At 42.2% G+C, this 64,222-nt stretch overlaps 1 protein-coding gene across 3 annotated transcripts; it reads right to left on the reverse strand.

Moving 5' to 3' along the window:
- Positions 1 to 2,441: 2,441 nt before the first annotated feature.
- Positions 2,442 to 55,728, reverse strand: SYK (spleen associated tyrosine kinase). Of its 3 annotated transcripts, none has more exons than XM_077344490.1 (14): positions 55,151 to 55,728; positions 34,782 to 35,229; positions 33,232 to 33,392; positions 31,353 to 31,491; positions 28,988 to 29,075; positions 28,046 to 28,092; positions 25,561 to 25,629; positions 19,578 to 19,662; positions 14,583 to 14,760; positions 13,238 to 13,447; positions 12,074 to 12,260; positions 11,205 to 11,345; positions 10,838 to 10,950; positions 2,442 to 6,900 (listed from the first exon to the last, which is right to left on the reverse strand). In XM_077344490.1, exons 2-14 carry the CDS (start codon positions 35,193 to 35,195, stop codon positions 6,828 to 6,830), a joined length of 1,905 nt encoding a protein of 634 aa, XP_077200605.1. In that variant the 5' UTR covers positions 35,196 to 35,229; positions 55,151 to 55,728; the 3' UTR covers positions 2,442 to 6,827. The 3 variants fall into 3 exon arrangements, with proteins under 3 accessions (XP_077200605.1, XP_077200606.1, XP_077200607.1); XM_077344491.1 differs by lacking the exon at positions 55,151 to 55,728 and adding an exon at positions 52,365 to 52,382; XM_077344492.1 differs by lacking the exon at positions 25,561 to 25,629 and having other exon boundaries at positions 55,151 to 55,726.
- Between the last annotated feature and the right edge of the window lie 8,494 nt (positions 55,729 to 64,222).

Raw genomic sequence — 64,222 nt, forward strand, 5'->3', positions numbered from 1 at the left:
TAAGAAGCTTCCCGGGCCGCAAGCTTGCGGCCTGGGAAGTTTTTTACTGCGGGGGGGGGCGGGGAGAGGGAGCCGCGGCCCGGCACCGGGCCGCGGCCCGCAGGTTGGGGACCACTGCCTTAAAGTTCTATCAACTGAGATCTTAAGGCCATACGAAGTGTCTAGTCCTGTGTTTTAGAACGGTCCTTCCGGGTGTCATTTCCCTACTAAGGAAATACACATACTGTTCTTATATCAGTAGAACACAAATCTCTCCCTTTTGTGCAAATGTCAGAAGCATGTAAAGAAGAAATATTCTTTCCGCATTGCTGTTTCTGTACAATAGAAGGAAAACGAAGATGAGTTGATCCATCATAACCAAAGGCCGAAGTTCCAGAGGTGGGATATTTGTAATATTTTTAAGTAGCATATTAATGTTGAATATCAAATGTGGATGTATGTCATAATTTTTTGTAATGTATTTGTAAATAGGAACAAGCATTGAGGAAGGACTGTGGATTTGAAAATGGGATATTATAATCCAGAACACGTTTTGGCTTGACCTGAGAAATGAGACGCTGTAAAATTTTCTTCATTAAATATTACTTTATTTACATGCCAGATAGTTGATCATTTCTTTGGTCATTGGTTTCTGAACAATGTCTGAGGAGGAAATTGGGCAGCCATGAAAGAGCTAGAAAAGATCCTAAAGTGTAAGGATGTGTTGCTAGTGACCCAGATCAAGTTAATTCATGCCATAGTATTCCCTATATGGTTATCACACCCTATAATAATGTATGGGTGTGAAAGTTGGATAGTGAAGAAAAAGGAAGTTGACTAATTTGAAATATTGTGATAGAGGAGAGTTTCAGATGCTATGGACTGCCAAGAAGACAAATAAGCAAATTCAAGATCAAATAGAGCCTGAACACTCACTTGAGGCAAAACACTCTGATTCTTCCAAGGGTTAATGTGTATAGAACTGGGCTCATTCCATCTTGCAGGTGTTGCAAATTGGGTCTCTCTGTCTAAGTGGCCCTTATCTTCAGGGCCAGAGTTAGGAATAGGATAATTGTCTCATCAGGAAAAACTGTGTCCCACAGTATGGGAGGGGGGAAATCAGGAGGGATGAAGCAAATTTCTAGAGGAATCCAGCAAGAACATGACCATTATCACCATCACCTGATGCCTGTTGGCCAAAAAACTACAATTGGGCTAACTGCTGGGAGGAAAAAAGAGGTTAGCTTGCATTCTAATGAATTTAAGGACCTGGTTCTATTGCAATGGATCACAAGTAAAAGAGGTAGTGGTAAGTGGTTCTGTTACAGAAACCTGTTTTTTAATTATTTTCTCAGATGTATTCACTGGGAGTTTTTTTGGAACATTTCATGTTTAGTGCCTATGAAGTGTTAATGAAACTTGGCTTTTACTGGAAGCCTTGTACCTGTTGATTTTTTTTTTTTTGCCACTTCAACATTAAAATGAGAAGGAACGCACATCAGGCTTTTTTGAATTCTTTTGTTTTAGCCTATGGATTGTTTATTCTTTGGATTCTATTATAATGGACACTTTTGGACTCTATTGCGCAAAGAGTATTTGAGCTATGGCTTTTGAGCTTTTAAGTTAATATCATCTAATGTGGGTTTCAAATGTGTTAGTTAAGCTAGATTTTCTTGTTTTCTTTACCGTATATTTTTAGAGTGGTGCGTGGCGTACACTCTATATATTTTTAAATGATTGTTTTCCTGTACCAGTTCTGGAACCCATGACTAAGTCAAGGTATGATAGCTCCCATCTGCTTCCCTTCCTCAGAGGCAAGATTTCTTATTTATTTTATTTATTTATATTTATATATTTATATACTGCCCTCCCCTGAAGGCTCAGGGCGGTTTACAGGAAACAGGTACAGATAACCATTTCTCCCTCCATTATTAACTTCTTTGAGTGAGCCGTCCAAGTTATCTGTTTTCTCCTTTCCTGAAGAATTCTGACTGTCCTACCCTTTGACAGTCTAATGTTTTGGCTGCGGGAAGGAATGGGAGCCCCCTTTAAAATTAACATTCAAGATGTTTTTATATTTCAAATCAGCAAAACATTTTATTCAACAGAGGAGTGAGGTCAGGTGAAATCAAGAGTACACTTTCTTTAGTATCCTATAGTTTCCAGAAGGCACTGTTTCCAGTACCCAAACTGCTTCTCTTAAAACACCAGTACTCATCTTGAATTTTGAACAGACTATTTTCTACAGGCAGTTTCTAACAACACCAGACCAGAGATCTCTGCACTCTTCAGAGTTAACTCCCTGTTTAACTGGGTAGGGACTTTTCTTCTCTTTATAAAATCTATCCACCTTCCTTGGCCTGAATGAGACTCTCTACCTAACTGCCAACCCATCTTTGCTAATTTTCTCCTGTCTGTGTTTAACTGCTCTCTGTCAGGGCTAAATTTGGAAATTCTCAGTACTGGACACTTTTCAGCTAGGGCTGAAATCAGATTCAACTCAGTAAGGGCAGAAATCTGGCTAGCTCTCAAGCCTTTTCTGCTCAGCTCATGCTAACCAATCAGATTATTTGGAGCAGTATGGCACTCAAGGCTCTTGGTTTTTGTAAAGAATTAACCTTTCACAGTCTTTATGCTGTTTGTACAGCTCTAAGCTTTTTAAAAGAGCAGTCCATCACTGAAAGCTATCCTATTTTCTTCACATTATGAGAAGACAAGAATCACTAGAAAATAATGTCAGGAAAAGAGGAAGACCCAACATAAGACAGATTGGCTCATTCAAAGAAGCCCCACCCCTCAGTTTGTAAGACCTGAGCAACACGGTTAGTGATAGGACATTTGAAGGTTATCAGTTCATTGGATCATCATGTCAGAAGCAATTTGACAGCACTTTAATACATAAAGCTCTTATTTGCAATCCAGGAATATCATTCATAACTTGCTAGCATAGCAGTGGTACTGTGATATATTATTTCCTTGGTAAATTGTGGGAGAGAACAAGCTCATTTGTTTTCCTATGAATATATGAGGATGTCTGCAAAGAAGATTTGGTGTGAGGAGCCAGGCATAGTAATGTAGTCTGTGAAACAGCTGAATTGTGTTAAAATCCACAATGAGAAATTATGCATCATTCTTAACATACATGCACATAAAATCAGAGCACAGACAAATTGTGTGGACTGCAACCTAAAATCTTATTAATATGATTTAATACAAATCTCTTTGATAAAATCTCTTTTCACATAGCTAAGAAAGACAGGAAACTGACCTGGTAGTCAACTACAGATGGATTTTGACCACTCACACACTTAAGACAGGTATACAAATTCAATGTGCATTTGTGTGTGTGTACATCAGAAGTTTCACTAATATTCATTTACTGTGTTGTAAAAATTATAAAAAAATAAAATTTGGTATTAAGGTCTTTTATAGGTATTTGTTTTTGTAATGAAAAAAGGCAAAATATAGCTAAAATTCCTGAGAAATATATAAAATTGCAAAATGCAATTTCAATTTTGCTTATTCATTTTCAAAATTAAAGAACACACTATCCTTAAAACTTTTAGAAAAGAGATGAAATGTAAGACTTATACATTTAAGAAATACTTTAAAGGTTTGTTTGACAGACAGTAGCATTTCAATTATTGGTGGATTTCTAATATGCAATTAATATTAAAGACACTTTTGAAAGCTGTAGAAGATCACCAAACATGCAGTCATTTATTCAGAAAGTGTAGTGGGAGACCCTGGAGACCCTAGAGCAGGGGTCGTCAAACTGCAGCCCTCCAGATGTCCATGGACTACAATTCTCAGGAGCCCTTGCCAGCATTCGCCAGCGAATGCTGGCAAGGGCTCCTGGGAATTGTAGTCCATGGACATCTGGAGGGCCGCAGTTTGACTACCCCTGCCCTAGAGGCTACCAGAGGTTTATACTGCTGCTATGGAGCAGCACTTAAGCTCCAGCCGGTCTGGAACTTCCTGCTTTAGCATCACCAGTCCATAAACCGTATGGTTCCGATAGTGGGAAGGGGAGGAAATTCATAAGTGTTCTTTCTCTAGCCAGTGTGTATTGACACTTAAGGCAGGTTATGAAGGCCCATTTAAATAGTATGACCTCCTTGGGCTACTGAAAAAAGTGCTGTCGGGCAGTGAGTACTCCTTCTGCATTTTATCAGCTCAATGACACCCAGCTTCTCCATGCCCATTCTACTTTAATCCTGAAATGTGCAATGATTGCCGAGGACCACTGTGTAGTCAGGTAGATGTTCACAAAAGAGGGCTTTCAGAATATTGTGCCCACTCTGTTAGGCGCATACTGCTTAATGATACACTAAAAATTACAAATTCCAGAGCCCAATTAGGGCTTTTGGTTATGGATACTAGTGAAATATAACTCCTAGAAAAATGTTTTCCTAACTGTAAAGGTCATTCTGATTACTTAAACCAAGACTGAGGATATTGTGGAAAATGGACCATTAAATAATATGGGATAGTACTGTATGCTTCTATAGAAAGAGCACAATGTGGAGAAAATATGCATAATATATGCAAATATGCACATGCTAGCACAGCGTGGTAATTAAAGCATCAAACTAGGATCTGGGAGACCCAGTTCAATCTCCAGCCAGCCACCATGACTGATAGATGACCTTTGGCCAGTGATGCTCTCTCAGCTTAATCTACTTCACACAGTATTCAAAATTCAAAAGAATTTTTGGCTAACATCTAGAAGAAGTTCCTCACAGTTAGAATGGTTCCTCAGTGGAACAGGTTTCCTCAGGATGTGGTGGGTTCTCCTTTGGAAGTTTTTAAGCAAAGACTAGATAGTCACCTGACAAATGCTGATTTTATTAACTTAGGCAGGTTGTGAGTGGGTGGGCAGGAAGGGATGTGCCAGAGGTTGTTACTTGAGGCCCTTCCTTGCATACATAGGGAATTGCTGATCACCACTGTGGGATGGTAGGTGAATTTCCTCCAAGCCAGATTGGATTCTGGAGATGGTTGGTGTGTGTGCGTGGGATCGTATGTGCATGAAACTGGGGTCACTGTGGGTGGGTAGATAGTTGTGAGTTCCTGTACTGTGCAGACGGTTGGACTAGATGACCCTGGAGGTCCCTTCCAACTCTATGATTCTGTGGTACTTGTGACGATAAAACGGATAAATACAGAACAAATGTACATCACTGCTAGATATACAACTGAAACCTCACAGCATTTCTTAAAATGCTAACTGAAGCTATGCAAAGGAATGGGGCAATACTGGAGGGTAGGGGGGATGAATATATATCTCTTTCCCTCCTGCCATGTAGTTTCACCAACTGCAAGTATCCCTACTCTCCCATTATTGTGGGGAAATAAAAATGTTTTTTTTTTTCTGAAAGCTAATAATATAAGGGGAATTTTTTTCTTCCTGAACTGGCATGACTGCCATTTCATCTTGTATGGTCCTTACTTAGAAAAGGCTACGAGGAAAGTCTTAGAAAGTGACGTTCCTTAATGTTCACACTGAAGATCTTCTGATACTGCTATAAATTATCCTAATAAAAGCTAAAAAAGCTAAAAACCAATAGAAAAACAGTGATTCCAAAACCCTCCTCATTAAAATCTGCACAAATCCAGGGGATTTACGCATTCTTTCAATGTAGCGTCATGCCAGTCAAATGCAAGCTCAATATTCCAGCCCCTTCACATGACGTCACCTACATCCAGCGTCTGGCCCACTGACTGCTCACTACATCCTCCATTCTTCTCTGGGAATCCGAAAAAGTGGATTCACCATACTAAAAAGCACTAGCGACTGGAAAGCAACTAGCAGGCAACCATCAGGAGGAAGGTCTGGAGGCTCAAACATGCTAAAGTCGCCTGCAGCATCCCGCCCTCACTCCTGCCTCCTTCTCCCTTGTTCCCAGGGACAAGAATTACTTTTTAAAAAATGACTAACTTCCACGAGCAAGGAACAGGCGGACAAACGTGTAGGAGATGCCAAAAAAAAAATTAATTCAACAAAGTGCACCTCCCCCAATCAGGAACGATATTTATTTATTTATCATAGGACTCAGCCACTTCGGCACCCATGGAAGTCAATGTTGCCATCGATTATAATGGGAATCTTGGCTTTCCCAACTTTCCTGGGGCCTGGAGGGTGAGGGTTTGAGGTACAGCCTCCAAACTTTCAGGGTAGCTCCAGGAGGTTCTTCCCTTGACTCCCCTCCAAATTTTAAAATGCTTGGTCCAAGGGGTCCACGTGTAGGGGCTCCTGAAGACAATGCCCCCATCCCTCCATTATATCCAATGAAGAGTCATCAATGATTCTATGCCTAGGCATTGCAACAGAGAAGTATGATTTTAAAAAATTAGCAGGCATAGCAGGACCTTATAACTGCATCAGAATATGGAGAAAGGGGATTGGTTGCCTGAATTGACAGGCGGAAGCGTGACACGTATAAGGCGCATTGCTCTCTTTTGCCTCTTCCAGCAGGGGAGGGTAAGACACGTAAAAAGAAGGCAGACAAAGGCAAAAAGGTGGGTCAGGGGAGTATGATATAATGTTGCACTTTGCCATTCCACAGGCGTAACACTATTTTTACTAATGTGCGAAAATGTTGCCAGAATTGAGATAAACATATAACAAATGACAACTGGAATCACACTTTACAAATACTTTTGATGTGCAAACCAGCTCTGAAACAGCCAAGGAAAAAGTGCTTGCATAACAAAGCTATGTTGCTCCTGCTGGAGCTGTCATTGCACTATCAAGAGAGTCATTTTGAAAGGCAAAAATCCCTTGCTGTTATTTGCCGTTGTGGTATCTTCTTTCACAAGTCACCTTAATCTGAGTCACAATATTCTCACTGTGCAATTTCATAGTGGTACTGGCGTAGCCTGAGCTCCACTTCAGAAAATCCTGGCCGATTATCAGCACTGCAAAAGAAACAAAAATATTTTTAGGGACCTTCTGCTTTTATCCTTTTCATTTAAGGTATGGTTCCTTGTTGCTATAAGCTGAGGCAGTTTCCAGTCTTTACTTTACATTTAGGGGTGTATAACCCCCCCTCCCCAGTATTTTTCAGGTTCAGCTATACGGAGCCTGAAAAATCTCAGTGTTTCCCACTATTCTCTGGTATTGGGGTTCAGAAATAATTGTGAATGCTGAGCTTTGTTCCAGCTCCATTGAGATCCCTATAACTGCCTCGGAATCAGAGTTCAAGACAGGATGCTGCACAGATTGGGGTAAACTGACTCCATGAGACTCAGATGTTCCTGGGCTGGCCCCTCCTGTTACTTGTAGCTGCAAGTGACAAAAGGAAACAGCCCTAACTGAGTCAAGATAGCATCAAGATGGCAGCCAGTGACCTCAGCTGACTGGGTTGGATCACCTTACAGTTTGGTTTGAATTGAGCTGTAACAGAAGCCAGCCCAGTGTCTTCTAACTGGGCCAATCCTGGGCTGGCTTGATTTTGCTCCTGCCAGCTTTGAAGCAGGACAGAGTGAAATTGATCACTTTAAATGGCTCACAGCCATTTTGGCCTAACAGCTTGGTGGGTCCATCCCATCAGCTGTTATGTTTTGCTTATTCCCACTTGGAAAGGAGCAAAATGGATGCTTTAAATGACTAGCATCCATTTCGCCAGTCTGTTTTGCTTCTCCTTGCTTGGAAGGAGGGGAGTGTAATGGGCAGCTAATCATTATAGCTTAATATACCCAGAAAAATATGGCTTTTATTTGGATCAGTTATATCAGTAGCTGAAACAATGTAGAGAATCTGTATTTGGCTTAGAAAATACCAGAAAAGGTGTATTTTGTTTTGTGGGGTCAGTAAGCCAAATGCACACACCTAATCACATTACTGACACCAGCATTTACTGGTCAGTATTTTCAGAGTTTGTTATTCATTTACTGTGTACCAATGAATGTCTTATGATGCACCTTAACCTTTCTCATAGCAGAAGGGACTGCTAGGCAGAAACTAAACAGGAGGAATATGTTTTGGATACATCAGAAATGGATTCTGACCATTAATGGCTAAAGTATGTTGTTTGATTAACAGCAGAAGGGGGTGGGCTGATCAGCAGTGTCAACCACATCCAAGAATCCCTTGATGGCAGACAACATACAAATCCAGCTATGAGTCTTGAATAAATTGCTATGAGTCTTGAATAAATTGCCAATTTGGAAACAACTACTGTTGCCCCTCCAAACCCACCCTCAGCAAGGAGTAAACAGGATAGAAGCTGGGGAGTTGAAGCAAGATGATCATGTCCAGGCCACGAAAGAAATGTAAACAAGAATTCATCCCAGGAACCAGAACTCCATTTGGAATTTGGTAGGCATGAACAACTTCTTGGTTTACCTTATGGTGTATGTGTGGAGTGGAAAAAGATCCAACAGCACTCCTTTGGGTGGAGTATTTCTCTTTAAAATCTTAAAAGACGATGCAGTAAAAGTGCTACACTCAATAAGCCAGCAAATTTGGAAAACTCAACAGTGGCCACAGGATTGGAAAAGGTCAGTTTACATTCCAATCCCAAAGAAGGGCAACGTCAAAGAATACCGCACCATTGCACTCATTCCTCATGCTAGCAAGGTTATGCTCAAAATCCTACATGCTAGGCTCCAGCAATATGTGGACCGATAACTTCCAGAAGTACAGGCAGGATTCCAAAGAGGCAGAGGAACTAGAGATCAAATTGCCAACATACGCTGGATCATGGGGAAAGCTAGGGAGTTCCAGAAAAACATCTACTTCTGCTTCATTAACTATGCTAAAGCCTTTGATTGTGTGGAGTAGCGATCCCCAACCTGTGGGCTGCGGACCTCATGTAGTCCTTCGAATAATTGGAGGTGGGCCCCGAAGGATGCCTTCTCCCCCCCCCCCCGGCCCTTTACTTCATCCCCCCCGGCCCTTTACAACACACTTCATTGTTGTGGCGTGTCTGTATCTTATTTTGAAGGGATGTTTAAACATTACCATAGTGATCAGAGAGCGCATGGGCAGTGGTTGAGAGTAGAGGAGTAAACTACCCCCCCCCCACCGGGCCTCAGTAAAAGGCGTTGAGTGGTCCCCGGTGAGTGGTCCCCAGCGTTGAGTGGTCCCCGGTGATAAAAAGGTTGGGGACCACTGGTGTGGAGCACAACACATTGTGGCAAGTTCTTAAAGAGATGGGAATACCAGAGCATCTTATCTGTCTCTTGAGAAACCTATATGCAACAGTAAGAACTGAACATGGAATCAATGATTGGTGCAAAATTGAGAAAGGAGTTTGGCAAGGCTGTATACTGTCGCCTTGCCTATTTAATTTGTATGCGGAGCACATCATGAGAAAGGCGGGGTTAGATGAGTCACAAATTGGGATCAAGGTTGCAGGGAGAAATATCAACAACCTCAGATATACAGATGATACCACTCTAATGGCAGAAAGTGAAGAAGAACTAAAGAGACTCTTGATGTGGGTGAAGGAGGAGAGTGCAAAAGTTGGCTTGAAACTCAGCATGAAGAAAACTAAGATCATGGCATCTGGCCCTCTCAATTCCTGGCAAATAGATGGGGAAGAAATGGAGATAGTGACAGATTTTATTTTCCTGGGCTCCAAGATCACTGCAGATGGGGACTGCAGCAAAGAAATTAAAAGACGCTTGCTTCTGGGGAGGAAAGCTATGGCAAATCTAGACAGCATCCTAAAAAACAGAGACATCACCCTGCCAACAAAAGTGTGTTTAGTCCAGGCTATGGTATTCTCAGTTGCAATGTATGGCTGCGAAAGTTGGACCATAAGGAAGGCCGAGTGTCAAAAAATTGAGGTTTTTGAACTCTGGTGCTGGAGAAGACTCTTGTGAGTCCCTTGGACTGCAAGGCAAACAAACCGGTCAAGTCCTAGAGGACATCAGGCCTGACTGCTCCTTAGAAGGCCAGATCCTGAAGATGAAACTTAAATACTTTGGCCACCTCATGAGAAGGAAGGTCTCCCTGGAGAAGAACCTAATGCTGGGAGCCATTGAGGGCAAAAGAAGAGGGGGACGACAGAGAATGAGGTGGCTGGATGGAGTCACTGAAGCAGTAGGTACAAACTTAAATGGACTCTGGGGAATGGTAGAGGACAGAAAGGCCTGGAGGATCATTGTCCATGGGGTCGCGATGGGTCGGACACGACTTCGCACTTAACAAGAACAATTTCTCTTTAAGGCTGTTTTCTAATTTATACAATTTCTCCACAAACATTGAAGGTTTCTTGACAAAAGGGTACATCTGTACTAGGAACCCCATGTTCCAGGTACCCAGCATGAGTTAATGTCTGCAATCACACTGGTAAACATTTGGGGAAGCTATGGGAAGCGTTCTAAGGCAACATGCCTGTTCATCAGGTATGCTAACAGTGTGAAGAACAGTGCAGAATTTTCCCCATGGAACTTGTGAATTTGCATTTTATACCTTCCATCAAAATTGCTTTTGACTTTAAAAAACCATACCTACATTGAAAAGCTATATTAGAACTGGTTCTCAAAGGCTTTTGTGATCCAGTGTTCTGCTTAACAGGCAGAAAGCTGCATAATTTTGTCAAAATTCTGACTTGTTTATCAGCAACTATTGCTTAAGGGTGAACATTGTGTAACAGCCATTTTGGAAAGCTTGATTCAGCTCTTCCATTTTGGTACTATCAGAGCATTAATCACCAACATTTCTGTGTTCAGGAATTGATCAAACATTTATCCGACTATTATTCTGCCTCTTGGGTTGAGAAGTGTTTACAATCATAACATAAGGTCTAAAACAAAAGATTGGGAAGAGAATAATCATGACAGGACGATTGTTGTAATCCAACAAGTCAATCATTTTAATCATAATATACATGATTATACTCACTTATATGTCCAACACAATTTCATTAAGTCATAGATCTCAACTGGGCAAGCTGGTGGACATTCCATTCGCTTTCCTTCTTCAATCATCTGAGAAACTTCCCCTCCTTTCATGCCCTATGAGATATATTTATTATAGGCATAGAATGATATTTTTACTTCTTAGCAGCAATAGGAACATCATCCATGTTAGATTACCTTCTTTGCTGATTAATCTATTGCCAAACTATATTATATAAATGCACTTTCCTGGGAACTGAGTTTTTTCCTTGAACAAAGTGAGACTTATTTGCTAAGGATTGCTCTTAGTATTTTTCAGTTTTAAGGCTGTACTTTGGAATTATAAAGGGGGATTTAATGAAGATACCCACCTTGTATGGCTTTTGCCCATACGAAAAAGCTTCCCACATTAACACACCAAAGCTCCAAACATCACTCTTGCTAGAAAATTTGAAGAAATTCATACATTCTGGAGCATACCACTTGACAGGCCATTTCCCATAATGTTCTGCCTATGGTAATCCAGAAATAAAAGATCCAAATATTAGCAATATAAAATACACATATATGTATTTGAGGCTTTTAAAGTCTATCCTGAAGGTCTAAGGAAATAGTCTATGAACGTAATGGGTGATGCTGTTAATAGATGGGAAGAGGATGAGTTGATCTCATCAGTTAGATTCGGGATGGCAAAGTCAACTGAATTGTTAGATGACACTGAGTATGTAGATCCTTTTCAGTATAGATTCAGTATAGATGCTTTGGTTACCCTGGGTCTGGGAGGCTCAGAACTGCATTTTCTTTTTGTTCCTTTCTGGCATACAAGTACCAGCAGCTGCTCCTTGGGAACTTCTGCTCTGCCACGTGACCTTTATTGATTTTAAAACTTTACATGCCATCTTTCCACTCTGATAGATCCCCAGTCAGGGCTGCAATATTGAGGAAGGGAAACTATATACACTGTCTTTCTCCTAGATAATAGGAAATTAGGTGAGTGACAAAACAAGTAAGCTTTTTGTAACTGAAAAAGTACAGCAGAATAACGTAATTGTAACAACCACCAGATAAGCCACATCCATCCAACAGACCCTTACCCCAAAGTTCTGGCAAACTACAAAAACCATAAGAATCCCAAAAGCCCTCTTGCAACCTTTATGGAACTGCAATAAAAGCAAAGTCCACTGTAACAACAAATAATGACCTTGTGATAAGAAAGTTGAGTCCTGGTGTGAAATATTACCTTATAGTAATCATTAGAGCCAAGGGCTTTTGAAAGTCCAAAGTCACTGATTTTGGCATAATGTTGTGTGACCAGTAGCACATTCCTTGCAGCCAAATCTCTGTGCACAAAGTTGTTTTCCTCCAAGTATTTCATCCCCATGGAAACTTGATGAACTAACTCAGTTATATTCTTTTCTGTAACATCTCTAAAAAAATCATAACTGGTTAACAATAGCTAGTATATTTTTTACATGCTGTATGTTTACATAATGTCTCCAGCAACAGTGGTAATCCAGGAGGTGACTGCCAGTAACAGCTGCTTGGTTTTGCTATCTGCTTTGTGCTGGAAGGGCAGCCATGGAAAGGGGACATTCATTCATACATGTCTTCCACATAGGAAGTGCTCTGCGGGTGCTAATAGGCTGATGATTCCCAGCCCGTGTGAAGTGCGCCTGGCCTTGACCAGGGTCAGGGTCTTTTTGATGGAATGAGCTCCCAGATGAGCGGAGGGCCCTGTTGGAGCTGTCACAATTCTGCAGGGCCTGCAAGGCAGAGCTCATCCACCAGGCATTTGGTTGAAGCTAGGACTGGAAGATCTTTGGGTCCCCTTCCCCCCTTTTTGTTACTGATATTACATCTATCATCCACCCAATACAGGTGGCTCTGTAATTGGAGACTCTTCTGGTGAGGAAGGGGGAGACAGAGGGGCATTGATTGCTGTGGTATGTAATTGTTTCTTTTTAATTGGCTTTAATGCTACTATATTGTAATTACATTACATATTCCTTTTCAAACTGTAAGCTGCCGAGAGCAGCATCTAATAAATCAGAAAAAAAAAACTGGATTGTGCATTTTCCCCTGTCGGTGGTATGCCTGCCGATAAAGCACAGCAGTACGGCTTCCACATGGCAGGTTTTCCTGCCCCAGTTGATGGTTGGCCAATCTCTACACTTGGGCCACCAAAGCTTTTGCCATTTTTTTAAATTGGCAGAACATTTTTGTTATATGATATAACATTGTAACCGAACTTATAGTTTGTTCTCTGAATTCCTTGCTTTAATTTTTAAAACAAAAAGCCTATATATAGTCTTTTCTCTTGTGAAATGTCTTTTTCCTTATGGCTCCACAAGGGAAAAGGCTAGAGACTGCCTCTATACAAAATAAAGAAGAGAAAGAAACTTACCGGTGTTTTATCAAATATTTATTCAAGGGGCCAAGTTCAGCCATTTCCATTACCAACATCCAAGACTCGGCTTCGCATATACCTATCATCCGGACTATATAAGGGTTATCCAGTTGCTGCATTACGTTTGCTTCTCTCAGTAACTCATCCTTTAAGTCTGGATCATTACTTTCATTCTTAAGAATTTTTACGGCCACTGTCTTCTTACCCCTACAAATAATTTCCAGGATTTATAACAATATGCAATGCTCAAAGCATTCTTAAGTTAGCCATATTTAAAATATTTATATTCCACAATTTATTTATTATATTCAAACTCTACTAGTTCAGGTCACCTTGCAACAAAACATAAAAGCATATAAAAGAACAAAAAATACAAAAACAAAACACCCAGCCACTTATAACCCAGAAATGTACCACAGCCATTCATCAGTATACCTCCAAAGTTGTCTTCAACAAAACTGTCATGTAAATGTTAGCAAGGATGAAGCAAGGGAATCCTCTATGGAGGAAATTCCACAACCCTAGTCACTACTTGCATTACTGATGATGAAGCAACATGGAGCAGGATCTCTGCAGCATATGAGTAGAGCCCTCTACCTATCCAATATTCCATCTTCGAACAGGAATGTTTTGTGGGCCATCAAAGGAGAGACACTTCCTAGAATTAATCTTAGGGACTGTACCCTGCTTTATTGTACTCTACCATAAGAGAAAAGTGAAAAATACAAGGAATATTTTCTTCCCTTACTGCATAGAACATAACCAAGGCACAAATTTAGAGCCTGAAAGAATGCTGCTTATTTCCTTAACCAAAAGTTTCATAATCATTTAGGTATATGGGGTTTTAATGGGGTTTTAATGGGGAATTTTTAATGGTTAATATATTGTATTTGTATTAAAATATTGTGAACCGCCGCGAGCCGGTTTCCGAGAGCGGCGGTCATACAAATCAAATAAATAAATAAAAATAAATAAATAAAATATGATAGATCTCTCTTTTATTTTCTGCACCAAGATTGATATCCCAAAAACACTGACATGAAAATAAGTTTGCTTGTATACAGAAACAAAGCAAAGAAGAAAGCATGCCCATAGAAAGGAAGAGTCTTCTAAGAGGTTTACAGATTAAAAGTTCTGTCCTAAGCAGAGTTATACCCTGTAAACTCTACTGAATGGTGACTTATAACTGAATGTACATGCATGGAATATGGTTGCTGGACAGAGGCTTAAAGAAAAGCAAATCAGCTTAGTGTGGGATTCAGATGTAATATGAAGGAATTCTATAGGAAGAATATTTAGGATGGAAGTCAAAGATTGTAGCCTATCACCATTATCAACTTACTTTCTCATTTCATAGCTGCCTTTTTTTACAGTACCAAAGTTTCCAGAGCCGAGTTCCTGGTCTTCTAGAGTCAGTAAATTTCTGTCAAGAGTGACATTTTTAGCTTTCATCTCTTCTGGGTCTGCGTATGGACTTTCATAGACTGCAGTATCCATGGGTAAGGCTTTTCTCTGATCGCCTGTATATTGAACAGGAAAACACATTTATTGCCATCCATTGTTTTCACATTAGTCTCATTACATCTAAGATACAAACTACTAAAAACTGGCCCAGTTTCCTACTGTATTTCCTGTCTTCATGCCTTCTGCAACACTGTGCCTTATTCTAGCAACTTACACATAACCAAATTTGGCAAGCTCTTCTCATTTCCATTACTTCAGCAGGCTTTTCTGATATCCCTGACATGACATGAGCAGGTGAAAGAGCAAAACAAAACGGAATAAAATGTTCATGGGCCCAGCGTGTGGTTAGTACTTCGGGTGAGTCTTCATTTTCCAAAAGTGAAACATCTGAGAGGCAAAGGGATGGGACCTACTGGTTACAAGGTTCAGTGGCTCCAGTTATCCCAACTTGGTTAGTGAGTCATTGTGAGGCCACTGACTTGTACTATAAAGGAAGGATGTGGGCCTGCGTATCAGTAAAGCCTCCGACAGGTTATGCAGCAGGGGAAAATTCTCTGGGCATGTAGCTTACCAGGAAGCTACAAGAGAGGGCTTTGGACAGGTACTATGTTGTTGTATTCAGCATGGAGTGCCTGGATTGGAATTCCCCAAAAACAGGCCCAAAAAGGGACAAAAGGGGCTTAGATGCTGCTCAGAGTGATCGCTTCTTCATCAGCTTAATTTCAGTTGCTTACCCAGAAAGGGGTCGGCATTTAGGGTGTCACTTGGCAAATGTCTTGGAAGCGAAAGCACTATCTGGTGATGCAGAGGCCATCACATATGATACATTGGTACAGGAAAGGGCATCCAACAACATCCAGGTGAGATGGGATCTAAAAGACCATGATGCCTGGTTTGTTAAGTTGAACCCATATGTTTGGAGAACGGAAAAAGACAGGCAAAAGCTGATGGGCAGAAAGGATGGATGGGGCACTTGTTGGGAGTTTAACAGGATATCATGTTAGCAGCATAGGTGCCAATTTCAGCACTTCTGCAAAAACTGCAGTGGGCTCATTCAAAATGGGATTGTGATATGCCAACTACTGGCAAGGCGCCCTTTCAAGGGGGTTGGCTCTCTTCCCAAAAAGGGTTAGGGTCAGCATCCACCAGTAGGACTACAGCCCACAGAAGTGCCTCCAGAGTTGCTTACACTAGGAGTAACACCCATTTGATTGGTGGAGTTACTCATGCTTTTAAAACAGTCCCTGAACAAGAAGACAGTGACATATCTTGTTGGGGGGGGTTATGAAGGTTTTCATATTTCCTTTATGGGCCAGAGGGTGGCCACGACATGTGGGAATTTGAAGTTGGCGATCCAACTGCCTGAGGTCCTGGGAGCAAAGATTGGTAAGGAATGTGTATCAGGGTGAATGGTGGGCCCCTATCACAGCCCCCCCCATCTCAACCTGCATGTGTCTTCTTTGGGGGTTGACCCAAAGAAAACCCCAGGGCAATATTGTTTGATTTACCACCTGTTCTATCCCAAGGGTTTGTCACTTAACAATGCTATAGCACCAGAGCTCTGGTCTGTTAAGTATGCATACCTGGATCATGCAGTGTCTATTGCTAGAGCTTGTGGAAAGGGTGCAATTCTAGCAAAGTATGATATTCAATCTGCCTTCCGCTTGCTGCCTTCTGCTTCCACCCAGATGATTTTTGCCATTTCAGGTGTCAGTTTAAGAATTGCTTGTATATTGATAGTCATGCCTATGGATTGATCCATATTGTGCATGGCCTTTGAAGCATTCAGTACTTTCCTTGAGTGGATCATCAAGGAGCAGACTTGGCTGTCCACATGTCATGCATTACCTCAATGATTTTCTATCTGTTGGATCCCTGGGCACTTTGGTTTGTGCAGAATGGCTAGCTGCCTTTCAAGCATAGGCTGATGAATTGGGGGTTCCTTTTGCAGATGAAAAGACTGAGGGTCCAGTGGTACAAATGATCTACCTGGGAATTCAGCTGGACTATGAGGCAGGCCTTTCTCACCTGCCTGAGGACTAGCTGACGATTCTGCTTGATGACATGTTGAACAAGAAAAAATGCACCCTAAAAGAGATGCAGGTTTTCCTCGGACACCTTAATTTTTCTTGTAAAGCTGTTGCTCTGGGTAGAAAATTTGGTGCACAAATGGCCAGATCCATGCCTGAGGTGTCTGCATTCCACCATCACATCCACCTGACTTGGTCCTTGAAGGAGGATCTTACGGTTTGGTGTAATTTTTTGAGGGTTACAATAGTGTAGCTATTTGTCAGATTCCTATTTCTCTGGAGAACTCACTCCAGGTGCCTTCTGATGCCACAGCCAGCTTGGAATTTGGGGTTCTGTTATCAGTATAGATAGTACACAAGGTGCTGGCTCACAGACTGGGTAGGGACTAATATTCTTAGGGACCTCACTTTGCTAGAAATGTTTCCTGTGTTGCTGGTGCTAGTAATCTGATGGGAGTTGTTCCAAAGCCACAAGGTCTTATTTTGGTGTAACAACCAAAATAAGTTGTACTATCACCAGAGGTAGTTGGAGAAGCCCCCTGCCTGGTTTATTACATGTGGACATACCTGACTGTTTGCCCAGAGGTCGAGGGTCTGCTTTTCATACATCATGATGGAATGTGCCTCTTAGAATATCAATTTGTCTCCATCATGAGAGCTGGCCTTTGCAAGCTGGGGCTCCCAGCAGAACAATACAGGATCCATTCATTCCATATTGGGGCAGTTGGGGGTCATCCGAAGAGGGAATTAAGGCTTTGGGGTGTGGACGATCAGCAGTTTACAGGCGTTATGTGAGACAGGATCTTCTCTGAATTTTTATTTTGCAGATTTTCCACTGTTGGCCCCGACTAGTTGGATATTTGGACTTAGCATGTTTTGGGCTGTCAATTATGCTGCCACATCTTATTGGGAAGCTTGCCTGGGACTAGGCAGCCATGGATGGATTATCTGGCAAAGCCATCATGGAATACATTGGGAATCATTCATGGACACCTTGATGAGTGCAGTGTGACACAAGCCCCCCCCCCCGACCTTTTAGTACTGCAACTTGGAGAGAACAATATCCCTTGGACCCCTGGCTGTGATCTGACAAAATCTATTTTGAAGGATTTGGAAACCATTTGTAAGTGGCTTCAGATGGTGACATATCTCCGGTCAGCACTCATGGAGCGACGCACTTGGCATGGGGCAATTTCTTTAGAATGGGTAGACCTTCCCAGAAGGCATGTGGACAAGGTGGTGGCTTGATTTGTGGTGGGCAGGAAGGGGATGGTTATCTGGAACCCAGACATCTCCTATTGGCAGTGGGTGCTATGTCAGAACGATGGTGGCCACCTGAGTGGGGGATGGACATTCAGCTCCATAGGCTTAGGAATGCTATTTTATAGAATGGCTAGAGAGATAAGCAGTGGTGGGAGCTTGGAGAGGTATCTCTCCCTCTCTGGTCTCAGTGATGGATTGGAAGATGGGGCAGATCATTTTATGGAGTGCCCGAGCTTGTGTGCTGCCCCCACCCAAAGTCTGAGGGCCCCATAAGGGCCCCCACTGTGTGGATGTGGAATCTGATTGAAGGCTGGAATTTCTGGGTGGCAGGGGAACCCAACACAGGCAGACACCCAGCAGGCTCACACCAAGTTGCCACCTCCCATTAATCAGCAGGCCATTAGATCTGGGATTCTAGGCTGGGTAGCCGATAGAACCCGTTGAGGGGGTGTGCTCATAAGGGCTGTCTCCTGCTGACTGCAAGAAGGTTGGATCCATCATGCAAGCTTGCTATGCTCAGTTGAGAGTAAAGGCTGTGGCCAAATTCATGCCAAAGTGGAAGAGTCCAGTGTCCTTACTAAGGTGGTCAGTAGCCCCCATGCAAAACAACAGCTCCTGAGATTCACCAAGAGGGCCTTTTCTGCTACAGAGGATCTGTCTCCAGGAAAGCACCTGGCAGGTGGGAGTTAGACTCCCATCTCCAGCATTCCCCAGGTAGCGTTGAGTATTGGGGCAGCTGCATTGGTAAGAGGAGCTGGGCTAGGTGTCCTTTTAAGGGACAGGCTGACATGGCTTGGCTTCTTTCTGCTTCTGGTGCCTAAGGATGCATCCCTCCTTTCCTATTGTTAGGCGTTAAAGCTTATGTCAGTTTATAAGATTTGGTACTTGTTTAAATTTATTGTTAACTGTTGTAGCCAGCGGATTGGAAGCATGGGGCAGATCCTTAAGCTTGCAAACTGGCCTCCCCGATAAGGGGCTGTTTCCAGGTGTCAGGGGAGCCCTGGAATTTCTGGGTGGCAGGGGAACCCAACAGAGACAGGACCCAGCTGGTTCACACCAAATTGCCACCATTAATCAGCAGGTCCAGGATTCCAGACAGGCTAGCTAATGGAACCCATTGGAACCCAGTATTAGACTGGCCTGGTTCCCCAGATTGTCCCATCCTATGCCCAATTATCTATCTGCTCCCTTCTGCCCAACCAGTGGGCCTGTGTGGGAATAGTTTTATTTAATCACCATCATTGTGAGCATCACTGTTTATGGGGTTTTTAATGGCGAATTTTAATGGTTTTAATGTATTGATTTGTATTGAAATATTGTAAACCGCCATGAGCCAGGTTCCGAGAATGGCGGTCATACAAGTCGAATAAATAATAATAATAATGAGGGGAGGGGCATGCTGATAAAGGGCTGCCTTGCAGTGGGCTGACCACAAGAGGGCCAGATCCATCACCCATACTTGTCACACTCAGTTGAGAATAAAGGCTGTGGCCAAATTCATGCCAAAGTGGAAGAATCCAATTTCATTGCGGCAGGTCAGTATCCCCCCTGCAAAACAATAACAGCTTTTAACCAGATACCTGTTTTTGGTCGTGAGAGTTCGTAAGTGTTAGATCCTGGCAGGGTGTCAGTATCACCACTGTTGGGACGTGCTGGTACAGGTAACTATAGCATACAAAAATAATTTTACTTTAGTGCATTGTACGTATTATTTGGAGATTCTAAAACATAAATTAAGCAGTGAGAGATGTAGGCAAGGATTAACACACAAGAAAGGCAAGGATTAACACACAAAGCTAACCTAAATCTTCAGGTTATTTCTTGTATAAATATGTCAGCCAAACACACGCCGCTAAAGCAAAAAAGAATTCGGCAAGTACTGCAAAGCATTGTCTTATGAAGGAATTAACAAATGGCTTTGTATTTTAACTATCTTGAAATAATGATCTAATTTCCAAATTCTAGATCAATCATGTATTGGAGTTACTTAATATTTGTTTCCAATCTGTTTTATATTTTTTATGCTTCCTTTTAGGGTTTATGCATCATATAGTGCAGTCCTCAAAAATGTATGGACTTTGGAACAGTGACCTGGAAAAAAAAGTTTACATATTTAACACAACTAGAAATTACAGCAGTAGGTATAGATTAATCGCCCTGGCCACCTTATTCTCTATTAAGCCAATCAGTTGGTGTTCTCACTTCTTGGCTTTATTTTCCACATGGCTAAACAAAAATCTTAAAGGTTCCATACTGGTTTCTCTTAGAAATGGAAGTGCAGTGATTGAACCTGGACCCTTCTGTATATACATCATGTGCTCTTTCACTAGGGTTACCTGCTAGTGGATGGCACCTAGTCGGTGACAGGGGACATGGGGGGACATGAAGGATGCCACAGCATTAATTGTGTGACATCATTTCTGTGGTGAACCTGGAAGTGATAGCACTCAACTCCAGATTTCCATGGAAACTCTATGGTTTTACTGTAGAGTTTCTGCTGAATGCTAGAGTAGTAAAATATCAAGGTTCACCCAGAAAATGAAACCACACCATTAACACAAGAGTAATTTTTGCATTATTCCCTTGACAGTTTAGCAAGGAATGGTAGACATCGAGGGAGATCACTCATATGGAAAGTCACTCATTGGATCTTTGGAGGAATAAAATTATCAAATATATATTTTTTTCTTTTTTTAAAGATATTTGCTCAGAAAAGCATATGTAAGCTGCATATTAGTATGGCTTTAATGGTTTAATAGACAGTGGTGTTTTGAAGGTTAGTAATAAATCCACATGCCATTTGCAAATGACATGTACCGTATTTGCCGGCATATAAGATGACTGGGCGTATAAGACGACCCCCCAACATTTACACTCAAAATACATTACTATGGGCCACTATGGCCATGGGTCTATCCCAACTGAAGTGCACCCGGCGTATAAGACGACCCCCCCCCCACTTGGAGGCATGTTTTTCAGGGGGGAAAAGTAGTCTTTAAAAGGTAAAGGTATCCTCTGTGCAAGCACCGAGTCACGTCTGACCCTTGGGGTGACGCCCTCCAGCGTTTTCATGGCAGACTCAATACGGGGTGGTTTGCCAGTGCCTTCCCCAGTCATGACCGTTTACCCCCCAGCAAGCTGGGTACTCATTTTACCGACCTCGGAAGGATGGAAGGCTGAGTCAACCTTGAGCCGGCTGCTGGGATCGAACTCCCAGCCTCATGGGCAAAGCTTTCAGACGGCTGCCTTACCACTCTGCGCCACAAGAGGCTCTTCTTAAAAAGTAGTCTTATACGCCAGCAAATACTGTATATTTTCTCCTACTCAAACCAAGACACTGAAGTTTGGTGAGAGAAAGTATAGGCACTTGCATTTTGTCCACAGCCACGATCTTCTCATCAAGAGACACCGAGGGAATATTTAGTCCTGTAGATGGCACAATCTTAAGTATGTCTATCCAGAAGTAGCCGATCAAAATTTGAGTACAGTGGGATCTTTAAGACCATTAAAGCTTTTTCTGGGTATAAGCTTTCATGTGCATGCACACTTCTTTAGATACCCAGAATAAAGTCTTACAATCAGCTTACTACCCCCAAAATAAAGTCTTAAAGGTGCCACTGGACTCAAACTTTGTTCTGTTGCTTCATGGGCTGCCAACATGACTACTCCCCTGAATCTAACCAGAAGTTCCTTATAATTAATTGGGTCTTATTCCCAGAAAAACACCCTAAAGATTGCAGCCTTGAGCCAGACTAAATGTCCTGAGAAATAATTTTAATAGTAAGACTTGTAAGAATTCATTAGGATTAGCAAGAAGGAAACAAGAACTCGCTGAATTCTATGAATTGTTCACAGCAAAGGAAATAATGGAAGAGAACTGTCCAAAGAAACCAGCACACATCATTATCTTGTACAGTGACCAACAAGCTGATCCTGCATTGAGTAGGTGATTGGACTAGATGGCCTGTATGACCCCTTCCAACTCTATGATCTTTTTTTGGGGGGGGGGCGGGATAAGCAAAGGATGGCAAACAGGAGGAGGCAAAGAATATGGCTTGAATCAGTCATCGCTTTTCAGGGAATCTCTGCAGCTCACCTTGGAAGCAACATGGTCAGCACAGTATGAGGCCAGCTCCCCTTCCCTACACACACTTTTAGAGCTGTCAGACTCCAAGACAAGCTGCAGTCTCCTTTCCAACTCATGCTACTGCCGCCCAGATCCAAGTTAGCAACACAAGTTGAAGGTGGGGTGGGGTGGGGTGGGGTGGGAGAGACATACACCTCTTACCATGCTCCTACTTCTTGGGGCAGCACAGGTAAAAGGTAAAGGTATCCCCTGTGCAAGCACTGGGTCATGTCTGACCCTTGGGGTTACGCCCTCTAGCGTTTTCATGGCAGACTCAATATGGGGTGGTTTGCCAGGGCCTTCCCCAGTCATTACTGTTTACCCCCCAGCACCAAGCTGGGTACTCATTTTACCGACGGTAAGGATGGAAGGCTGAGTTAACCTTGAGCAGGCTGCTGGGATTGAACTCCCAGCCTCATGGGCAGAGCTTCAGACTGCATGTCTGCTGTCTTACCACTCTGCACCACAAGAGGCTCACAGTATAAGGAGGTGACCTTAAATATCATTACAATTTTCAAGAGTAGGTTTTTATTTCCTGCTTTTCTCTACCTCAAAGTGGCTTACAATTGCCATTCCTTCTTCTGCCCATAACTGGCATCTTGTGAAGTAAGTGGGGCTGAGAGAGTTCTGAGAGAATTGTGGAAGGCTCAAGGTCAGCTAGCAGACTTCATTTGGAGGAGTGGGAAGCCAAGCCTGGTTCTGCAGATTAGAAGCTGTTACTTTTAACTTCCACACGTTGACTCTTTTATTATACTTTTTAAAAAGTGTTCTAACACAAAACAGGGGGAAGCCTTTCTAAACACAAAAGAGGCTGACCTATAACCAACTTTCTTCAAAGCAGTTGTTCAATTTACATGGCACACATAAACAGCATAAAAGATCTATAATAAATTACAAAATAAATGTCAGAGTTTTAGGGTGACCAGGATTTTTATGGCAGTGTCACAGTTAAGCTTTGAAACCACCAAAAGGACTCAGTTTGTGAAAGTGTGTGTGAAATTGTTTTACTTTGTTCTGGGGTTATGCAGAAAACCATTTCTAGACAGTGTCAGCCTATGCAGCCAATAAAGCATTAGATAAGCATTGATATATTCACATTGTAATCCTAAACTTCCTTTGAAGCCTATTGAAAGCAATGTATCTAAAAAGGTATGACTCTGTTTAGGATCACACTGTCAGTCTTCATATTGTAATGCTATCAACTAAATTTTTCCATAACAAAGAAGTAAGTGACTTCAGTAAGGCTTTTGGCATTTCAGTGGAATGAGAGTTCTTATGCAATGGTATTTGCTTGTCTTCTCACAGTAAGGACTGCAGGTAAAATTCTAAGTTCAGAATTTTTAATGAACCTAACTTCCGTGATGCTGAAATTGGTCAGCATTAAGAGTTCCGGTTAAGGGGTGGGGGGGGTCAGAATTCTGAATTGCAATTCTTGCTATGGCACTCTGCTAGAGTCACACCAACTGAGAGCGGAAATTGCTGACTGGCAGAAGGCTTTGAAGCCACAGGAGTCTTCTTCCCTGCTCAGTTTAACATCACTGGACAGCTTTATACATTATGCATCAGCTTGCATGCTTTGTAGTACGTGGCCCCAAAAGTCCCATGGCAAAAGAAAATATTTTTAGCAAAGGTCTGTTCTAGCCATATTAACATGCCTCCATGCCTCTAAAGGCAGAATACTAATTTCTGTAACTTTTTGCTGCAAAACAGAGAAAAATGATCCCTGTGAGCAGAAATTCTGTTTCAAAGCTTATCTTCCTGCTATTCATCTATCTATTTATATTTCCTTACCAATCAGACCGCTTTATACTGCAAAGACAATGTGCAGCAAACTACAATTTGATATTACAAACTAGGCATAGACAGTTCAGCTTGGATATGCTGAAAAGCACATGAATCAATGCTGGTTTTGGTACTTTTTCAGCTCATCTGAGTTGAACTGCCCATTCTCTGCATTTGACTGGCCTGAATCAGGGTGGTCGAAATGTGATTCAGCACCATAATACATTCCCTCTTCCCCACTTTCTTGAGAAGGTGAGGAGGGGAGAATGTATACCTATCAGCTGTTGCTGACAGGTGTCCTGCTCAATCCATTTAAATGTCTTCCCCACTGAGCAGGCATTTAACTAGAGCGAATGGGGTTCTTGTCAAAAGCAGCTGATTGGCATGCTGGCACTGGTTAAAGGGAAGCAGCTGGTGCACGATCAGCTGAAGACCTGAAATTTTTCAGATTTGGCTGAAACAATAAAGGGGAAATTGGCTGAAGTGTTTTCATCAAATCCAAAACAGTATGATTTTTTTGCACATGCCTATTACAAATCAATATTTTATTTAAATTTAAATTTCTAAACCAAGAAGTTACTTGTTCAATATAGATGAATAAGCCCATGTGTGTAAACATTTGCTTCTTATTTTTCCTAAGAAGAAAATACAAGATACCATTGCTCCCCATATGAATGGCAAAGGGGTAGGTGTGTTAGTCTGTTATTGCAAAATAAAACAAATATCCAGTGGCACCTTAAAGTCTAGAGGGAAAAGCTATCAGAAACAGCACCACTTATAGATTGTTTGAGTTTCCAGTCCATGAATCACTTATGAATAACATATTAAACTCTCCCCCCCCACACACACACACACACACTGAAGAGTATCAGTTTTTGGCATTTACTTCTTCTAAATCAGCGGTCCCCAACCTTTCTGAGGTCAGGGACCGCCTATGGGGGTGAGGGGAGAGCCGATGGCCCGGATGCCGCACACACCGGATGCCTCTTCCCTTCCTTCTTGCTGTGTGGGGGTGGGGGGTGGGAGGCAGGCGCAGCTGCCGGCAGCCCGGTATCGTGGCCTTTGCAGCCGGATAACGGGTTGCGGACCGGGGGTTGATGACCCCTGTTCTAAATCACTCATGTGGACTCAAAGTGCTGTTTTTCAGATCTGGCCAGCTGCTGTAGCAAGCAGCAGCTATCCCAACTGAAGGGCAGAGAGGGCTAGAACAGCTTTTTAAAAAGGAAGTAGGGATAATTGCATTTTTCTTTCTATTTTAAGGAATATTCACCCAAATAAATAATATTTAAAATATACTAAACTTAAAGATTTTAAAGTGAAAGATGCATATGATACAAGCATACTGGATCTTCCTTCACACTAATATTAATTTATTGGTGTCTTTTATTCTTCTGTGCAGTTATTCTGGCACGTATTATTCATACAAATAAATGAATGTCAGGAACAGATACTAGGAAGTGTAACCATTTTTATTTTTTGCTATGTGTTTAGCCATGGGTTAATTCTATAAACTAAGGCCAGAAATTAAAGCTGGAGAAAGTTGCCAAATGTGCAGAGAGGATTAGCAGCAAGGCACAAAGTCTATCAAAAAGAGATGTAAGTGAGGGTAAGTCCTTCCACACATTTATAAAACTACAGAAGACCATTTTATGCACCTTCTTGCTTCCTGCCTTTGGGAAAGTGTATGATTTGAATCTGGAGAAAACTCCACCTGTTGACAAAGTCTAGAAACCATAAAGGATATCAAAAGGATCAATAAGGGAATCAGGAAAATGTTAAATAGTAATTCATAAAAACATGGCTATATTCTACAACAGTGGATGGTTTCCAAACATTTTAACTGAGAGTTGAACTCAACAGTGCTGGTTGTATTTTTTCCAGAGCTCATATGTACCAACCTTTCTCTTTAACCACACAACTGTCTCATTCTTAAACCATTTCCTGCATGTCTCTAGAATACAAATGTGCACAAACCTAAAACTACTGACCACTGGGGCCAGTAATTTAAGACTCATTATTCAGACACAATCTTACTAGTTCTTGAAGAGAAAAAGTTCCTTAAAACTGGATTTCATATCACTTGAACAGGCAGGAGTTCACTTAAGAAACAATTCTTTTATTTAAACCATTTTAATCCTGATTTTTCAAACAATCAGCACCCACAAGATAGTGAGCACAAACACATTAATACATGAAACATTAAAATATGAAATTCAATTAAAAACACTTAAACAACATTAGAAATTGACCCAAAACCACCATTGGGGGCATGCCAGATGAAACAAATAATCTTCAATTGGCCAGTATGATGTCAAAATATATATAGAATGGGTGGAGGCTGGATCCAGTTTGCCTTTCCACTGATGAAAAGGGGAGGAAGGAGTCCTGTATGGCCAACAAAAACGGCTACACTGAGGGCCATGGGTCCTACACAAACAGAAGTCATATGGCATGGGCAATGCAGTGAGGAGAACTGGGTAAGATTTAGTGAGAAAGCCTGGTAGATTCAACTATATAGCTATTTGAGGTAAAACACATCTTCTCCACTATATTTTTAGTATCTTCTTTCCTTGGTAGGGGGTTTGCTGTTTGGAGGTTGGCTGGGAGGGTGTTTTTAATACAATGTTTTATTGAATCACTGTATTGTATTTTAAATGAATGTTGTTAGCCACTGTGAGCTCGCTGGCTAGGAGTGGCGGCCTAGAAATCCTAAATAAATAAATAAATGGCTTTACTGTTGTTCAGCTTTAATAAAATTAAGCTGTGGCAAATTTTTCTCCAAAAGGTTTGACTTCCTACTCTGCTTGTGCTAATATTGTTTACTGGACAACAGAAGAGTCAGTCAAATGTCCTTATGTGTGCATTTAGAAAAACATTTTATCCATTATATTTTTATCAAGGCACCACGTGTACTTCTCCCATCCTGCACTTTAGGCTCGTGCTAACCCTGTGGTATAGATGAGGCTGACATGACTACCCTGGTCTCACCTAGCAGGTTTCATGGCTGAACAGAGTTTTGAACCCAGGCCTATGGAGCCCTGGTCTAATGCTAGAATATTGGTTTCTAAGCAAAACAAAAAACTTCATGGAGGAATTGCTACCACCGTTAATTTAAAAACCTCACCTCTATAGTTTCTGAATATGTTTGCACGAAATAGCACAATTTTGATATAGCACTTAGCTGAATCTCTATTTATCTGAAGCCTTTTCTCTTTCAGAATCAGTTCAAGCAATTAGCTGTAAGTGGTTGCTTAAAACCAACAGCATAGTGCTTGTTTGACATGAACAGCAATGTAATTGCAGTTACTTCCAACATACTGCTGCAAACTGTAGTTGGTGACCATTTATTATAACATAGCGAAAAATTCCAGAGTCACATAGGAAACTTTTTCAAAGCCGTTTCAAACAACTACCCATGCTGGTATTATATGAGTGACCTGGGACTAATAAAACGACAATTATGGTTTGTTGAATTGACAGGGTCTTAAACCAGTGCACAGCATAAAGACTACATGTGCCTCCTTCAGAGTTTATATCAATGTCAGGGAAACAAAAGCTAATCTTTAATACGTTCATCTTTAAAATAAGATGGAAATCTTCAATACTTTAGCATCCTGATGTTCTAATCTGAAACTCTCTCTACATGGTTTTCATTAGCATCCTGGCCACTATACCATTTAAGCATAGCCTAGATCAGAGGTGGCCAAACTGAGACTTTCCAGATGTTCATGGACTACAATTACCATGAACCCTGCCAGCATGGCCAATTTGCAGGGGCTCGTGGAAACTGTAGTCCATGAACATCTGGAGAGCCATAGCTTGGCCACCCCTGAATGAAAAGTAAATATATATGCAGAATCACTTTTTAAATTACATCTTCCAAGTGTAGAAACTATTGGTTTCCTTGCTTGGAATTTGGATGGAGATAGAATATACTATATCCTGCATATGAGAAACAACCAGTACTTACTTTGGCACAGACCATCACTGTAGTTCTTTTCACACAAATTAGCTGCTCCATAATCTTTACAGATGGAGCAAATAATCAACATAATGTATAATGCTATTATATGATTATTACAAAATCTCATGATTTCATTCAAACAGTCACTGTCACTTTTGGCCAGTACGTTTCCTTACCTTGACACGACCAGGAAGTGGTGGACAGGGTCCAAAATCTAAATTGCCTAAGATAATGAGATACACTAATTACTGCAAAAAATTATTGCTTTTACCACCAGGAATTACGTGGACTGCCACAAAAGACAAATAAATTCTAGATCAAATCAAGTCTGAACTCCTGCTAAAAGCTAAGATGACTAAACTGAGGCTATTGTATCTTGGTTACATTATGACACCACAAGAGTCACTGAAAAATACAATAATTCTAGAAAAATCCCAAGGCAGAAAGAAAACAGAAAGACCCAAAAATAAGATGCACTGACTATTAAAAAAAAACGATGGTCCTCAGTTTGCAAGACCTGAGCAAGGCTATTAATGATAGGATGTTTTGTAGGTTGTTAATTCAGAGGGTAACCATAACATTCCAAACCACAGGTTCTTGACACCCATATCTCCACACTCATTTGTCACCATGCCATCACAACCTCCCACACAACACATACATTCAACCCCATGCCCTTACAGACTGGACAACTCCTTCCTCTTCCCACCGCCAAGCTCTAGCGCCCGTTGTATTCCTGGATACAATGGGCTTTGCTTCTAGTAAACTATATTTTGCACTGAGTGATGCAAACTGTGACAAGCAGCCTTGCTATCTTACTCTCTGAGCATGAAGGTATCACAGCAATAATGGTATTTACATGACTTTTTCCAAGATACCTCTGTCATGCTTGTTTAATATAGGATTGTATTTCTTATTTAAGCAACAGCCTTTCTGGGATAATTCAGACATACCACAGAATGCAACCAATGGGGGTTATCAACTTCCAGTTATGGGAATTAAAAGGCATAGGAACTGAAGTGAAAAAAGAATGATTTGTTGCGTCACTGGTATTGTCATAGAGTTAAGACAATATACACAGGATGATAAATGTTCAACAATTAACAAAGAATACTCACCATTCGAAGATAGTGAGTTTGGGCTTGATACTGGATCTTTGAGGATTCTTAGTAGCCCGTCTGCTTTATAAGAATAATGTTCCACTAGCTATCAGATTAGAACATAGGAAAGATTAGACAAGCAGTGTAATTTTTACTGGTGGCTTGCAAAGTATCCAATTCAGCACAGTTGGGCTTCTTGATCCACAGCTTCCAAAATGCTTGTTGTATGTCCACTTCATAAAAGTGAAGAAAAAGTTCTAGTATATGCATGGGAATGGAACTAAAAAGAATCTGAACTATTTCCCCAGAAGAAGCTACATGCAAAATGCATTGGGGCTGTAAATTAATTAAAGATTAATTTCCCTCTGAACCAGTTTGTTTCCTCATTTGCACTCCCTACAAGTGCCACAGAGTTCCTGTGGATGCTAGGCTGGCCAATGTATTCACAACATCCCTTCTTCATGCCATGTGCTACTCTGAGGTCTCTGAGTCTCAGGGATTCTGTTTTAAGGTAAGATTTGTATGTAATGTAATCCTTGAAGTGCCTCTGCCAAAATAAATGAGTGGAGGGAGGAAGGGTTTCCTAGGGAAAGCAATAGACTGGCCAGATTGAGAAAAGCAGAAATTAGGCAGATGTTGTCTCATACATACTACAGAATGACAATTAGTTTGTTGTGCATGCATTGAGGTTCTTTTAAAATAACAAAGTACACAAATAGAGCAACTACTGTTAACAAATCCATACATATTCATTGTGAAACTCTTATACAGCATCCATGATATCATACCTATTTTCCTCTGCAACTCTATGCAGGAAAAACTCACATTCTATTTTTTTTTAATTATCCGGAAAATTGCAATTCTCAAAGAAGCTGTCATGTGCTTCAAACTAAGAACTGAATAATTATTATGTCAGTGCCACTCTAGAAATTGAAACCACTCATATGCATACACATATTTCTTATAGGCAAGCAATCAAACCAACACAAGCCACAGAGAAAATGATGTACAGAGCTTCATGTATTCTTTTTAGAGTTCCAACTTGCAATTGGTTTTTACTACCACAGTGAATTTTATATAGTATTACATTGCATAGTATAATATATAATTCCTCTGAACATATGCAGAGTAACTTCAGCAGTAATCTGTCAAACATTACTTAGGCAATATGACCTTTTAATCTTTTCCCAGGAATACAAAGAACACTGAGAATCCTATCTGGTAAACAGAACAGTGGAAATGATTGGCGATTGTTAGATAGGTATAAGTGCTGACTGCTGACTGTGCTACAGGAGCATGAAAATGCTGTGCCTGGTGTGGCCACGTATATTCTCTTGTGTCTGCACCTGACAAAAGGGAACTTAGTTGTAGGTGGGAACTTGCACCTTTGCCAGGTCATGCCGTTGTGCTCTTTCCAGGAGAGGGAGACATATTCTTTTGTTCCCATTCTTGCTGTGTTCTGTGCATGTCAGTACCTGCCTGACATGGGGGCTGACAACTACACTGGCCTGCCGCTGGAGCCTGCATTCCTATGTGTCACTCATGGAGGTCCTGACAGCATAATGATGTGGATGTCAAAGAAGTTGCTACGGAGTCTGGCATCAACACTCTGCAGTGTGTCAAGGGGTATTTCTAACTGATTATTTCTTCTTGATGGAGCCAGCATAAGATGGGGGCGAAAAATTATGACTACAATATTAAATAATTTTCCTTTGTAGGCTGTGCCTCAGGGGCCTACCTCCATTCAGCAAGGGGCATATTTATAATAGATTTATAATTCACACAAGAAAATGCCATTGTATTCTAGAATGCTTGTGATTTGCTCAACTACCAAAAATTTTTTCATAATTCAATTATGATTGAATCCAAACTTCTAGAAACAGTCTGTGGAAGGGATTTTTCTTTTTCCTTCCTATAGAGACCACTGCATCCCATAAAAAGTTCTTCCTCCTAAGGGTGACAGCATGGAAAATGAGGCAGAGCTGCAACAATATGGGACAAGTTGCAGGAATCTCATGTCTTCTGGAAACAGAACAAGTCTGGGAAAGGGATGTTTGCCCCTTTTTGTACCTTCTGCTATAAGCCACGAAAAGTCAGAGGAGCTTCAGGAATGGTGTGGGATGCCAATATGAAGGGGAAATCAGCAGCAATGCTACACATATTCAAAGGCAAATTCTTGCTCAATCTCCTTCTTCTACCAAAGAAGCATGGGACAAGAACAGCAGTCCATTTCATTCCCAAGAATCCCGGCCTACAGAAGCAGCTTTTCAGAGATGTAAGGAGAAGGGATATATGATAAAGAACATTTTGGTGAATTTGATTTGTTTGCAGGTGACTGAACTAGTGTGCAAATTAATAACCAAGTGATTGAAGTGTGACAAACCTGGCACAGTGTATCAAATTTCTTTCCTTCTGGGATTGAGAGTTTTCCTCTCTTGTCCTTATCAATACGGTAATGAAATACCCTTCCTTCATGCAGAAGACAAAGAGCAAAGGATCCATTGGGGTCTTTTTCTCTGATTCTGTAAAAGCAAATCCAAGTCACAAGTTAGGGGAAAAGACAGGATCAAAAACGCTTAAGGAGACCAATATAAGACCAGCGGCAAGACTAAAACCATATCCTTACTGTCGATCATTAGCTGCCATTCCTCACTATGATTTTTGCACCACTTACAGCTTTTTGTATATCTGCTGGATATTGATATTGTGCACTTCCCACAAAACAAACCATGACTGATTCTTTCTCAGCTATTTCTCAGTGACATTCAGCAGAAGACCATACACTGCATGCTCTAATAATATCGACATTAGATTACTGCAAAATGCCTTAGGTAGGAGTGTCCCTGAAATGTTTTTGTAAATTCAGATGATTCAGACTCCCACAGCAAGGATGGTGACTAGAATGAGTCTTATCCTGTCAACACTAGCTCCTAATTATGTTTCCAGGAAGATTCTGGGACTTACCTTTAAGGCTCTACTCTGAGGACTTACCTTTAAGGCTCTGGGACTTACCTGTAAGTCTGGGATCAGCAAACTGCAAAAAACTACCTGCTTCCATATGAACTACCCAACCACTACAATAATCTTTGGAGGCACTGTTTCTGGTGGCCACACCTTCTGAGTTTACGTGGGTGGTAATCCATAGAAGCAACTTCACTGTTGTGGCACCAAACTTTTAGAACATTGGTCTCTTTCCATCACTGTCTTCTTCTAGCATGTGGAGACTTTTCCTCAATGACCTCTTCTTCCTGCTGTGTGTTTTAATTGCTAGGCTTTTAATACATGTTCTTTTTGTTTTAGCTGATTTTAAGATTTTTAAAAATAATGTTTAGCTTTACATTGTTAGTTGCCTTGGAAGCTCTGTGTGGGCAGAAATGCAGGATATAATTCTTGTAAATTATCATGATAATATATTTATGTGCTGCCTTCCTAAAGGTAAAGGTAAAGGTATCCCCTGTGCAAGCACCGAGTCATGTCTGACCCTTGGGGTGACGCCCGCTAGCGTTTTCATGGCAGACTCAATACGGGGTGGTTTGCCAGTGCCTTCCCCAGTCATTACCGTTTACCCCCCAGCATGCTGGGTACTCATTTCACCGACCTCGGAAGGATGGAAGGCTGAGTCAACCTTGAGCCTGCTGCTGGGATTGAACTCCCAGCCTCATGGGCAAAGTTTTCAGACGGCTGCCTTACCACTCTGCGCCACAAGAGGCTCTTCCTATTACATAGTAAAACAAAGCAGATCCAATGTGCAGAACTTTACTCAAGGACTGTACATTTTTGCAAACTGATGACAGTTTATATATTTTAATATATATTTGTGTAATACAAATAGCTCTCACATAGCTGAAGAACTGTCCATCAATTTATGTACAGGCATGTTTGTTGAAGATGCTGTCCCAGAGTGGTACAAATGACCATATCCCATATCTATGGATCAAGGTCCCTTTGGTGCTGTGAAAGATTTCTTCCTTACCGAACATAAAGTTATAAAAACTGTTTTAATTCAGAGGCCATTTATATGGATGATAGTAATTTGTTTTTGTCTTTTCTGTTTCTTTTATGAGGCAAAAGTCTGAGGATTTAAGACTCCACAAGAATATCTCTTTGTCCAAATCACAAAATCAAGAGATATAAGATTAGATAGGTATGCATACACATAAAAATATCTTACAAAATGTCTGAATTTTTAACTGAATGTCACAAAGCACTATTTGGTTCTTCTATCATTCTACAGAGCATATAGAGAAAAGTGATTTACTTACAAAAATTTCCCATTGGTCTTTGTTCCTTGAAGAATGCGTTGTTCTGAATCAATTCTATTTATCATCCCGTGGAACCAGGGCATCCTCAAATGTGCTGTTGTAGCAATCAATTTCTCTAGCTGTGGTTTCTGACTAATAATTGCTTGATCCAGGGCATAGCCCTGCACAGTGAACAAAGTGGAAAAATAAGTAAGTTACACTGTTTTTAAAATAAAATCTAAAGAGCATTTAAATAAACATTTCTAGAAGCTTAACTAAAAGCTGAATGGTTTGGCCATATCTAAAATATTTTGATTTATTTATATAAGAATTAACTGGCTCAAGGATATCTGAAATCATACTGCACAAAGAACATGGTTAAAAAATAACATGAATCATAATGAATAACAAAGTAACTGAGATCACTTCAAAAGGAGTATGCTAAAAATACAATCAAATCCATAAAATTGAAGCCATAAGCCTGCGAGCAAACCCATCATCTAGGAATGCTTGCTGAATAATGACAGTCACTAGTGCTTTCTTGGTCAGGGCCTGAGAAGTTAGCCTGCTAATGTGTTTATATTTGTACTAGATTCCAAGCCCCTCCCTGGGCCTCTGGCTGTGCTTGGTGCGGGGGGGGGGGCTTTGAAGGCCCCCCTGTGCCAAGCACAGCCTGCAGCCCAGGGAGGACACAGGTGTGCTTGTGGGAGTGCGGGTAAACATTCCCCGGCCCCCTCCTTTCTCCCCCCTGTGGATCTGCCCTGTTCCCCAGGTCCCATGGAGCACACCCACCGCCATCCTGCGGGGGCTGGGGAGCGTTCCTTGGCACCCACACTCCTGCCCCGCCGATTTGGCCCACAGCCCCCTCCTTCCCTCCCCCCACAGATCTGCCCTGCTCCCCAGTCCCCAGGGAGGTGGCAGGTGTGCCCTGCGGGGGCTGGAGAACATACCCCAGCCCCCTCCCTCCCCCCCTCCACATGTATTCGGGCCGCTCCGCAGGCCCCGTGGAGCGTAGCCACTGCCTCTTTGAGGCGGCAGTTCCACTCCGCGGGTCCTGGGTAGTGTTCCCCGGCCCTCCCTCCCTTCCTCTCCCCCTGCTGATTTACCATCCTCCTCTCGGGTCAGCTCCACGCTGCTTGTTCATCAGTGGGGGGAGCGGGTGGGTTGGGAGGTGCGAAGCGTCTTCCAACTGTTTGGAAGTGGAGGCAGTCAGTGGAAGGGCCAATCAAAAACTGCTTAACGCCTTCTGATTGGCTCCTCTGTTGTCAGTCTGGGGCCAAGGGGCCAATCAGAAGGCACACACTGCGCGCCTTCCAAATGGCCCCTTGGGGTTCTGTATCCCAGACACACCGCCCCCTTAACCGATTCTTTATACCGCTCCCCGAGTGGTGTACAGATGCTTTACTTGTACTCTATTGAGAAAGTGCAAACTGGAATGACTATTTTATTGAGTTTTTGGTGCCCTATGAACATATTTTTGGTGCCCCTTATACCTTCTCCTTCTCCTTACATCATTCTGTACACTGTGTATAAAAAAACAAGCAAACAAAACAAAAATCAGTTAGAATTACCTGTAGGTTCCAAACTTGTTTGACATATTCCTTGATTAGATTGTCCTTTAAGTCCTCAAATGGACTTGTTTTTGGTTCCACTCCTGGTGGTCGATTATAGGGCTTCTTGAGAAGGCAAACAAGACCATCAGCTTCATCTGAGTGATAGTTAATGAGTTCTGCAGGGCTTCTGTGAGACCTTCCTCCTGCGATGGCAAAAGACCCATTCATTTCCCCCTCAATGGTGTAGTGATAAACCTTTCTATCATAAACCAGGGACAAGGCATAGCCTCCCAGAAAGTGCCGGCTCTTTCTCAGAAGGTATAATCCATTGCTCAGCCCTCCTTGCATGAGGTGATCTTCAGCTTCTTCACGTGTGATGTTGCCAAAGAAATAGGGGAGGTGATTGTTAGAGTTAGCATTACTACTGGCCATTTTTTCTTAAAATCTTGCTGCAATCAATGTGTATCTGGAAGGCAAAAAAAAAAAAACAGAAGTCTGAGGAGAAGCAATTTCACAAGATAAAACAAAAGTAATTAAATTTAATAAGGTAGCATACATGCAAACATTATATATATATTTCTTTGAGGATTTCAGGGAGTTCATAAGGTAGACTACTTAATATGACTTTCATAAATTAGCAAAAGAAGTATAGTACTGAACTACAGCACAATAAAGAAAACAGTTTATGTGTACACGTATATACAATACAATAAATTGTAAATCAAGAATTATGAGTCCCATTCATTATCCAACCCTTGGAGAGCCAAAGGAAAAATTCTCAATAATGCATGCTAAACAAGATTCCAGTACAAACAAAGCATGTTTCATTGCTTTCTTCAACAGAATTAGCTAAAAGGTTAAAAAGAACATTAATGATTAGCCATATCAAATATCCTCATTATATGTAAAATTACATGCATAAATAAAACTCATCAAAATATCAGGACCTAAGCTCTCTATTTTAATTAAGGAAACCACTTGCTTAGTAATGTCATTTGTTAAGGGTTCATAACAATTCAGCCTCAGCTACATACATTTAAATGTCCATAATCACAACTACCTTTTCCTTGTCAGCATACTGAGCAGCAAAACTGTGGCAATATGTGAACTAGATGCAAGAGTTACATCTTTCTAAGGCCTTGAAAATACAAAGGCAATCCAGCTCTGATAATCTAAGGATGACATTACTGGAAAATCGTGGTGGTGGAGTTTGAGGATTAGAATTCAATATATGTAATTGTACTCAGGGGCAGTGTACTTGCCTTTACAGAACAAGAAAGGGGAGGTTCAATCTTCACCTTACACTAGTTGGAAAAGATTATATTTAATATTTTATTGATATGTTTAAACTAAGGTAGAGGGGGAAATATGTCACCATATTGTGACCAGCTATTTCTCCCTCCCTAGGCTTTAAGCAGCAGGAGCAGTGAGTATTTTGCTGAGGAGGTATACAGTCCCATTCTTAACATTGTGGCCCCATTCCATGCCACATTTCAAGATGCAGGCACTTAAAAAACCCTTATTGTTTTTGTGAAATATTTTGTTGATAATAACTCAAATTAGATCTGACAGATACCATTATGAAAACAGTTACAATTAGAGGATCCAATTTATTTTGATGAATTTCAGTTCTTGCAGTCTGAAGATATGGACAGAATATTTGGAGGCATGAAGCCCCCAACTACTTGCTTGACTTTTGCCCTTCTTGGCTGATTATATCCAACAGGAGAGAAAAGACCAATTCAGTTAGATACAGTTAAAGATTCATTACGAGTGGTGTGGTTCCAGTCATTGTAAAGGTCATTTCCTAAAGAAACTCTCATTAACCAAGATCTTAGTTAAAAGCTAGCTGCCTTATCTTCCCATCCCCTCATCATCTGTCAAGCAGGGGTTGGTTATTATACTTCAGAAGCTTGGTGGAGTCTGTTTTCATCCATTTTAGTCTGTTTTTTGGAGATTACTCCAAACAATCAAACTGATAATATGCTGATAATATTTAGCTCTACTTCTTTCATTCTTGAAAGGTGGCAGAATAGAAACATTTGATCCCATCCTTCCCTAAGGAACTTAAGATGATTCTCCATTTTATCTACATAACAACATTGTAAAGCAGGTTAAGCTGAGAGTCATTGGTCCAGGGACACCAAGCAAACCTCCAGCTGATGTAAGATTTGCATCAGAACTTTCAGATCCTAGTTCAACACTCTAGCCACTCCACCACACAGACTGGGCTAATACCTATATTTCTTTAGCACTAGGGTGAAACTATTTGTTTTTCAAAGCTTAATAATTTAGTCCTAATTGCTGCTTCTGCATTTTTAAATTAATAAGATTACAATCCTAAAGACACTTTCCAGGGAGCAAACCCTATTAAATATAACGGGACTTACTTTTTTGTAAACCTGTTTAGAATTGCTCCCTAGGTCCATGTGGTATCATAGTCAGCGGGTTGGATTAAGATCTGGGAAACCAAGATTTGAGACCTCAGTCTGCCATGGAATTCAACGTATCTCAGGGTTATTGTTGTAAGGAAAAACTAGAGGGGAGGATGATGTTGTAAGCCACTTTGGAGCCCCACCAGGGAAACTGGCAAGCCAGTTACAGAGTAGCAGGGTAAAAATTTAATTATAAATAAATAAAAATAAATAAAAGCATTTAAAATTGACAAATGTACACAATGTTTTTCATTTGTATTTTATTTGGCTCTTTTTAAGTTTCATTTTTCATTTTTTATGGTTTCCTATTTTTATTGTAAGATGCCATTAAGTTTTTATATGGAAAAGCAGAAGATAAATATTTAAATAAATACCCCAAACCACGGTTTAGAAAACAACCAAACTATGATTTTGGATTTCATCTTCCTTGATGTTTGCAAACTCTGACTGATCAAGTGGATATTACACCGAACCATGATTAAGCATCACTATCCATGGTTCGGTTGTCAAAATTGAACAGAAGAAGTGAAGTTGGTCTCTGTCAGCGTACCAAATACAGCATGATAGTATGACCAGAAGACGGAACCACTATTATAGCATTATCTCCTGAATGGCTATTTAAAAAAATCCATCCATTCATAGAAGCCATAATCTTCACATAGATTCACTAAGGTATAGAAAGTTCTGTAAAAATAAATACATGCCATGACTTGTAAGGATGCTTAGATTCAACAGGATACATGGTAAAAGCATTTATATGCAGAGTTTCTGAATCATTTCACAGATGAAAGATGGGATGACGTTACATAGGTGATGCTGAGAAATAGTGGCTTGTCTGAAGACAAGTTCTTAGCTATAGCTGTTTGAACTATGATTATTCTGGTTCAATTACTCCACATTCTAGACATTACACAGAATTTTTTATTGCACATGAGTGCAGCCGAACAGTTTGTTTGCATGTTTACCCTTTACAGCTCAAACATGCATGCTATTAGTTTTCTAGGCGTGCATCCCCAATTTAACTGCTCTATCTAATTTCTTCAGTTTTTTTCTTCACTACACTAAACCCTTGCACCATGGTTTTGTTTAAAATTCAAGATTCACATATTATCCTTTAAAACAATTACTTTAATCTCACACAGGAAGTCACAAGTTCTTAGCTCTTTAGCATTTAAATACACAGATATGTCTAGATGAAAGCATCTAACCAGTCTTTTTGTTTCCTCTTGTGAGTAATGGATATTAAAAACCACATTTTAACCAAAAATAATCTACTGTCTGTTAACAGGAGGATGCACTACAAAAAACAGAAATGTGAAATTATTATAAACTGGTGGAGTGGATCTTACCTTTATCCTACCACTCCATTGAACAAAGTTTGACAATGTTTTAACTTGTTTATCAAAATATTAATACCCCACATTTCCTCTGGGTTCAAATTTGAAGCCTTCTTCCAACTTAAGTCATTCCTCCATTGGAGGAAGAGCTATTTAAGTTGGAACAAGACTCCTTGGGCTGGAGACGCCTTGGTTGGATCCATTCCACTATTACTAACAACCTACTATCAATCATTAGGCTGCCTAGTATTAAAATAATTGCTGTTGCAGCAACAAAATAATCACAACATATCCTGACTATTTACTTACTGATACAAGATCCCATCAGATAGCTTTAGGGAGAAACTTTTTTTGCAGCTTTACTCGGAATATGTCATTATATACAACCACTGGCAGAGAGGTAATATGAGTATGTTATACTTTTTATTATACACATATAGACATCTGCATTGCTAGGAAAAGAGCAACCACAACAGTAGGTGGAGATATAAATTATTAAATAATATGTAACATAAATACCTAAATGAAGAGTCAAAACAGATTCATGTTGCATTTAACTGATGAAGATAAATTGTTCCTTATACTCAGTTTCCAGAAGCTTTTTGGCCTGGTAAGAATTAATAAAGGTATGGAATATCTGCCTTTTCATTTCTAAAATATTGTTCTGAAGTGTCTGTAATGCATCCCACTGTTTTTTATGGCACTCTTGTTTGTTTAAAACCCGTTCTGGCCATTCTGGCTTTTACCCTGTCCCGAAATCAAGTAAAAGGCAGTTCTTAATTTAAATTGAGAGTTAATTAGGATATACACACAAGACCTAGGCTGATTCTGCACTTTGTTTATTCCATTGTAGATCCTGCTAAGTTCAGATCGATTTGAACCAGGGTCTTCCTCTATCCCCCCCCCCATTGAAACCGAAAGTGTTCTGCATGTGATTAAGGAAGCTCAGAAGAGGGGGGGGAGCCAAGTACAGCAGGAGCCTGTTTCTTTTCTTGAACGGGGGGGGGGGATATTGGAGACAGCAGAGGAGGGGGGATAAATCTAAGAGGAAAATCTCTGCTGAGAGAAGTTAGGGCTTCTGGAGCCTCTGCTGAGAGAAGGGGGAAGCCTTGCAACCTGGGAACGAGGAAGCTTTTGAACTGACGCCCTGACCAATCAGGGCTTTTCTAAAGCGTTGGAGGCTCGAGGCAGCAAGTTAGTTCAGAAAAAGCAGAGAGCTGCACCATTACTCATGCCGATTTTTCAAATATCGAGGGTTATATCCACTCCAGGATATCGCAGGGAAAAGGTAGGGTCACTCTGGATCAATATATAGAAATATAAATCACCCAAAATCAAAACGGAAATCACATTCAGTGTAGATGGCATGGACTGAATCGACCTGAGATTGGAATAAAAGCTCTGTGCAAATTCAGCCCTAGAAGCCTGAATGCCAAGGAACCAATTAACAGCAAAACCCAGCAAAGTTATTTTCAAAACCAAAAGGTATTTCAAAAGTAGTCTATGATATCACAGTCAGCTTAAGTGGAAATTCCACTGAGAGGTCTGAGCATGCCTAAAGCAGATCTTTGGATTTCAGGCCCATACATATGACTGAGGGTGGGGAGAGGTTCATTATAGTAATACTCATGAAACTGCTGATATCTCTAGGATGTTGCAAACTGACATCAAAAAGGTACTTATGTCAGAAAGCTAGTGGAGAATTATGCAATGATGAAAAGTTCAGCTGTGGAATAAAAAAATTACAATTGCAAGAACTGTCCCTAAAAATAGCTGTCTGCCCGATGTTCAGAGTATTTTTTTCAATGTAAGTGAGAAAATTCTTATTAAGTCTGCCAGCGCAGCACATTCCAGGTGGATTTCAACCTTTAGAAAAGAAGGAAGATGCAATTTGCAGGCAATTATGACAATAAGAGCCTCTTGTGGCGCAGAGTGGTAAGGCAGCTGTCTGAAAGCTTTGCCCATAAGGCTGGGAGTTCAATCCCAGCAGCCGGCTCAAGGTTGACTCAGCCTTCCATCCTTCCGAGGTTGGTAAAATGAGTACCCAGCTTGCTGGGGGGTAAACGGTCATGACTGGGGAAGGCACTGGCAAACCACCCCGTATTGAGTCTGCCATGAAAACGCTAGAGGGCGTCACCCCAAGGGTCAGACATGACTCGGTGCTTGCACAGGGGATACCTTTACCTTTACCTTTATGACAATAAGTAAGAAAGACACAAATTCAGCCTTTCATACAAAGTTTAAATTAAACAGAAGTGACATGGAACAAGAAACAGAACAAACTTAGAGACCTGTTGTATCTGAGGAAGTGTGCATGCACACAAAAGTTTATACTTGAATAAGAATTTGTTCTGAAGCAGCAGAACAAATTTAGAGTCCAGTGGCTCCTTTAAGACCAACACGGATACCCACTTGACTGGAACAAGAAATGCTGCTAACTAGTACAAATTAAATGGTTTCCAAATCTGGATTCCCTCTTCTCTAGAGGCTTATATAAAAGGGGAGAGATCAGAATCAGAAGTAAAAATGTAACGAAAAGAACGGTTTGCACACTAAAAAATCTAACTATTCTGTGACTTTGAATAATTTTTTCAGACTTGTATGTACCTTATTCCAGCTGGCATTACAAAACTATGGCAAGATAACTAGTGCATTAATCTGAGATATTTTTAAGTATTTTAGTAAGGGGAAAATATGTTCTGGTCTTTCCTAAATGTAACTAAAGGCTCATTAATATGACCAAATATGACAAGGAAGGCATATCCTGGAACGTTATTTGAGCAATCCGGCACATTGTTCTGCTGCATAAACCCAGGACTCTACACAGCAATGTGGCTTAAGAATCTCTATGCTTGATCTAGTAGAGCAGACAGAAGGTACACTCCCTTGCCTGGTAAGTTATGAGCCATTTAGGACCCTAGATGCGGGCCGTGGCCCGGTGCCGGGCCGCAAAGGCATTGGCGCCGGGCCGCGGCTTCCTCTCCCCGCCCCCCCCGCAGTAAAAAACTTCCCAGGCCGCAAGCTTGCAGCCTGGGAAGCTTCTTACTGCGGGAGGGCGGGGAGAGGGAATCAGGGCCGGGCCACGCCCGCGCATTGGGCCGCGCCCACATGGGCCGCGCATGGCGCATGTGTGCATGCGTGGCCCGCGCGGGCGCGGCCCAATGCGCGGGCATGGCACCGCGGGCGCGGCCCGATGCGTGGGCAGAGCCCGCGCGGGCACGGCCCGATGCCCTGCCGCGCGGGCACGGCCCGATGCCCTGCCGCGCGGGCACGGCCCGATGCCCTGCCGCGCGGGCACGGCCCGATGCCCTGCCGCGCGGGCACGGCCCGATGCCCTGCCGCGCGGGCACGGCCCGATGCCCTGCCGCGCGGGCACGGCCCGATGCCCTGCCGGTCCCCAGCCTCAGAAAGGTTGGGGACCACTGCTATAGGGGCATATGAAGAACTGCAAATTTATCATAGGCTTGAGGATGACAAACAAACTCCAATTCATTCAGATAGGCACGTTTAGTCATCAGGGGCAATCAGAATTTGTTTCCAATTATAATTTGTTTTCATACCCTGGAATGGTGGGTTGTGGGGGGGAGATGAATACAGACAGCACAGGCATAACAAATCAAGCCAAATTTCTAAAATGTTATTTGTTAGGGCAAACTGGAGTTTCAGTTTGAACTTTGCACTATGTCTGAATTCAGTCAGAGAAAAACTGCAATTCTTGAATACTAGTACTTAAACTGTACCAACAGAAACGTTAACCATAATGCCAAATTATTAGTTTGTGCTTTTATCTTTGATCATGAGAGAAGCAAAGCTGTAGTAGATTATTGTTTGTTGGTGCTTGGCTCTTGGGGCTCTTCTTGCATACCCTAGGGAAATTTCCCAATCACCTCGAAGTGAATTTCTTCCAGGCTGACCAGGGATGATTGTTGTTGTTTTTTTTTAGGGGGGGCATCATCTGGGCATGGAATTGAGGCCACTATGGGTGGGCAGGTAGCCGTGTGAACTTCCTGCATTCTGCACGAGGTTGGACTAGATGACTCTGAAGGTCCCTTCCAACTCTATGATTCTAATTTATGCTATGCTTCCTTATTCTTGAAGAACTTTAACAAAATTAAATTTCTCATTTAGTAGCCAATGTGGTTTAGTGGTCCGAGTGCACTGAAAGTTACAGCAGGCAAGGGAGAGTTCATTTATTAGTCAAAATGGTCCCTGTCAACTTTCTCCAGCACAGAAAATAACAATAGCGGGGGGCGTGCCCTCCAATACTGCACTCTAGGTTCTACGTGTATAATCTTTAAATAGGACAGGGTCCTATTAAATAAAAGAGTAAGGCCACCTGGGGAGGAGTTAGGGCGGGCCCTGTCCAGGATAAAAACTCAGAGGGCCCAATCAGGAGCCACGAAGCAGCTCCTGATTGGGCCCTCCGAGTGTCCATCCAGGGCCAAGCAGCCAATGGGGAGGCGCGCAAAGTGCCTTCCTATTGGCCCCTCACCAGGACAGACCAAAATTCCATTCACCCAGCCCAGTCTGGCTGCCAGTCTGCTCCTGACCACCGCAGGGAGAGGAGGTCAGTAGGGCTGCCAAGGGGGATGAGAACAGAGGCTTGGACAGGCTGTGCCAGCCCTTTTCGCCCCAAGGCTGTCCTAACTGTCAAGTCCAGCTGTAAATTGCCTCAGAACCCTGACAGAGCTGGCAGGAGGCTGCAGAGTGCTCCCCCTCCCCCTCTTCAGGCCTGCTGCGAAGGAGCCTCTGACAGGCCCTGACTGAGGGAAGGAGGCCTTTCCAAGAGCAACGCAGAGGAGACTGAGGGCCTTCCTTTTGAGGGGGGGGGCATTCCCCTTCTGCCAAACAGTTGCCTGACAGGGAGGCCACAGAAAAGCCCCTTCTCACTTAAAATACTGCTCTGGCCAGGGGTTAGACACAGCCAAGCCATGTGTCTTTCTTCTTTGCAACTCTCTGCAGATTTGAGGCCACTGCACAGCGTTATTCTGCAGAGGAAGTTGGCTCTTTTGTCTCCTGTTTCATCTGCACAACAACCCTGTGCAGTAAGCCTCAAGTCTTTCAATTCAACAACAACCTGTGTGGGAAGCCTTAAATGTTTCTTCTCTACCACAACCCTGTCCAAAGTAGCCCTTTCTGCCTGGGGAGTTGATCTTTATACTCTGCAGGTGAGCTGTAATTCCAGGAGCTCTCCAGGCCACACCTGTAGGTTGGCTACCCCTGGGTTGGAAATATTCCTGGAGGTTTGGAGGTGGGACTTCAAAATCGTACAATGCCTCAGAGTCCAGCCTTCAAATGAGCCATTTTTGCCTGCAGTTGGTAGGAAATGGTGCAGAAGTGTCCCTCCTGGCCTATGGGTTATGGCCAGCCCTTATCAGCAACTGTTTGTATTCTGGGGCGCAGACAGGCAGACCAGCATCAGTCCTGTGAGTCTGGAAAGTGCAGGAAGATCTAAATAAATATTTACAGCCTGAAACTAAATAGAGAACAAGTAAATGTCTGGAGACACATCGTCACTGAAATAGTAACTGGCAAATAACCTTGGCCTGGCAAATAAAAAAACAGTATTAAAAACCTTACTAAGGTCAAGACTGCTGTGCACAGACAGTCTTCCTCTTAGGGTTGCCAGCTTCCCTGTGAGGCTCGCTACCCCACCTCCCTCATGGGGAGTCTGCTATGGGGAGAGAAGGGGAAGACGATTGGAAAATGCTTTGAGACACCTGAGGCCTGCTGGGTCACTGCGGCCCATTCCCAGTTCTCTCAGATCTCTCACAACCCTACATACCTCACAGGTTGACTATTGTGGAGAGACAAATGGAAAAGGTGTTTGTAAACCGCTTTGAGACTCCTTTGGGTAGTAAGCAATAGGGTACAAAAATCCGTTCTTCTAAGGAGCAACCATGAAAGAAGCATGTGGGCACATAACATTTTACCAACAGTGAAAATATGGGAGACAGAAGGAACAGGGTGGACACCTGTGTACTGTGACTACCCTATGTGTATTAGGGCAGAGGGGCATTTCGGTGAATGTGGCCTAATTCACACAAGAAGGGAAATGACGCAGTACTGGGGGGAATTGGTTGCCATGTAATCTTCCCCTAAGAAGAGTCTCCAGTCTGATTTTCCCTTCACATATCTGAGGACATGGCTCTGGAAAGCTCATCTGTAACCAGTATGCCACAATTCCCAAAGGTCAGTCCTCTCCCACAATCAACGAACATTCCACACCACAGGTTCTTGACACCCATATCTCCACACCCATGGCCTCATTTGCCACCATGCCACCACAACATCCCACACAACACACATGAAAACCCCATGCCCTTACAGACTGGACAACTCCTCCCCTTCCTCTTCCCACTGCCAAGCTCTAGCGCCCGTTGTATTCTTGGAGACAACGGGCTTTGCCCCTAGTTTAAAAATAATGTAAATAATCAGACTCAATCAAATTATCTCATCTAGTTTGGCTCTCACTTCTAAACAAACATTGAAAAGATCAGTTGTCATGATAATTAGATTTGGCACTCCTAAATAGACTTACCTCAGTGGAATCATAAGGGCAAAATTTTGTTTAGGATTACATGGTAAGAGATCTTAAACTGAACTCAAAATGTAAAGCAAGATACACTGACAAGCCTGTATGAAAAGTGTACAGGGCTCCATGTCTATTCTATATGTCTTTTCACACGCATTGCTCTGTGACTAGATTTGCCAGCTCTGGGTTGAGAAATACCTGGAAATTTTGGGGGTGGAGATCAAGTAAGTGAGGTTTAGGGATAGGAGGGAACTCATCTTTAATCTTTAATCTGCTCCTGTGGAGCAGATTAAATAAAAGAGTAAGGGCTGGTGGGGAGGAGTTAGGGCGGGCTCTGTCCGCGGCTCCTGATTTGCTCCTCCGAGTGGCACTCCAGGGCCAAGTGGACAATTGGAAGGAGCGCTTTGCGCGCCTCCCTATTGGCCACTTGGCCCATCTCCCGAACGCCGCGCCCAACACTCTCCAGTCTGCCCGAGCCGCCATCCTGCGAGGATGGCCGCCAGGGAGGACCCTCGCCCCACGCCGCTGGAGTCAGGGAAAGCTACTTTCCCTGCTGCCAGCGACTTCACAACTACGGTATCCCCCGTTACCCCCCGCCACCTCCCTGTTTGCTGTTGTGGGCACCCTCCTGACCCCCCCACTCACGCCTTCGCCACCGCCGCTGCCCTGCCGCCAACACACCTGCAAAAATGACATCTCCGCCCAGAGGCTCCGCCACCGAAGACCTCCGCCACAGACACGCTCCGCTGCCCACCCAATCTGACGCGAGTGCAACCCCTCACCCATGCGGCCCAGATCGCCGCCGAAACGGTCTGCGGCCAAACACCTCCGCCGCTCTGCTGCCCAACCAGGCCACTGCACCCGCGACCCCTCGCCCTGCCAGCCTGCACGCTGCGACATGGCGGTGCCCCGCCAGGACCGTGTCGCTACCCGCGCGATGGCCCACTTACCCCCAGAAACGCTGCCAACCTCCTCCGCGCTCCCACCGCTACGCCGCCAGCACAAGCACATGGCCGCCACCTCCACGATCGCTGCTGTCTCCCCACTACCAGGCCGCACCACTCCCACTCCCAGCAACTCTGCTGACCGTGAGTCTCCCCGCTAGCTCACCCAGCCTCCCGTAGCTAGCACCCACTGTATTCAGGCAACAGCGGGCTTAATTTCTAGTTGGTACATAATGTCATAGATTCCAACCCCAAAAGCAGCCATTTTATCCAGGGGAACTAATCTTGGTAATCAGAATTAAATTATAATAATGGGTGATCTCCAGGGGCAACTTGGAAGTTGGCATCACTATCTTAGACTGTACTTGAGATTTCCACTTTTGCCATGCAACTGATTTTGCTAAGGATGTTCATTGTACTTCTATGCCTTACACTATTTTAGTATAATTCACGCAGCTCAAGTATAATGAACCAACAGAAGAAAAATGTGGAGATGAGAGAACTGCTTACACCAGACTCATCCTTGCACTAAAACTGGGTCACATAGAAAGAGTAGTGGTAGAACAATTTATCAAATTTCTCTGCAGCTTACATACTCCTCCTCCAGCTGTTATGCTTTTAAAAAGGCACAATGGAAGCCAGTGTGTTTGAAATCTTACTTTCTACTGGACCTACCAAAGACCTAGATTTGATACCAAGTTATTACAGTGCTACTTTCCACTTCAAAAGCCATGAGATTCTCAATTCCATCTCCCAGGATTGTCATGAATAAACCAGTTCAACATTTGTCCCTCTAAGTAGGTTTCTTTCTTTTCCATGGTACATGCAGCCTGCACTTATCTGTAGATATGGAGCAGGCTGCATGGACCAAATGGATATATGTATACGTATATGTATATGTATACACACACACACACATACACACACACACACACACACACACGTATATGCGTGTGTATATATATATGTGTGTTTGTATGTGTGTGTATACATACATACATATATACGAAACACCCTTCAGTGGCAGGATGGGAAAGATTGGGAGGAACATCTTTGCCAGCTGTAACACATTTGCTATGGATTGTTATGCAAGTATAAAGTTTTGGAGTGGATAGAAGAATAAGTCTTCAACGTAAGCCACTTGCCCCTACCCCTTCAGTTGTAGCCCTTCAGCTCTTCGCCCAAGAAGTTGGTTTACTGATTTATTTGCACTTAATTTATTTACTTGTTGTGAACTCCTTTGGGTCCCCACATGAAGAAAAATTGTACACAAGTAATTTAAAATGTATGGAATTTTAAAATCAGTGCAATCCGATCGTTTATTCTCAAATACCTGTCACAAATAAGATCTTTAACATAGTGCATATAACTGAAATAACCTACAGTGCAGATTCAAGAGCCAGAGACCACTTTGTCAAATCTTACAATTAAGTGACAGACTGATACATGCATCCTATAAACAGACAAAGAGTAAGTTAGAGGGCACAGTTAAATCACACTGAAGAGAATATATTAAAACAAGACAAGATTCTCCTAAAACACTAAATTCCACCATTGTGTTGTGAACCAACTGCATACAAATTAGCAAAATCTGAAGTATCTAAATAATGCTTTCATTAATGACAAAGATTAATAATGTCAAATCTGCAAATGATATATCAGTAGCATGCAATCCCTTGTTCTTCTAAAGGCTTTGTATGGTCACACATTGTACATGTAACAACACTGAATGATACAGCCAACGGACATCACAAATATGTCTAGCAGTAAGGACCCTTTTTCTCAGCTGTATTTGGCATAGGAATTATTTCAATTCTTGAATTCAACTAATTGGGCCAAGCTATAATAATCTTAAGGCTGAGTGTAGGACTGCTCTTGAAGGTAAAATGGGTTCAAAATAAATAAACAAACATAAACATAACACTGACATAAACAAACTCGAGACTTTCCAAATGCAATGCCTGTGGCAGATTCTGGGTGTCTCTTTATGAGTTCATAACTGAAATGAGACAATTCGGACAAAATGTGACAACCAACTGCAAAATAAAGAACAAATCCAAAAGTGCAGACTGCAATGGTTTGGCCATGACTGCAGAATGAACATCAGCAGACTGCCTCATAAACTCCTCTGGTGAGAACCATCAACTGAATGGGAGATCCACGACTGATCAAGGAAGAACTTAGAAACCAGTGACTGACTATCCGTATGACCAAAACTACTGACACCAATCGCCAAGAGTGGAAATATATTATAAAAAAGGCAAAAAATCCAGCAGCACACACAGCAGCGTATTGGCTGAGAGGACAACCTGCTCCACCAATCGCCAGCTTAAGGATAAAAAAAGGAAAGAAAAGAAAAAAAGATATAAATCTGCAGTAGTAGTCAAACTGTAAACTTCAAAAAGGTATCTAATACAAGAGAACAAAGCACTTGGCACGTCTCACATTATACATTCCTTATCTATTTCTAGGAAGGATATGATACTGTCTGTTCTGGGGGATGGCAATTTGTATACATGATTTATATATAATCATAATATATATAATCATGTCTCGTACCTAGCGTTTCTGGGGAAGATGGTAGAAAGGACTGTTGCAAACCAATTAACAGCATTCCTGGAAGAAGCTTCGGTCCTAGACCCATCCTAGTCAGGTTTCTGTCCTGGCCGTGGGTGTAGATGACCACCATCACCAGTTGGACTGAGGCGGGTCCACACTGCTGATATTAGTAGACCTCTCAGCAGCGTTCAACACAGTCTATCATGAGCTTCTAGCCCACTATCTTGGTGACCTGTGCTTCCATTGACAAGGAATCTTCAAGAATCAAACCCAAATTCCTGACTGAGGTACTCAAGAAGTTTTTAGATTCCAAATCTAAATAGTCAAAATCTAAATCAACAACAGAGATGGGAATAGTCAGGTGAAATCAAGGGGAATAATTCCTGAGGTAATTCAATATGGCTAAATCTGAGGTAAAATCAGTACATCCATAGACTTTAGTTTTTATATTTCAGGCTAATTAGTGTTTCTTAAGCTAGTCAGTTATTTAAAATCTGTATATTTAAGAGGCTTTTCTTCTAGCATTCTCCATACACCTCCACATGCTACAGCAATTTTGAAAACATGAGCTTTTCAAAAGTTTTTCAAAAAATAAAAACTGGAGGGTGGAGGAGAATAAAGACTAGGGATGGGCGATTCGGCCTCAGAAATGGCCAAATCGACCGAATCAGCATCGATTCAGCTGCTGAAACGGTCCAAATCCTTGTCCTTTTACATTTTAAATTGCCTAATCGCCTCAATTCGGCAGTCAAATCGATTCAATTCAGCCAATGCAGAGGCGGCTTCCTAGCCTCCTGCTGCCTCTCTGCTATTTTTTTTACTTTCCCCGCCAGCTTTGGAAATCCTTCCCCCGCCTTTTCCGGGGGCTGGAGGGGTAGGGGGTGTAAGTTGCACCCCTCAAACTTTTAAGGGAGCTCGGGGAGGGTCTTCCCTGACTCCCCTGCAAGTTTCAAGAAGATTGGCCCAAGGGGTGCAATCCTAGGGGCTCCCAAAGAGGGTGCCTAAATTCAGCACTGACTCTAATAATGGGGGGAAAAACAATTTCAGGAGGATAATTGCCAATTTCTTCCCTGAGTCCCCTGCAAGTTTTAGGAAGATTGCACCAGGGGTTCCTCCGGGTAGAGAAAAGCAGGGCATAAAAACCAACTCCTCTTCTTTAATCTTACAGACTAACCATGGACAGCTTACACTCCCTCAGTCTCACCTATTTTATAGGAGGTGAGGATAAAATCTGAAATTGTTCACAATTTATGCTGCCCTTAGTTTTTTGGAAGATGCGTGGAATAAAAGGCATAGCAAGCATATCAGTTTTGAATCTTAAATCACAACCACCTGTGATTTTTTGTTCTTTGAAATCTAAAACAGTTCTGTAATCTATTTCAATGCTTAATGGTATGCATCACCTATCTGTTTATTTCAATGTCCTCTGCTTTTGTAACTTCCTTTATTCATTATTATAAGTAATGCCTTAGCCTGCTTTTGCAAGCTTATTATTATATGCAATAATAATGTCGTAGGCTGCTTTTGCTAACTTAGATGGTAGTATGTAGGCCTTTAAGCTTCAAGTCAAGGTACTAACTAATACAAAATGGCCAAAGTATGAAACAGAGTATTCTAAAATTGCACAATACTACTTCCCACATCTAGCCCAAATGTATCAATAAATCCTTGGGAAGAAAAAAAGTTTCTAGTCGTGCTACAAGATTTTGTTTAATCTTCCCTTTATTAAAACGTATAATGGAACTTTCACTTCAGTTTTGTCATCAGCTCTGCAGACACACACAAAAAAAGCACAGATGCAATACGTTCCAATCAGGGTAAAAAAAAAAACATCCATGTAATCCACATTACTATTATACAATTATTACCACCACACTAATAATAAATTCCCCCCCAGGAAAATCTCTATGATATAGCTCATTGTTATGTTTCTTCCATACCCCTCCCCCCCAAAAGGCATGGTGAGTAGGGAGGAAGAAAACAGAACAGGAAGGAGGGAGATTTTAAGCACAATGTAAATGAAATGGGTTTCATATGCAGTAAGGGTAGTTTATGTAAAATATCCAAGTAAAGTACTTTCAGGATTAATGATTGATCCTGGAACTCGCTGCATGACTAACCCCAGAATAGAAGTGAATGTAGGCTTAGGGTGAAATTTGCATCACTTTAAGCATATTAAATACTGTATGGATTAGTATAAACAATTAAGTCAATCACCAGCAATCACTAAAGAATAATATTATTCAAAATATTGTACAAAAATAGTTTGAGCTATGGAATTTCAATTAGGCTTCAGTCACAAAATCCAGTCTGCAACATAAAATTGCAACAATGGCCGCAGGCAGTGTGTGTTCGCATGCATATGTGCGCCCATATGTGTGTGTGTGTTGTGTCATCGAATACCAAGATTTCTTGCTTGCTGTTTTCAGCTGAAAAAGGAGTCATTTGCAGCTCCACTTCACATTTTATTCCATTCTTAACACCAAAGTTGACCTGCTTTTGAAAGAATAAAATATTTAAATGAGAAAAGGTAAAGGTAAAGGTATCCCCTGTGCCAGCACCGGGTCATGTCTGACCCTTGGGGTGACGCCCTCTAGCGTTTTCATGGCAGACTCAATACGGGGTGGTTTGCCAGTGCCTTCCCCAGTCATTACCGTTTACCCCCCAGCAAGCTGGGTACTCATTTTACCGACCTCGGAAGGATGGAAGGCTGAGTCAACCTTCAGCTGGCTGCTGGGATTGAACTCCCAGCCTCACGGGCAGAGCTTTCAGACTGCATGTCTGCTGCCTTACCACTCTGCGCCACAAGAGGCTCATTTAAATGAGAAAAAGAGACAGATATCCAAGAGTTACTGTGTGCCATGCCGAGACAAACATCTGGGTAAATGAGACCCACCTTCTGATGCAGTAAAAACTCACTTTCTGGAAACCTGACTATAAGAAAGAACTCTTTCTTCTAACTCCTCCTTCAGTTCTTTGCTAAAAGGAACTGTGGTTTTGCACCCAGCTTGAGGGATGGTTTACGCACATTTTAACTCAAGGAGTTGTTCAGCCATGTTGTCAAAGCTCCCTACATAAGTTCAGAAAAAATAGTGCAACATGGAATATGGTGAAATCAGAGAGAGCTGTATTGAGGAAAAGGTATAGCATTCAAGGAGTCATAATAATATTGAGCACTCAGCAAAGTACCAAATACCAGAATGTGGAGAATAAGATACTACTGTCCTAGATGCCCACATTAGTGTTTCCCACCTCCAGATAGGGCCTGGAGATCACCTGCTATTCCAACTAGTCTGCTTTGAAGAGTACACCCTCCTGAGAATCCTCCCCTCCCCAAACCCCATGCCCCCCACAAAGTCTCCAGGTATTTCCCCACTGAGAGATGGCAATGCTGGTCCATATACATTTGAAACATGTGTTACCCAAGATGGGGAGACCACAAGCTAAAGAGGCTACTTATCTGCACTACTTCCAGCAAAATATGCACATCCAAGGCAGCATGACCTCCCATATCTGAGCAATCAATAAACCCCAAAAGATAGTCCAATGGGAGAAAAGGGGTGGGTGGCAAATCTCAGTGTGACTCCAAAGCAAGTAGAAAGGCAGAGACTCATAACTGGTTGCTTAAAACATGGAAGTTTCTGCACCACTACATGTGGACCCAGCTTTCAGGAAAAACAATGGAGCTCAGATTCCAGCTCCAGCCACTGAATTTATGAATCAAATGAAAAACAAAGTGTCCCCTTTCCCCAGGCCTGGAAAGGAGAAGGTTTTTAACTTAACTAACTCACATGCTTCTTGAGTAGTAGAAGTTACCAAGGAAGTTCCTAGGTCCTGGGGATAATTCCTAAGTAGGGGAGGTCTCAGAGCTGGAAGAATTGTATTGGGACCGTCTTCATTCCTCACGGGGCTTTTATTCAGCTGTCTCTTTCAGCAACCTTATCAGCAGAAACAAGATCTTTTGTGTCAAAATGCACCTTGTCTGGGATCATGTACAAGGGAGAAGCTCTCTCAGACTGCCCTTGTTTCCTCAGTATGTTGAGTCTACACCCAATCATGCCCTCTTTCTGCAGTTGATCATCTTTGCCATGGAAGTGCTACAAAACACCTTGGGGGGTGGTCTTATATGGCTGAAAAAAGACAGCAGCCTGGTCTCAGCACCAAGATGAGGAAAAAAGGAAAAGACCACAAAACAGAAGCTTGATGACAGTACTACTTAAATTACAATATACAGTTTGTACATTGAATATAACTCCTTTTGCTCAGAGAATTTGTGAAGGCATATCTGAAAAAAATTGATTTTTTTCCTGAGATTACATTGTTAGTTCTGATTTAAAATACAGTTTTCAATGCAGTCAGTTTTTAGAACTTATCTGAATTGTTTGCAGTGCAACATATTTACTTATGAATTTTCTTTGGAAAGTTCAGAGCAGTCTATTGAATGCTCCCAAACAACTTTCCATCCAGCCTCTGAACCTGCTCAGCTTTTCCAGTACAGAACATTTGCCTTTCCCAATAGTTCCAGCCTTCTGTCCAATTTTAGTGTATTCTGATTCTTAAACTCAACCTATTCTGCTTATGGATAAGTCAAAAGTTTTATAATATATATATTCTCAACCCCCCTCTAACTGCACTGAAAACTTTTGCTATATGAAACAAAAGTTATACTTTGAAGAAACGTGTATTTTCAATTACAGTTTCTTCCTTCACAGTTAAACACAGACATGTAAAAAAAAACTGGAAAAGTTCTTTGGTTGATGAGCTAGAATTTGGGGTTTTAATGGTCTTGTTTGGGGAATACAAAACATTATATTAACATATTAGTAAATGCCATATACGGTTTAAGCACTTTAACGGTCTCCTTGTTAAGAGTCCTAGGACTGAGCTAATTGGTTTTGTGCAATTTTAAATGAAAGCCAATCTAAACTGCAGTCCTAAATGCATTCTGAGAAAGCAAACGTCATTGATTCCATTTGAGTTTAGAAATGCATACTTCCTTTCATAATCTGTACTAGATAAACTGAGTCTTTTATCATTTCATAAATCTTTGCACTGACAGTAAATGATGATAATATTAATACTAGAAGGCAGCCTTCTCTGAAAAATCAATTAAACTTGCCAAAGTTGACAGTTTTAAACGAAACAATGGAAATATGAGAGGTCCAGATCACAGTTGTGGATCATGAGTCTCTGAAGCAGCTTAAAAAAACAAAAAAACCTTCCAACAAGCTATTCAGAATATACAGTCAAGTGATGTGATGTGACAATTCACAAAAATAGCTGAGGAACTTGTAAAAGAAAATATTTTCATTTCCTCCCCGAGATCTTTTGTGTCAAAAGAAATTCAAAACAGTACATGAGACCCCCAGTGTTTAGTTATCATTTCTGAAATTTTGCTATAAGGAATTCAAGGAGCGATAACATGATATCCTCTTCAGAAGCACCATATATTTTAATAGCTTTGTTATAACAGTTTAGTTGAAGGGTGAACAAAGCAAGGTCTCTGATATCTAACATACCTTTTGGTATTACAGAGATTTAAATCCAACTCATCAGGCCTACTAATGCTTATTTCTAATGTGACAATATACTGCTATAAATATTTATGGTACATCACATTCAGTGACCCCATATAAAAGAAGTGAGGTAGTGTGCCCCCTTAAAAGATGAAGTGCATTATTTGTCCGGGAATTTCTCACTGTGCTTGTTGTCATGCACAATTCTGAGCATGACAAGGTTAGCAACCTTAAGTTCTATAAAGTGAACTGACTCAGATCACTTTTCACTTCCATATACTAGGAGGCATGGAATCAAATTCCTGAAACATTTTAAAAAATTTTCTTTTAACAAGAAATATAATTTGCTTGCTCAGACAGTGAGCCTGTATGTAGCATACAGGGTGTCCAACTTTGATTGAGAAAGTTTCAACTTTAAATGTCTGCTAAGCCAATTTCTGCTACCCTTCAACAAATTACCATCTCTCAGCCTATCCCACCTAACAAAACTGCCATGAGAACTTCCCTGAACATACTGAAGGCAGGACATGATCATGGTACAAATTCTCCCTCCCGCCTCCGGAAAAAACTAGATTAAAATTATTTTAGCAAAAACAGAGGTTGGCATCGGGTGCCCCTTCTTCTGAAAGAAGTACAAAAGATCTTCCTTCCTCCGTTCTCCCCTTATGACTGTCATGTGCCCTCAAGGCCTCACCGGCTGCAGGGTAGGCATAAATTCAGCAGTGAATCACATCCCAGCATGAATATTCAGTGGGGCGGACAACTGTCCTAGCATGATATACGTATATATATAAAATAAACGCCATATTGACAGAGAGCGCCACAATATTTATCTGCTCCATTCTTAGTTAGGATTACACCTTTCCCTCAGAACTCTCTCATAGCTATGCTACTCCTTCTTCAGTTCCTGGCCTGCGGCCTTGGCTTGGGGAAAACCTTCTTTGTCACGCGGGCATTTGCGCGCCCGCACCAGATTTCTCCGCTCAAAGGTTTGACGGCCGAAAAAAAGAACTCCCCCTTTTCCCGACCGCCCGTCCCAGAGCAGCACCACCTTCGCTTACCTGCCGGGAACACGGGGCAACCGAAGCAGTGGCCTCTCCCTGGTTAGGCCAGTCCAGGCTTTCTAACCGAATTGTTTGGAGACTGGCGCGCCAGCGACTGCGACGGCGCGCACAACCTGGCGGGGAGGACGCTTGGCCTCCCTCAGCGCCAGCTGCGGCTCCGGGACGCTGAACTCTCGGGGCCAGCCCCCGCCACGCCTGCCGAGCCCCGAGTCCGTTCAGGGTGACTGCAGCGCTCGCTTCCTCATTTTCTCTCGCAGCTATTTCCTCACCGTGGCCTTGCAGCTGAGCAAGACTTCCTCGTCCGACAAAAGCGCCGCTGCCTTCATTTGCTTAAGAGCGTTTCGGGCGGGGACGGCCGCGGCGGGAGAGAGCGCGCACCTGGTGGGGGGATCAGGATGCTCAATGGGGGGAAATGGTGGGCTTTGGCAGGCAGCCGGATGGCTACAGGGCTCTGCACTTGGGTACTCTCTTCGCTGCCCCCGGAACGATGGTGCGCTTTGAGCGGCTAGCAGAGCTTTCCGAGAAGGGATGCCTGTCGCAATACTCATTCCCGCGGAGAAGCTTTATGAGCCGCAGCGCTGCCTCCCTGGGCTTCCTCCTTTCTGTTCAAGCCTTACTTCCCTCTTGAACGGCTTCGTGACGAGCAGGGGTTGCTCTCCCTAGCACTAGATCTCAGGCAAGTGCGCTTCTGGAATAGATGTCACTTTCACAAGCAGCCATGCATAGAGTGTAAAGTTTGTGCATCGGGAAGGTTTCGCAAATTGTTAGTATGTTGGACTGGAGAGTTCCAGTTGGGAGGGGGGAATTCTGCTGGGCATGCCCAATGCTCTGAACGTGCAGCTCTTCACCTGTGGACAGGGTCATTATTGAGGACTTCCATGTATGTAACAAGAGCTGGTGTGAGTACCCGTTGTATTACTAGCCTGTGATAGCTTTGCCTTCCAGTTGCATATTGCTACCACTTACAGGGTGGCAAGAAGTCATCTCTTATCCTAACAGAGTTTATAGGATTGTAGGAATAAAGGGCATGAAGAACTATGTGCACTGTGCACAGCTTTTGGAGGAAAGGGCAGGTTTAAAGTGTAGCAAATGTTTGTATGGAAGAGGGAAACATGAGCTAGAAGTTCATAATATTCATTTAATCTCGATTAGTGCAATTCCCGTGATCATGATAGCTGCAAAAAGGGGAAGACAGTTGACATGGTGGAAAACAAGTGTAGCTGTGGTTACACATGGAGCATCCATGTCACATGATAATTGCCTGGTGACATTCAGAGATTATGCTTCACTATCAGCTCTGGAGATAAGCCATTTAAAAATATTGGTTGCTCCAATAAAGAAGTATTGGATGATTTTGTTTTTGTTGCCACAATTGTCTTATGGTGACCTTGTAAGGTTTTCAAGACAAAAGGTGTTTAGTGGTGGCTTACTATCGCTTACCTCGACATCACGACCCTGGAAGTCCCATCCAAATACTACTCACGTTGGACCCTGTGTATTTTCAAAATCTGAAGAGATTAGGATAGTTTACAACACAACAATTAGCTTCTGAAATTTTCTACTCATTTTTTTTTACATTGGACCATTTTTTGGCTCTGCTTTCTATGTACAGTTTTAAAGTATGTTCTCAAAAGCATTAACATTTTCATAATAGATTCTGATATCTTCATTTGCTATGAAATAATATTGACAACTGATAGATGATAGATTTTTACTAGCTTCATGTCTGCCTGTAAATTTTCTGTTATCAGTCATTGGAAAAAAACCACCCTGACTGTTCCACCTACTCCTGAAGTGACTGTCAAGAAGTTATTCCAGTTTCAGGCAATTATTAGGAATTCCTGGCTTTCATTCCCAGCCACTCCTATGCAAATGAGTAGGAAAAATGAAGACTAATTACACAAGACCTAGACACCTTTCATGTCAAAATTTCACAATATATTAAAACATAAGAATCCTGATGTCATTTGGTTGAGATAACATTCATTGTGTCCTTGTTTCTTGATTCTCTAGGGATCCTAAATAGTTTATTTTCCCAGCATATTCCCTATATGTTCACAGTGCACAATTTACAACACACCATAAAGAAAGGAACAAGCTTAGCAGAAACACACAAGCTTGTAGAGTATGCAGGCAGAAGTGGTAACAAAGAAGTTAGTCGTGGAACTAGTGTAAGAGGCAAAGAGAGGCATGCAGGTCTAGTGGGAGGGGCTTCTGCTGGTTCAGGTGATAATGAATGCTATTGCCTAAGGCTTGGGAGGAGGAGCCAGATGTAAACACAGTTAATCATAGGCCACAGCTCTAACAGCTTATGAAACACCTTTAACACAATGTCAAGAAATGCCATTCTTTTCTTTTGGTGTCACAGTTGCAAAATGTTGGGACAAAACAAACCTAGTGCGGGATGTGGTATGATATGCCTCTGTGGCTCTTCAGAAGCCTCCACAAATTGAACAAACTTCTTCTAAGTTGTTGTTCCTTTCTATTTTGGTGGGGCAGATGCAAGTTTCTTTGGCACAGATCAAAGAATTGCTAGCTATGGGAATTTCATTCCTCGAACACCATTAGTTTTCCTGTCAAAACCCCCAATCCTATAAAGGTGATGGGGTGGTGGTGGTGTTTGGCTGCCACAGTAGAAATCACATGTAACCTGATTTTTCAGTGGATTGTGCCTCCTTACCCAGGAGGAACCTTTTCTTCATCCCCCGCCCCACTCTAAAGATTGGCTTTGGATTTCTCTCATATAAAAAAATATCTCTTTCAGTGCTGATCTAATTTTTTTAGTTCAGGGGATGGAGCTGCAACTGGAACACAGACAGCCTTGACAGTGATCAAGATGTCATCATTCAACTCCTTCACATGAACACCAAGGTAGTATACACTGCGTTATGGTGTGTTATTCAAAGCAGTGGTCCCCAAACTTTTTCGGACCGGGGGGGGGCAGGGAGGCGCAGGTACTGTTGTGGCGGTAGGCACAAACACACAGGCACAGAGCTGCTGCGCCTGTGTGTTTGCACCTGCCAGCATGCTGGCGCCTCCCTCCCCCCGCAGTGCGGCGCTGGCGCTCCCCCCCACACTGCGGCCTGGTGCCAGTCTGCGGCCCAGTGGTTAGGGAACACTGATAAAGCATATAAGCACTGCACAGTGTGACTATTCTCCTTTCCCAGAATTAACAGCACTATTACATTATTTTGCTGTGAGCAGATAAAACAAAATATCATCCACTGAATTTTCACAGTGCTTGATTATTAACATCTTTAGTATATTAACATTTTATAGTTTTCTCATTCAACTTAGATAAAATATTAATCCTCCATCCAGATTCCCACAGCCTGCATGTAGTGGGAAGGGAGAAAGGGCAAACAGGACATTAAGGCAGACTCCATGCTCTGATACCTTCCAGTAGGTTTCTTAGGAGCCAAACCTCTTCTTTTAAGGTTCTTTCTACATGTTGTTTTTCTACATCCATCCACACAGATGGATCATTCCCCCAATAAACCCTCAGATTGTCATGCTGAGACCCTCAACAAAGGCAGATGGGATCAACAGGTTATTCAAAAAACAATGTATCAAATAATGTTATGTTTGCAGCCATCAGTCCTCTGAAAACCACTGGCTAATTTATTGGCAGGAAAGCAACAATTAGACAACTTATACCCCGGCTCATTGATGCACCACATTATGAAGAACAAGCATCACAGACGGCCAAACTAGCAACCATAATGCCACCCAGGAAAATTCCTAGAGGTGTTGCATGTCAGCATTCCTATGTGGGGTGTAAAGAGGGTACTTCTTCCCTAAGGCACTATGAAAAATACATGTGCTCAATTCAGTTGTTTGGGCCTCTCTGGTTTTTTACATTTTTTACAGTAGTCTGGTATGAAAATAAAAGCTGTCTTTCTGATAAGAGAACCATTGACTTACTTCATAGATAATAGATAACTCTTTCCAGGGAAAGTTGTTTATTTAAATACATGTATTTACAAAGAAAGTTAAGACAGCATTGATACAAATGGCTCATATATTAAATAGCACTATCACCAGATGTTTGCTGAAGCCTCTTCATCTCTCGTAATTTTATTTATTACATTTATAGTTTGCCCTTCCTCAGAGGCTCATTTTTGTCTCTCTCTAAAGCAATAATCTTTTTCCCAACTTCCACTGTCTGCCCTCTATGATGGTTAGTCCCTTATTAAGTTTTTAAAACTAAAAAAAAACACTTTATTTTATTTATTCTTAAATGTATAGCCCACCAGTCCTGCAAACTGCTTGTGGCGGGTAACAACATAAAATCCAGTAATAACCCATTAAAGCCTTCCTGTACAACAATCACAAAATTCTGGCAGTGGTAAAAACTCCCCCCCTGCCCCCACCTTGGAGGTATGAAGATCAGCAAGATGTTCAGGCTTGGCCTATGGAGATATTCCTGGCATCAACCAAATGTCTGGAATAATAGCTCCATCTTGCAGGCCCTTCAGAACTGTTACAGCTCCATGGAGCCCTTAGCTCTTCCAGGAGCTCATTCCACCAGGTCCTGGCTAGGACCAAAAAGGCCCTGGCCCTGGTTGAGGCCAGGCAAACTTCCCTCAGGCCGGGAATCCGCAGCAGATTATCACCTGCAGAGGAAGGGGGGGGGGATAAGGAGGCAGGTGGCCACTCAGGTATGTGAGACCCAGGCTGCATATAGCCTTGGTTAACACTTTTGGTAGTAGAAAGTTGTAGATGCAATTACATGATGTCATGGATACCAACAGAAATGCAGCATGTTTATGTGCAACCATACATCTTTTTAAAATGAAATTGTCAGCTAGGGAATGATGCTCCATAGTTATGGTGGGAGTAGCAGGCGGAGCTATTTTTTCAGTTTATGCCTACTCTTCACACTCATTGTGGATGAGAAGAGTAGATGGGGAAGACAATGTCCAAGAACAACTTGTACATCAAGTTTTAAAAGTAGATTTCACTGTCATTGTTAAGAGAATTCAGAAGAAAACACTGTATGTTGTGTGGCATTATAAGAGTGGACTGCAAAGAGATCTTCCATTTCCTTGGTTGGCCCAGGATAACTCATTTATCGGAAAAGAAGATCAGCCCCCCCCCCCTCACAAACTGGCGGTAGAGAGTGTCAACCCCCCTCCCGTAGTTGAGGATGCGGAGACTAAATGAGTTAGACTAAGCCATCATTGTTGCCACTGTGGTCCAATTGATCACCAACTATTGTAAATTTATTGGAACTTATTGTTACCTTATGGTTTTTAGGGGATGGGGTTATGTAAGCCGCCTCAAGCCTTTGGGGAGAGGCGGGATATAAATACAATAATAATAACAATAACAATAACAATAACAATAATAATATCTTCTCTTGGAAGAGATGTCTCTTTCATCTCTTCCTCCTCCTCCGCCCACAGCCTGGTGTTCCTTCATGTAGTCTTCCCATGTTGATGCTGTTTGAAGAGTAATAGTAAATATCTTTACTAAGTCTGAGGACACAAATAATAAATTGGAGAATATCTCTTCAGTTAAAAAATATTATTTCAACTATATGAAAAATACTGACTTCTTAGCAGGTTCATAGCATTCAATATATAAAATATATTCCTTTAAATTCTGCCTTTGACCAAAATATGTGTGAAAATCTAAAACTGTTTAATATACAATGTGCTTGTTTTCATGTTTTTTTGCATTTAGCTTACTTACTACATCAATGCTAGCATAATCACAAAGCAGACAAGAGCACCAATTTCTAGGAAAGACTAGAAATGTGAAGGCCCAAGGGGAAAAAGAAGGAAAAATGAAGGATTAGGCCCTTTTCCCTCAATCTTTCCAGTGAAAAAATGTGAAATGTTTTCTCTTTTAGAGTTACATGCTTTCAAAGTGAAGGTGCTCATGCTGTAGGTGTCTCAACCACCAGAAGGGATATCAGCTGGCCATGCCTTCCTGCCATGGTCCCTGGAAGTGGTATAGATAGAGCTGTTGCTTCATTAGCAAGTTTTCTGCCACACATGAGCAAAATGGAATAGGACACCTGGGATCACTAGTCCATATGAACCCCATTGATAAGTAGCTTTCACTGTATAGACTGGCTTTTGGGGAGTCACAGAAGGCCCCTCTCTCCCTGCTACCCAAGGCCTGGAGCTTGCCAGTGTTGGAACTAGGCCACCAAAGGTCCCTCTGTCTGCCACTCAAGACCTAGAACTTGCCAGGGCCTTCTGTAGCCTAGTGCCTGGCTGTATGCAGGCTGCTGTAGAAGATACATTTCCTTGCTACCCAAGGCCCAGAGCTCACAAAAGGCCCCGCTGCCAGTCCTGCGAGTTAAAACCAAAACCAGACACCCCCCATTTAACAACAACAACAAAACATCTTAAAATAATAATTTAAAAATCCCAACATGTCATAATGCACCTCAGGTGCACCAGCAGCACACTACTTGAGAATCCATACCATAAACATACAGCTCTTAAATCTAAGATGCATTTTTATACCTAGAAGACTACTGAATCACATGAGGGGCTCATGCAAGGTTTTCATTACTTATTGCATATCTTCTTTTGAACTGACATGATTGACGTTTTGGTTGATATTTTTTACCCTCCCTCAAACTGCTGTGATGTATACACCCATTGGTTGGGTAACAAGTACCTTATTGTCCTACCTGGCTGAAGAGTGTGAAGATATCAGAAGGAGGAATGATAGAAATTGTATCAAATCCTCAGAGGAAAACTTTGAGGGCCTTTTCGCACAGGGATCTTTGTTGCAAATTGTTTGCGGAATGAAAAATCGCCATTTAAAATAGTGGAATTCGTCGTTATGCATACCTGCCTTTGTAGTGGAATCAGTTGCGTTTTTTAGCGTTTCCCACAGGCTTCCGGTCTCGGCAGAAATCGCTAGAAAGGAAGCGCTATTGCCAAGCTCGTCCCGCCCCTGGCCGTCAAGCAGCCAATGGGCAGCCGTTAGCATGCTCCCAAACAGCCCCTTTCCCTTTAAGAAAGGTTTTAAAAAAAAAAATGACCCATAGCAACGAATCTAGGTAGATTCGTTGCTACGGAGAGACCCATCCAGCTGCCTAATGTGAGCTTTCGTTTGATTGTATGATCGTTTGCACGCTGCCTCGAGTGATAAAAAAAAAAATCTCCCCCCCCTCTCACGGGCCCGATTTTCGGCTGAATTTATTTGTAAAAAATAAAGGGACTTTATTTCAGCAAACGGGCTTTTCAGTGGTTTGTGCTTAGTGACTAAAGGTGAAGGACTGAAGCCAGGGAAGCCTCTAAACAGAAAGAGGCTCGCCGGTGCGTTTATCCCCGCTCGCTCGGAGAAAAAAAAATGGCGATCGCTTCGCCGGAAGTTTGGAGGAGAGAGCCAGGGGGAGGGACTTTGAAGAACCAGCAACAATGGTAACGCACAGGTCTTTAGCGCTACTGTTGCAGATTGGTTGCAGGAGTGTATCGCTATCCGGAGGGTGAATCCACTTTTCTGGATTCCCCTGAAAGCGCCACAACGAAGCGCTTTTTGCTGATTGGTTTCAGGATTGTTGCAGATTGTCTACGACGTCGTGGGTTATGGCAAATTAGTAGCGTTTCCAAATAGCAACCATTCTGCTACTTTGAAGCCGTGCGAAATGGCCCTGAAAGTTCCATTCAGAATGGAGGTTACTTTAACCAGATGGCCAAAATTAAGTACATGCACTAAGATAGCATAGAACGTATCAGCTTGCAGTTTTCTTTCAAGAACTGGATAAATTTGCAGTTCTGCTTATAGAAGACTAAAGCATTTATAATTTTTAAAGTCTATAAATATGTGAAATGTTGCAATTTTATATGCTCAGTGTTATGCATAACATTTTATGTTGTTGCTTTTCAGGGGGGCATTGACCGCCTAATAAGGACACTGACAACCATAATTTGGCATAAAATATTTGGCCACAGCATTTATTCAACATTGAGCATGGAAAGAATGGGAAGGGGATCTGGCCCTCTTGTGGTCAGCCAACCACAATGCAGTCCACCAGAGCCTGCCCCTCAACAGGTTGCATTTAGGGTTGTGTGCGGCAGTGTCCAAATGAGCCATTCCAAGCCGACGCAGCCAGCGCTGCACCACAGTGTGTGTGGGGGGGTGCATGCGCCAGTGCGTCAGTCAGCGCACACATGCAGGCATGGAGCTCCATGCTTGTGTGTGTGCACCAAGTCGCAAACCGGCATCTGCGCCTCCCCATCCCCCAAAGTCTAGTGCTGGCTGCGTTGGCTTGGAACAGCTGATTTGGATGCTGCCACACACAACCCTAGTTGCATTGGCTATCCAGACCAGAATCCTAGGTGTGAACTGCATGGAGCTTTTATTCCAACCCCAGATCGATTCAGTCCCTGCCCTCTACACAGAATATGATTTCCGTTTGGATTTGGGGCGATTTAAATTTTCCTTCTGCAGCAAGAAGGATTGATCCGGAGTGACCCTACCTTTATTGTGCGACATTTTGGAGTTCTTTTAATGCTCAATATATTTTAAAATCACATTGTTTTGAATCTGGGCTCTCCTAGGGAACCCATGATTGGCCACAGGTGGTCATGTGACAAGCCTGCCTTAAAGGAGAAGCCCCTAATTTCTCTCAATTTCTGTCCGTCTTGGATTTTTTTAATGCCTTCTTCGATCCTCTCTCTCCCCCCCTTCAAGAAAAGAAAGGTTTTTTTCCTCCCTCCCTCCCTTTATTGTGCAATATATTGGAGTGCTTTTAATGCTCAATATATTTTAAAATCCGGATTGGGAAACCAAGCTCCGTGGTAGAGAACCTCTGATAGGCCACACCTGGTCATGTGACAAGCTTGCCTTACAGGAGAAGCCCCTAATTTCTCTCAGCTTCTGTCGGTCCTGGATTTTTCCTCCCTCCTCTGCCTTTTTCGATCTTCTCCCCCACCCCTCCAAGAAAAGAAAGAGGCTCCCTGCCTGGCTCCTCCCCCCCCTTCAAGAAAAGAAAGAAAGAGGCTTGGCTACCCCCCCCCCCTTCTGAACTACCCTAATCACGTGCAGAAGACGTTCCTGTTTCAATGGGGAGGGGGGGAGAAGAAGACCCGAGTTCAA

The sequence above is a fragment of the Paroedura picta genome, chromosome 7, assembly GCF_049243985.1.
Source record: "Paroedura picta isolate Pp20150507F chromosome 7, Ppicta_v3.0, whole genome shotgun sequence".
Classification (NCBI taxonomy): domain Eukaryota; kingdom Metazoa; phylum Chordata; class Lepidosauria; order Squamata; family Gekkonidae; genus Paroedura; species Paroedura picta.

Excerpts from the sequence above, each read along its gene's own strand:
- SYK (XM_077344490.1), bottom strand. The coding sequence starts at position 35,195 with ATGGCCAGTAGTAATGCTAACTCTAACAATCACCTCCCCTATTTCTTT. Across the intron at positions 31,492-33,231 it reads AAGACCAATGGGAAATTTTT|AATCAGAGAAAAAGACCCCA; the intron begins GTAAGTAAATCA and ends TTGCTTTTACAG. Across the intron at positions 6,901-10,837 it reads AAATTGTGTTGGACATATAA|TGCTGATAATCGGCCAGGAT; the intron begins GTGAGTATAATC and ends TTTCTTTTGCAG.